Source organism: Adiantum capillus-veneris, chromosome 6 (genome assembly GCF_014529385.1).
Source record: "Adiantum capillus-veneris isolate H3 chromosome 6, ASM1452938v2, whole genome shotgun sequence".
Classification (NCBI taxonomy): Eukaryota; Viridiplantae; Streptophyta; class Polypodiopsida; order Polypodiales; family Pteridaceae; genus Adiantum; species Adiantum capillus-veneris.
In genome coordinates, this window is record NC_140936.1 from 112,307,484 (window position 1) to 112,373,567 (window position 66,084).

At 41.7% G+C, this 66,084-nt stretch overlaps 1 pseudogene; it reads right to left on the reverse strand.

The window, feature by feature from the left end:
• Positions 1-36,888: 36,888 nt before the first annotated feature.
• LOC147456098 (uncharacterized) lies at positions 36,889-37,587 on the reverse strand (annotated as a pseudogene).
• Between the last annotated feature and the right edge of the window lie 28,497 nt (positions 37,588-66,084).

A 66,084-nucleotide genomic window follows, 5' to 3' on the forward strand; every position in this document is an offset into this window, starting at 1 on the left:
CCATGGTGCCCCTAAGATAGCATCCTCATGTTGGAGAGGAGAGAAAAAAAGGTCTTCTTTGTCAACATGGCTTTGGACATGAAGCTTCAACTTCCCAATCAAGGGAGTAAGAGAGGCTCATTGTCCCTTGAAAGCAGTGTCGGTTGTTACATCATCTCCCATCTCGAAAGCTTGAATGCCCAACTTGGTGGCCAACTCTGTTGATATGAAGTTGTAAGTCACAAACAAGATGAAGGCATCATGCTCCCTTACATTTCCCCAAGCATAGGAGAGAGGTGCACCTTTGCAATGGGCATCCTCTTTTGGAGCTTTGATGGTGGAAGCTCTAGGAGTCTCATTGCAAACATTTCTCTTGGGTGAAGAGCAATAGCTATGTCCTTCCTCCCCACACTTAAAACATTCATGGTCCTTGCAAAAATCTTCAAGCTCTTCAAGAGAGACTTTTTTTTACCTTTGTAAACTCCCTTGTGTTTGGACTGATTGTTGTTGTTATTGTTTGAATTGCCTTGGGAATAATTTTGGGCATTAGTATTCCCCTTTGCATCATTTTTGTCTTTGTTTTCCATGGGCTTGACATTCCGTCTAGCCCCTTGTTGAAAATTGATGCTCAAAGCAATGATGGTGTGGTGGATTACTTTAGTAATAGAACCATACTCGGTCATCTCCTTAGGTAATCCAGCACAAAACTGTTGCTTTTGCTCGGCAAAGTCTATCTTTTGGAACACAGTAGCCTTGAGATGTAAGTCCCAAAACTTGCCCACATATTAGTGAATAGACTCATTGGAGAGAAGCTTCAATCTGCGCCATTCGGTGAGCACTTTGTCCTTTGCATCATTTGCAAGGAATTGCTTCATGATGGAAACTCGTAGAGTTTTCCATGTCTTTGGGGCTTCACTGTTGCCCCTCGTCATTACATTGGTATCAGAGCATTTGGTTTCTCTTTTCTTGCTTGAGAAGAGAGGTTCTTAAGTATCCTATAAATGGTTGATTTTTCTATTTATATTAGGGTAAGTGGGACTGGGATCTATTATCGGTTTTGTTGAGCCCACTATGTGAGATATGGTGCACACCTCGAGAGCTTTGGACTTAATAATGGGGTCTTTTTAGACTTGCTTATGACTTTACCATTATTGAGCCATAAGAAGTCCAAAAGGAGTTAGACCTCGGAAATTCTACAATATTAGATCTGTAAGCACATGTCTATATTCTAACCCTTGTTTTCGTTTATTCTCCCACATTAAATGATCAGTTTAATATGAGAAAATCATTTGGGTTGGTTAGATATTGGATTTTATGATAAGATAACTCAAATACAATCTAAACACACTAAACGGGAAGCCCATTGCATGCAAATAGACATGACAAAATCCCTCTAATAGAGGGCAACCCATTGCATGCAAATAGACATGACAAAACCCCTCTAATAGAGGGCAACCCATTGCATGCAAATAGACATGACAAAACCCCTCTAATAGAGGGCAACCCATTGCATGCAAATAGACATGACAAAACCCCTCTAATAGAGGGCAACCCATTGCATGGAAATAGACATGACAAAACCCCTCTAATAGAGGGGCCACACGCATATCGTTTGGTCCCTCTATTAGAGAGGTTTTGGCATGCCTATTTGCATGCAATGGGCCGTCCATTTGGGGAGACCATTGCATGCAAATATACATGCCAAAACCCCTCTAATAGAGGGTCCATACTCATACCTAAAACTAGGGGTTTGGGGATGATTTTGGTCCCTCTATTAGAGGGGTTTTGGGCTAGGATTTGGCCCCTCTATTAGAGAGTTTTTGGCATGCTTATTTGCATGCAATGGGCTCCCCACTTGGGGAGCCCATTGCATGAAAATAGACATGCCAAACCACGTATAATAGAGGGGTCAAACTCATACAAAAAACTATGGGTTTTGGGATGGTTTTGGTCTCATTATGAGAGGGGTTTTGGGATACTATTTGGGCCCTCTATTAGACAGGTTTTTGAATGATTATTTGCATGCAATGGGCAGCCCTTTTATGGAACCCATTTCATGAAAATAGACATGCCAAAACCCCTCTAATAGAGGGACCAAACTCATGTTGTTTGGCCCCTCTATTAGAGAGAATTTGGTATGACTATTTTCACGACATGGGCTACCCATTTGGGGAGCCCATTGCATGCAAATAGACATGCCAAAATCTCTCTAATAGAGGGGTCAAACTCATACCCAAAACTAGGGGTTTTGGACATTAAAGGGGAGAGACAAAAATATGGCCAAAATAACATGAGCATGGGGGATAACTCATGGGCTAGGGTCAAATAGACATGCCAAAATCCCTCTAATAGATGGGCCAAATGCATGTCGTTTGGCCCCTCTATTAGAGAGGTTTTGGTTTTCCTATTTGTAGGAAATGGGCTGTCGGTTTGGGGAGTCCATTGCATGAAAATAGACATGCCAAAATCCCTCTAATAGAGGGGCCAAACTCATACCTAAAACTAGGGGTTTTGGAATGAGTTTGACCCCTCTATCAGAGGGGTTTTGAGCTAGGGTTTGGCACCTCTATTCGAGAGGTTTTGGCATGCTTAGTTGCATGCAATGGGCTGCCCATTTGGGGAGCCCATTGCATGAAAATAGACATGCCAAAACCCCTCTAGTAGAGGGACCGAACTCATACCCAAAACTAGGGTTTTGGACATTGAAGAAGGGAGGCAAAATCCCTCTAATAGAGGGACCAAACTCATACCCACTCAACTAGGGGTTTTGGACATTGAAAGGGGGAGGCAAAATAGGGTCAAAAAAACATGAGCATGTGGGACAACCCATGAGCTCACATGAGCCTTTACCTCAACTAATTAGGGCAATAAACTAAGGTTTTTGGGCTAGGGTCAAATTGGGCTAGGGTCAAATAGACATGTTAAAACCCCTCTAATAGAGGGCCAAACTCATTCCGTTTGGCCCCTCTATAGAGAGGTTCTGGTATGCCAATTTGCTTGCAATGGGTTGCCTGGTTTGGGGAGCCTATTGCATGGAAATAGACATGCAAAAACCCCTCTAATAGAGGGGTCAAAGTCATACCCAAAACTAGGGGTTTTGGGATGATTTTGGCCTCTCTATTAGAGGGGTTCTGGCTACCGATTGGCCTCTCTATTAGAGGGGTTCTGGCTACCGTTTCGCCCCTCTATTAGATAGGTTTTAGCATGCTTATTTTCATGTAAAGGTCTACCCGTTTGGGGAGCCCATTTCATGCAAATAGACATGCCAAAACCCCTCTAATAGAGGGACCAAACTCATATCCAAAACTAGGGATTTTGGACATTGAAGGAGGGAGGAAAAATAGGGCCAACAAAAAATGAGCATGGGGGACAACCTACGGGCTCACATGAGACTTTACTTTGACCAATTAGGGAAATAAATTAAGGGTTTTGGGCTAGGGTTTGACCCCTCTATTAGAGGGATCTTGACATGCTTATTTGCATGCAACGAGTAGCCCATTGCATGTGAATATGCATGTCAAAACCCCTCTAATATGGGGGGAAAACCCTAGTCCAAAACCCCTTGTTTATGGCATGAAATTGTCCCCTCTATTGGAGGGGTTTTGGCATCCCTATTTGCATGCAATGCGCTACCCAAACGGGCTGCCCCTTGCAACAAAAACCCATGCCAAAACCCCTCCAATATAGGGGAAAAATTCATTCCATAAACTAGGGGTTTTGGCATGCATTTTGTCATGCAATGGAATGCTCATTTGGAACAGTCCATTGCATGCAAAACCACTCGAATTATGGGGGCACAATAAAATCCAAATATCATGAGCATGGGGGACAACCCATGGGCTTCAGGAGCCTTTACCTCGACAATAAGATAAAATAGCAATAAATTTTTTTTAAATGCAAAATTGAAAAGAATATAAGTGCACTTACATCAAAAATGTGTCGCACGTGTTGGATTTTGTGTGTCTCCTTTCCACCAACGCTCCTTTGCCACTCTCTTGCCGCCAACATATGCTTGCCGCCAATGTTTGACTATCAAAATATCCTCCGTGTGTGTGTGTGTGTGTGTGTGTGTGTGTGTGTGTGTGTGTGTGTGTGTGTGTGTGTGTGTGTGTGTGTGTGTGTGTGTGTGTGTGTGTGTGTTTAATCAAAACTATACAATATAGTAAGAATGAAGTATCATTCCAAAGGAATTTGTACAAGGGATCAAAAACTATCCCAATTGCATCATCAAATGCTTCCAAAGTCCGACTACAGCAAGCTAAACTTCTTTTAAGCCAAGATAGAATTCTCACTTGCATCCATATAGTCAAGACAACAGATATGTTAGACTTGGCTATGTATGGCAGGCTTCAAAGAAGCTATCAGTTGTTATCCATGTCAAACTTAAAAAAATTTAACTAGCTACTGTCCTGCATATTTAAAATCTCGAGGATTTTACATCATCATTTTTTTGCTTATATATTTATCATAGAATAATTAATAATGTAAAAAGTGTCAACTAAACTATATCATTGTATGCAGAAATCTTAGTGAAAAAAGTGTGCTCCGATGTCGAGCCCTTCAAAGCCAGAAACAACTAGGATTATCTTTTGACCAAGCTAGCCTTATCCAGAGACTAGGAAAAAACTAGAAGAGTGTATTGTAGATCACTTAACCCACCAAATCTTGGCAAAATTTGTAATAGGCATGTTTACCCAACAGTATATACAAAAGTATCAAAACAAAATAATCACCAGTTGCAGTTTAATTCTCCAAGTATTTCAAGCACTATCATATTTTCCATTTCGGTGGTAAAACCAGTAGTGCTACCAAGCTTTCAATATCAGATTTAACTAAGGTTATCAAACACCCAAATAAAATCCTGATGCCACTAAGCTAACCAATACTATGCAGTATGTAATGTAATTTTTTACATTCCTATAATGAGTTTCCTTTGCAACTACAGTAAGTGCTGAACCATCAGTTCAGAGAAATAACAGCCAGAGCCTCAGTAACATTACGTCATATAGGACCGAATCATAGTTTATTTCCAAAAACTCAAGTGATATTTTTAAAGTAGTATCATGACCAAAAAACCAGATGGTGTATAAAGACCAGAACTAAGTTAGGAAACTAGGCACTCGGTAGAAGCTTATAATGAAGTCAAGGAAAATAGTAAAACATCAGAATAGATTTTATGCTAGTATCATCACTAGGTGTTTTGTAAAAAACCAGTTATAAGCCAGATATCCAAGCAAGATTTAGATTTTCTGTAAGTCAGCACCAGAGCCAGAGCTAGCTAATTCCAACCATACCCAAGAGCAAGCAGAAGGAATAAGGTCTGCTGGCTACAGTTAGTTATATCATACTAGATTAGTAAAATGGAAAACCAGATCCGGTCAGCCACACCCAAGATCAAGCAGAAGGTGTAAAGTTAGACTAGACCAGATCATTAAGTAAATTGAATATTCTAAACATCTGCAATTATCGGAATTTGGCAGCATAATCAGTAATACCACAAAAATTCTCCATAAGTATCAATTTTAATGCACAAAAGCATCAGTTCTCCAAGATAAGTTTCCATGAATCTCCTCATACCCCACCAGTATCACAAAATAAATTAGAGTATCATCCAGTGATTGGCAGTTTAGATCAGTTTTGCCTATATGACCATGTTTTAGTAACCATAGGCTTGATTCTATCTTCATGTCAAGAAAAGACCAGAGTGAGCGTATGTAATCCGTATCAGGCAGAAAGAATCAACTACTGATGTGTATTTATCAGTTCCGAGGTTTTACCAGGGCCAGATAGTGACCAGCCATACCATGCATTAGATTCAATGAAACCTAAGCCCGGAAAGTCAAATCAAAGCATTCATACATTTTAAGGTAGTACCTCTAAGAGCCAGATGAATTAGAATGTTATATGCATGAAAATGGTCAGATCCTAGCCAGATAGCCAATGCCAACCAGTCCCTGTTTGTAGGTAAAACAAAGCCAACAAGAATACCATATAGGTTTACAGAAAAAATCCCATTTTTTTCTTCAAATCACGAGTGACCAAGTAGTTTACCAAGTCCTACTGCAATAGTTGTAATAATGCCAGCAAAATATCAGTAGCAAAAATATATTAATTCTTTGCCTTCAGCAACCAAAAAGGACATAGAGCATCCCCCTTTGCAGTCAAATTTCCAAGGTAAAAGCAAGAAGTAGTCTGTGTAGAACCAGCTAGACCAGGCCAGATTCTCAAGTATAAACTCCCCCCTTTTTTTTGTGAACGTAACATAACCAATTGCAACCATCGGAATATGGTAGCATAACCAGCAACTCACCTTCCAATAGTCAAAAAATTGCATGCATATCTAGAATCCCCACTAGGCATTCAGCCTTTATACTCACCAGAATACTAACCATATTGATGAAAGATTTGTTGTCATCTTCTAGCACAATAAGCATGCAGTCAATACCAGTCAAGCAGTCAAAGAAAAATCCTTTGCTAATGTGAAAGGACAAAAGAATCCCAAAAGACCAGTTCTTCAAAAAGGTTTTTTTAAAAAAACTCTTGTTTTATAGTCAGATATCAGAGCATGGTTTTTAAGTTATGAGATTAATTGTGAGCAGTCGCCATGCCAAGAAATTTTCCAAGCAGCTAAGGAGGGCCAAGCCTAAGTGAAGGGAAAAACACCCTCACCTTTTATAGTGGAGGAGACAGTGATGCATTTCGACATATACTCATTAGTGGTGGTGACATGGCTGCCTAGCATCGATGAATGTAAGAGGTAATCCAGATTCCATCAATGAGTGGGAGGTAGGGAAGCCAAGGCAGCCAACTTTCCATTATGCAAGAACACCAGAGCGGGGCAGTGATGCAGTGTGAATGCCGCGAGAGCATGATGAACACCTAAGTAAAAATAGTGAACTCGAAAGCTGCCGAGGTTTTTAAGGGCCAAAGAATAGGTTTTAGTTAAAAACTACAACTGGTAGGAGGTAGATTAGGGGATAGTACCCATAGGGTAGCCAAAAACAAGATGATAAGAAGGTTTTAGTTTTTATGGTAAGTAGCTCTAATATCAACCAATGTGATCCACATAACAAAGCAAACAGTTGTACAGCACAAGGTAATCCTTACCAGGTAACAACTCAATTTAACCACTCAAGCTCAGACAATTGGATGATACAGTGATTCGGAGTATAATCAACAACCCCCTCCAAATGAGGTGCTAGAGCAACCACAACCCCATGGCAGTAATTTAGCATGTAAAGCATAAGGTAAAATCACCTAAAGCCACAACTCAAAAATAGATTTGAGTGCAACAACTTGGAGGTCATATATTGTGGCCAGAAACAGTGATTTAAAACATTAACCGAGCCCCATAGATGCTATCCAAGTCAAAAGTTGTGACCATGTGTGTGTGTGTGTGTGTGTGTGTGTGTGTGTGTGTGTGTGTGTGTGTGTGTGTGTGTGTGTGTGTGTGTGTGTGTGTGTGTCTATGGTCAGCTGCTGTGATACTGTGTGTGTGTGTGTGTGTGTGTGTGTGTGTGTGTGTGTGTGTGTAGCTATGGTCAGCTGCTGTGATACTCTGTGTGTGTGTGTGTGTGTGTGTGTGTGTGTGTGTGTGTGTGTGTGTGTGTGTGTGTGTGTGTGTGTGCGTGTGTGTGTGTGTGTGAGAGAGAGAGAGAGAGGAGAGAGAAAGTACTAATGTTTTATGGAGATGGAGAAGAAGATAAAAGCACAAATGAAGCAAAGAAGATGTGCAGAGGGTTAGGGTAAAAAAAGCCTAGCCCAGCCCATTGACATATTTACATTTTAATTAATAATTGTCGCGCTTTTTGCCGCGTGTATTCCCTAGAGTGCGTTTTTTTAATAAATTTTGATTACTTGCCCCTTCGTTTACCGACCTGCTCCGTCCACTTCTTTTAAGAAGAATCTCATAGTTGATGCAAAATCATTCTCATTTTAAGCTCTTGTTCCCCTTCTCTCCCTCCCCTCTTGCATTTCGAAGATGCAAGCGCCAACGTGGGACGAAGACGGACCAGATAATGCGGTGGAACGTGATCGATGGTCGAATAACAAGTTGTGTTCATGTGAGCATTGCAAAAGGGCCATTTCTAGGTTTGGGCGAGTCTGTTTGAAGCATGTCAAGGACTATGGAATGTGGGACGATGCACGAACGCAAATAACCGATCTTCGTGAACTTTCACACATGGATACTGCTCCTCACTAGAGTGTTGTGGGAGGAGGCTGTTGAGCGAGAAAGTCAAAGAGAAAATTTCCAGAAAACAGGTTTGACCCTCCACCAACAATGGGCGAGAGTTCGAGTTTCGTTGTAGGTGATTATGGGAAGGAGGAGATGACAGATCTACAGCACCAGATGGAGGATATAGTTATGGAGAATTTGTTTGTTGAGCTTCTCGCTCACGAGGAGGGTCCGTGTGACAACGACGATTGTGGATGCAAAGAGACTGCACAAAAGGAGGAGGATATTGTTTTGGCTGCAAGCAAGACACCTATATATCCAAAGCTTCGTTATCTATTCTTTGTGCTTTAGAGATTTTGAATCTACAGCTCATGTGTGCAATGAGCAATACCAACATTGATTGTCTTTTAAGGTTAAGTAAACTTAGATTTTTACAGCCTGTTTTCAAAGCTAATGGTTAAATAAACTTTGATTTTTGCAGCCTGTTATCAAAGCTTCTTCCAAAGGGTCATAGGATGCCACAAGATAGACGTAGTGCTCGTAAATTTGTTAATGTGCTAGGTATGGACTACAAAAAGATACATGTGTGTGTTAATGATTGCATTCTCTTCCACAACGAGTATGATCAGTTGGAGAAATGTCCAAAGTGTGGTGAAGAGAGATACAAAGATCTTCCCATTGATCGAGAGGAAATAAATAAGACTCACCTGTTACCAAGAAAAGTTTTACGACATTTTCCCCTCATCCCTTGTATCCAATACATCAACACCATGACCTTCAACAAACTCCTTACATGGCATGCCAGTAGTCACTCTATGGATGGTATAATGTGTGTCCCAGTGGATTCACAAGCATGGAAACACATTAGGAAAAATGGCCCACGTTCAAAGGAAACCCACAATATCGTCGTTTGGGCCTTGCAAGTGACGGTGTCAACCCTTTCAGCACCAATAGTACGTCATGGAGCACATGGCCAGTTGTCCTTATCAATTACAACATCCCCCCTTGGAAGAGCACCAAGAAAGGATACATCATGCTATCTTTATTGATCGCCAAAAAGTACAAAGTCAAGAACTTGGATGTGTATCTAGCCCCTCTTATTGATGAGTTAAAGGAGCTATGGACCGGTATCCCTATCCACGATGTGTCTCTACCACCAACGGTGCATCAAACTCATACTTGAGGCATATTTATGTGGACTATGCATGATTTTCAAGGTCTTGGATATGTCTCAGGTATCCACACATATAGCCCTCAATTATGGGTTATTGTCTACCAAAGGTTTTTATTAATTATGAATATAATTTACTACCAACAGGTTTGTCTACATCCGGACATGAAATGTACCCTATTTGTGGTCCTCTCTTGTCACGGAGCATCCATCACACCTCAAAAAGGTCATTTATCCTAATAGTCATCTTTTTCTACCACCAACACATAAAAATTACAAAGAACCTTCGAATGGAAAGGTCCCATATAGATGGACAATGAGAGATTGGAAAATAGCATGGGATAGGCATTGCTCAATGGACCCCCCCTCCCCGACAGCCATTCAAGGGTATGAGACGATTTTCTGTGCTTTTTGAGTTGCCTTACTGGACTGATTTGATGGTCCAACCTTTTCTAGATCCAATGCACATATTCAAAAACGTAGGCCAAAAAATATGGGACCACATCATAAGAAAGAGTGACAGTGCTGGCATTAGGGAGGACATGAAACATCAACAAAAATTGCCAACATCAGCAATGCTGGTGATGGAAGACAACGGGAAGTATCATCTTCCAAAGGCACCATGGATCCTATCAAACACTGACCAAGTCAAAGTGAACGAAGCTATTGCTTCCATTAGAACACCTATAGGTTACATGCGGTCTTTAAAGGGAGCATTCTTGAAGACAAAGAAAGGTGATGGACCCCTATTACACGGATTGAAATCCCACAATTGGTACAAGATGCTCCATGTGATTATCCAGCCTTTACGTTTTATCTTACTTGTTTCTACTCTAATGTTATTACTTTTGAAAACACTATGCAATTCATCTTACCATTGAGCATTAGTGGATGGGAAGAAAGAAATTACTTGATGCTATATATAGGATGGTAGAGCTTGTCAGGTGGGTGATCTCTAAGGAGATTGAAGTCGCATCCATACCAAATGCAAGATTGTTATCCAAACAAGCAGTTGTTCTCATTGAAGAGAGATTTCCCAAGTCCATATTAGTGAGCCAAATCCATCTTATGCTACATCTTGTGGATCAGGTAGAGATTTGTGGAGTGGTCCATTCCCGTTGGATGTTCTTCCTTGAGAGTTTTCTTAAGACACTCAAGTCTGAGTGCATGGCTATAGTGGATGAAAAGATACCACATTTATGGACTGAGAAATAAGATCCAAGGATGCGCTCTCATATATCGAATGGGAAGGGAAAGATAAAGCTCATGGAAAGGCACATACGTTATGCAATAAATACTACCTTGTCCTTAATGAACCAATGATGCAAAAGTGGGTAGATCTATAGAATTGAAAAGAAAGCGTCAAGAAGATTGAGAAGCGTATAGGGAAATACACTCTCGCAGAAGAAATCGCAATGTGGTTTACCCACCGTACCTTGCCATGTTTCCAAAACTTATAAGGCCTGATTGGTTGCATGAACAAATGACTAAAGCTAAATCTGATGGTGAGCATGTTAGCAATGAGGAGTGGGAGTATGCGTGAGGTTGTCTACCAACGGTAATTGCTAATCAAACTCATTAAGCATAATATAAAGTATTCATATATAGCTTCCTATACTCAAACTTGTTCTACTTTCAACAAGCAATGATGTTCAACTGGATGTGGCATGAAGGAAGGCACTTTCAAACTGATAATGTAGATAAATGATAGTGGAGTGATGGGAAATTTTGATGGGCAAACTCCAAACGATATGGAAAATAGATATTGTGGAGTTATCCAAAGAATGTACTGAGTAGATTTTCGAGCTTTTTGAAAGTATGTGCTCGATGTGAAGTGGTTTTCAAACGTCTCATCTAGACATGCAAGCGGTATCTACATGGCGGACTCTACAAGATTCCATACGGGCACAAGAGATATCTACATGTCTCCAGAAAGTTGTGAACAAGTGATCTATCTTCCAAGTATTTACGAATGAAGGTATTGGTTTGTCATACATGTCACGCCAAAAGCAAGATGTATACTAGATGACGCAGCAAACATAGGAACCATTGTGGACGAACACAACAATGATGATGAAGGAGAAATAGAAGGTGAAGAACTTCCATCAACCGCTTGACGAAGCAAATGAGAATGATGTCGATGAAGAAGAGAAAACCTACATGGAAGATGAAGAAGAGGATGAAGAGCTAGAAGAAGAGAATGATGATGAGGATGATCATTTGGATCCCTATGCTGATTTGGATGAACTTGTACTCCACATAGACCGCGTTATGGATATGAAACTAGTAGATGATGATGTAGTGGATGATTAATTAAGGCCGTGTTTTAATGCATCGTAATGAGGATGTTGTAGCTAATGTCGATCACTTGCTTTTGTGATTTCTTTGTTAATGATCTTTTGCTAGCATACATTGTAACACATTTGTTTGATCTCTCTCTCTCTCTCTCTCTCTCTCTCTCTCTCTCTCTCTCTCTCTCTCTCTCTCTATATATATATATATATGGCTCGTTCGTTTGTAGACACAGGGAGCAGCAACAAGGTGATCTGAGGTGAGGTGGTCCTTGCAGAGGGATGAATTCGCTGGGATGTACGTGTTGGCGAGATGAGGGAGGACGTGGATGGAAAAGGCATGTGCACAAAGAGGGGGGGGGGCTCAAAAAGGACTAAGATACCTCAGAGGGTTGGAAGGGAATGCAAGGTAGACAACTGGTGAGCACGATGAGGCGAGCAGTCTCTGTGAAATTTTGGGGTGGGAGGGGGGATAGAATATTCCAAGGGAATCCTAAAATTTAATGGATCTCTTTTGAGGAGAACCAGTAAGTAAGTATATTATATAAGAGGATACAAAATGAAGGTACTTTTTATTATATATTTTGTATTATATAAAGGAGAGATGTGGACGGGTATAACTTAAGGGGTATGTTATATTCATTCTAGGGTATCTAAGAGGCTATACACGCGACAAACGCTAAATCTATCTACGCGGAAAGTTTTGCAGCTATCTGTGCGACCATTAGCTAGGCAAAATACGCGAAAAAATAGCATTTGTAGTCTCTCTCTCTTCCCCCATGCATCTTCTCTCTACTCTTTCTCATCCTGACGCGGCTATCATGCACGGCAAAGACCTCAGACTCTTATAGTGGAAGTTGAGAGCCTACACCAACACTCTTGGCTATGGAATGCAAATCCAACAAGAGTCATGCTTCAATGCTATGCTTTCCATCTTCTTCATCTTCATTACTATGCTACTATGCTATGCTAAGCTCTAAGAGTAATGGTATGAGAGGACACTACTTCTTTCTCGTAAGAATACTTATTCTTCCTCTTCCCTACCCTCATTCCCTGCTAGCTGGCTCCACCTTTGAAGGTGTTGGAGGTCTTGGGATTGAGGTTGGGGACAAGTTAATGCTTTCATTAGTTTAATTAATGGTCATAATTGTAGTGCATGAAGCTTTCTAACTTCATTGCACCATCAAGGTCTCAAGGAACACAAAGCTTTTATCGTACCAAGTCTCTCTTTATGGGAGAAGCTACTATACAAAAGCCTTTTGGAGGGGGGACCGGCTCCACATAAATCGGGTCCTCAAATGTTGTCAACTTCTCTAATTCTCTCTCTTGCAAAGTATTTTTCATGCCAAGATAATTAAGTATAATGGTTATGTTGCTATTCCTAATCAAGTTTTCTCCTTATGCTCTTAAAGAATTCTCATAAAAATGCTCACTATAATTTTCTAGATTTTGCAATTCTCAATGTTCATAGTCTAATTTCATTTCATTGGTATCAGAGATATTGGTATCTCTTTTCTTGCTTAAGAAGAGAGGTCCTTATGTTGTCCATGAAAGGTTGAACCTGATCATTGTAAGAGGGTAAGTTGGACAGGGATTTGTTATCTTGGTTGAAAAGGACTTAGTTCGAGGTACACCATTGGGAACTATAGACGTAATAATGGACTCTCTCAGGGCTAACCATTATTGAGCTACTAGCAAGCTCAACAGGAACCATAATAAACCAAGAAATGTTAGACCCTCTCCACTACTCCTTGCAATCAAGAGTCTCTAAACACGGGTGTGGCTGCTTCAGAGATGATTTTCAAAGGTAAAGAAGAGTAGCAACTAAGGTTTGGTACCAAAGCACAAAGCAGCATATACATAAGTTTAGTTAGCATGGTTGACAATAATAAAGAGAGTAGAATGAATATTGAAAAATTTGATTTTGTACATGAAGGTGCTATTGATGATGCCCCAATGTTTGTGAACTATCTTGTTACTAGGTTACAAGAAGCTATGGGCAACCCTGCCTTGCATTCCCAAGTTACTCAACAACTTCGTGCTTATGGTATTTCCCTACCTCTCCAACCAGAGAGAGATCTTGGGAAGCCTCTTGTTGAGACTTCCAAAAGAAGACTCTCTCCAATAAGAGAAGAGGATGAATCCAATGAACGAGAAATAAGTGAGTCACCGAACTCCTCTGAACATGTGGCTCCACAAAGACGACAGTCTTAGTGATCCCCGACTCCTCCCAAGAGGAAATAATCATCCTATAGTCCTTCTCCTCGTCACTCTTAAATGGAAGAGAGGAAACAAAGGAATAAAAATGTGAGAAAGAGGTCACCCTCTTCTCCTTCTCCATCACCTTCCTCCTCTTCCAATGAAAGCAGTGGCTATTCTCCTAGATAATACAAGAGGAGAGGACATCGCAAATATTATCATGCTTGGAAAGGATCCCACAAGCTTAAGAATTTAAAAGAGGGAGGAAAGTGTATCTATTTTCTCACCTCTGATGGCACCTTTGGGGCTACTAACAAAAGTATTGGCCTTCATCCCCAGCAATTTGATGCGGACTTTGGAGATGAGGGATTCACTGAATCCTCCAAGCTATGTCATGTAGCTATGCACTTTTAAAAGTCTGCTCTTCAATGGTGGGCTACCCTTCGTGTGGCAATGGAAAATCTCCAAAGACATGGAAAACTCTACGAGTTTCCATCATGAAGCAATTCCTTGCAAGAAGCGATGCCAAACATAAAATGCTCACTGAATGGCGCAGTTTAAAGTTACTCTCCAAAGAGTGTGGATATGTTTTGGGATTTACATCTCAAAGCTACAGTCTTTCAAAAGATAGACTACATCGAGAAAAAGCAACAATTTTGTGTTGGATTACCTGAAGAAATGACCAAGTACGTCAACTCACAACAGCCTGGTTCTATCATCGAAGTCATCGACCACACTATGGCTACTTTTCGTATTAATTTCCAACAAGGGGCTAAGAGGAATGTCAAGCCCATGGAAAACAAAGATCAAAATGATTGAAAGGAGAAGAACAATGCTCAAATTTCTTCCCAAGGCAATTCCAACAACAACAAGACCAAGGAGAAGAGAGTCTATAAAGGTAAAAATAAACTCTCTCCTGAAGAGCTAGAGGATTTTTGCAAAGATCACAAATGCTTTAAGTGTGGGGAGCAAGGACATGGTTATCGTTATTGTCCCAAAAGAAATGCCTACAATGAGACTCCTAGAGCTTCCATGATCGAAGCTCCAAAAGAGGATGCTCATTGCAAAGGGTCATCCCTTTCCTATGCTTGGGGAAAGGTGAGGGATTATCGTTATTGCCCCAAAAAAAAAAGCTTGCAATGAGACTCCTAGAGGTTCCACGATCAAAGCTCCAAAAGAGGATTCTCATTGTAAAGGGTCGTCCCTTTCCTATGCTTGGGTAAAGGTGAGGAAGCATGATGCCTTCATCCTATTTGATCCTTGCTCTACTCACAACTTCATATCAACGGAGTTGGCCACAAAGATGGGCATACAAGCTTTTGAGATGGGGGATACTATAGCTGCCAATGGAGCTTTCAAGGGATATCAAGCCTCCATTACTCCCTTGATTGGGAATTTGAGGCTTCATGTCCAAAGCTACTTCAACAAAGAAGCCTTTTTCATCTCTCCTCTCTAACATGAGGATGTTATCCTAGAGGCACCATGGTTCAACCGCATGGCTGCCAACATGAAGTTCCCTCAAAGGAAAATTTATTTCACCTACAGTGAAAAGAACATGTATATAGATGCCAATGAGTCAGGTTTTACGATACCTCTTTTCAATTCACCTACTTTTGATAAGTCAATGAAAAGCTTGGTTTCCTTGTACATGATTTTTGTCAAAGAGTCTCTAAATGATACTAATGTTTTAACAAAACAAAGTGGTATGAATCAAGAGGAATTAGACTTGTCTAATTTTCTAAATAGATTCCAAGATGTATTTATCGATGACATACCTATGGAGTTATCTCCAAAACGAGGGGATGATGACCATAAGATAGAGCTTCTACCTGGGAGGTCACCACCTAATAAACCTCCTTATAGAGTTTCTCAAGCTCAACAAGAGGAGATTATGAGGCAAGTGCATGAGCTAGTAGACAAGGGGATGGTGAGGCATAGTTCATGTCCCTTTTGTTCATGAGTCCTACTAGTGCAAAAGAAAGACAGCATGTATCGTATGTGTGTTAACTATAGAGCACTAAACCGGATCAGTATCAAAAACAGATTTCTCGTACCATGGGTAGAAGATCTGTTTGATAAGCTACAAGGCTCTACCTACTTCACTAGGATTGACCAAAAAAGTGGCTATTATTAAATCAGGATAGCGAATGAAGATATTGTAAAGACTGCTTTTCATACAACGTTTGGTCTTTATGAATATTTTGTCATGCCTCTTGGTTTGACAAATGCTCCAGCCACATCAACCGCCTTATGGAGAAAACCTTTAGACCCTACTGCAAGTTTACTGGAGTGTTATTGATTATCTACTCCAAATCCATGGAAGAGTATAAGTAACAACTCCATGTAGTTTTTCAAGCTATGAGGGAGAATAAACTTTTCATTAACCAAAAGAAGAGTGAATTTTTCCTCCAAGAGATTCAATACTTAGGTCATATTATCTCTCAAGATGGTATCCGTATGGATCCAGCCAAGCTAGAGGTAAGAAAAGGATGGCCTAACCCAAGGAATCTATTACCATATACATGTGGTAGTGATGTGTGTGAACACACTAGGACCACCGGGGCATTTTTTCCCTCTTTAGGAGGTTTTTTCCCCCGAGCATAGTATATACGCCCATCATTCTAGGGCTATCTATCTTTCCATTGCATACTAAGTAACACACTCTCTACTATGTGCCTTGAGCTTCCTTCGTCTTTTCCAAGGTGTGTGTGTTTTTCTGCAACCCTAATTCCAACAATTGGTATCAGAGCAGGTTGCGTCCTCCTAGGCTTAGTCGTCAGCTACTCCAGCACACGCCTGCTTACTTTCTCCAATTATAGTGAGGTTTGGCAAGCATTCGCAGGTCGACAAATATTCAGGGTGGCGCGTAGAGCTCAGTCTGCTCAGATTTCTGATTCAGGCTCATTTCGGCCTCCGTTTCCACTACAGGCAGGTCTACACAGGCAATTTTGTCATTTTGTGCAGAATTTCTGTCAGTGCCATTTTCTGCATACAGGTGCCTTACAGTCTACTACGGTTTGTGCTATATAGCACGTGTTATTCCCACTCCATTTCTCCTATTTTTGAGCAGTTTTCACATCAGGTGCAGCATTTACCATTGCTCACAACAACAACACAGATGTGTTCAAGATGTTTGTTGTTGCTGAGGACAGGTTGGACGGGGACAATTACCCTATGTGGACTTATATGATGCAACACGTTCTTGTGTCAAAGGGTGTCTGGAATATTGTGCAGGGCATTGATGTACGTCCTGCTTCTGAGGATGTAGGCGATGTTGAGGATTTTGCAAGTCTTGCTGCAAGGATTGCAGCTATTAGAGTTGTTTTGCCTACGACAGAACAAGCTCGTTGGGATGTAAAGGATGCGCAGGCTCATGCATTGATTGCGTTATCTGTGAAGCGCACCATTGTTCCTCACATCCGTTCAGCAAAATCTGCAAAACAGGCTTGGGATATTTTGGTTGGTCTTTATGCAAGTCGCAATGAGGCTAAAATTGCTTTGCTGCGTAAAGAGCTGGAGTCGAATATTATGCATGAGGAAGATGATATGGAAACTTTCCTTACTAGTGTCAAGGATATCAATGAGCAACTTATTTCTGCAGGTGAAGTCATTTTAGACAGTTCCCTTGTGCAGACTATTCTTGATGCCTTACCAGATTCTTACCAAACTTGTGCTAGTACTTGGAGACTCATGATCCAAGGAAATCTAGAAGTTGTCAAGTTTGATGCATTATGCACATTGCTATTGCAAGAGTCACTTTCTAGAAAAAATAGGACTAGATAGCGTGCAGTTGAACAGTCTTTTATTGCTTCTCAAAGAAAGGGTGGTAACAGCAATGGAGCCACTTCTTATGGTTCTACTGCGAGTGGCAAAAATTCTATTCCTAATGCTTCTGCTAGTAGGACTTCGTCTGGCAATTCTGGTGATAAGGGCAAAAAGAAAATGCGTTGTCATTATTGTAAAGCTAATGATCACTTGATCAAGTCGTGTCCTAAGTTGAAGGCCAAAGAGGCTAAGAAGAAAGAGGGTGGTTCCACTGCAAATGCTGGTTCCACTACAAATGCAGCCATTGTTGAGTCTTCTGTTAAAGGAGATTGTAATGCCGATGTCGATGTTGAATGGGCTTTTAGCGCAGAGTGCACTTACAATCCTACTGTCCATGATGCATGCTTGTCAGTTGCTTCAGATTCACATGTGTGGTATTTTGATAGTGGTGATACAAAGCACATTACCTCACATCATGAATTGTTCACCTCTCTCGAGTTTGTCCCTCATGGGAAATCAGTCACTTGTGCCAACAATGCCTCTTATCCGTTTCAGGGAGTTGGAAAGATTGTGCTTACTGTTGCAAATGGTAGTTCCTTCACACTTGTTGATGCACTTTATGTCCCTGGGATCAAGAAGAATCTCTTGTCTATATCCGCACTTGCTAGACTTCGACTTGTAGTCAAATTTATGGATGACAGATGTACAGTTCATGATCTCAGTTTTGGTGATGAAATTGTTGCATCTGGCCTTTTGTGCCGTGGGCTATATAAGCTCACTTTGTATGACAAGTGTGGACAAAACTTTGCAAATGCTGTTGCAGATTCAAGGGCTATTTCAGATGCAAAACTTTGGCATGCACGTTTTGGTCATCTGAATTTTTCCAGTTTGCTGCGTTGCAGAAATCTGATATGGTTGCTTCTTTGCCGCCTCTTGAAGCACCTTTCAAACATGTTTGTGAAGGCTGTATTTTGGGTAAGATGCAATGTTCTAAGTTTCCAAAGGATAGTTCAGTTCGGGCCACATGCAGGTTGCAGCTTGTGCATAGTGATGTTTGTGGGCCCATGCAAACTCCTTCCTTGGGCAATTACCTGTACTTCGTGACTTTCATTGATGATTACTCCAGGCATGCATGGGTATTTCCACTTAAAGCAAAGTCCGAAGATGTTATGTGCTTCAAACAATTTCTAGCTATGGTTGAAAATGTGTCGAAATGTAGTATGGGCACCCTCCGTTCCGATCGAGGGGGGGAGTATATGTCTCATGAATTTAATGCATTTCTGGCTAGTCGTGGGATAAAACACCAATGTACAGTGCCTTATACACCTCAGCAAAATGGTGTTGCTGAGAGGAAAAACAGGTCACTGAAGAAAATGGCACGATGTATGGTCAAAAGTCAAGCTTTGCCGCATTCTTTTTGGCTTGAGGCCATCATGTGTGCCAGTTATGTACTTAACAGGTGTCCTACGAAAGCTTTGCAGTCTATTACTCCATATGAAGCATGGCATGATAGAAAGCCTTCTATTGAGCACATGTGTGTTTTTGGCTGTTTGGCATATGCTTTGGTGCCACAAATGTTGGAATTAGGGTTGCAGAGAAACACACACAGCTTGGAGAAGACGAAGGAATCTCAAGGCACACTATAGAGAGTGTGTTACTTAGTATGCAATGGAAAGATAGATAGCCCTAGAGTGATGGGCGTATATACAATGCACGGGGGAAAAAACCTCCTAAAGAGGGAAAAAATGCCCCGGCGGTCCTAGTGTGTTCACACACATCACTACCACATGTATATGGTAACAAATCCCCGCTGGAGTGATGCGGTGAACGAGAGTTGGCACATGAGTAAAGGGAAGTGCCATGCCCAGAGGACAGGATCAGTCCACAAAGGGGAGTAAGCCCAAAGCTTTGTGGAAAGCTTCAAGCTTCTCACGAGACAATGCCTTTGTGAAAAGATCTGCAAGGTTGTCCTGTTTTGGCACATAAGCCAAGCTGATCTCTCCTGCTGAGACCCTCTCCCTGACATAGTGGTAATGCACCTCAATGTGCTTTGTGCGAGCATGAAAAACTGGGTTCCTCGCAACAGCCAATGCGCTCTGACTGTCAGTGTAGATAGTGTTGGCAGTATCCTGTCCAACACCCAAATCATCCATAAGGCGTCTGAGCCATACACACTCAACCGTAGCTGTGAAGACTGCCCTGTACTCAGCCTCACAACTCGAAGTGGCCACAGTAGGTTGCTTCTTGCTCAACCATGATATACATGAACTGCCAAGCATGAAACAAAAACCACTTCTGGACACTCGCGTGTCAAAACAACCAGCCCAATCTGAGTCCAAAAAAGCATGTAAGTCTGGCGGCAATGATCCCCCCCTTGGGATAAAACAAGCCAAGATGTAAAGTGCCACTAAGGTAGCGGAAAATCCTCTTGACAGCCTGCCAATGCTTAGACCCTGGGCTATGCATAAATCTGCTGACCTGTGAGACTGCAAACTGAATATCCGGCCTCGTATTGCATACATAAATGAGGCAGCCAACAGCAGTTTGGTAAAGAGTGACATCAGCAGGATCGCCAGCATCATGTAGACTCAACTTCAAACCTATTTCCATGGGAGTGGCAATAGGTTTGTAATCCTCAAGTCCAAACTTACATAGCAATGTCTCTATGTAACTTTTCTGACACAAGGCAATACCACCATCACACTGCTTAAACTGTATACCCAAGTAATGATGCAACAGCCCCAAATCTTTCATCTTGAAAGTAGCATTCAAATCAGCCTTAAATTCAGCAATATGTCTCTCATTTGGTCCAGTGATCAGCAAATCATCAACATAAAGAACCACGATGAGAAATACATCACCCTCACGCTTTACATACAATGTGCTTTCTGTTGGACTGTTACGAAAGCCTTGTTTGACCAAATGAGTGTCAGCTTTCTCATACCAAGCACGAGGAGATTGCTTCAACCCATACAAAGCCTTGTTACATTTGCACACTTTGTCCTTTTGTCCTTTTATGACAAAACCGCGAGGCTGCGTTACATAAACTTCCTCAAATATGTCACCATTCAAGAAAGCAGTAACAATGTCTAATTGATGTACATCCCAACCAAAATGAGTTGCCAATGCACATAGAAAAAGCACAGTAGTCATACGACAAGTGGGAGCAAAAGTCTCTTCATAATCTATGCCTTTTTGATGTGCATAACCTGTTGCAACAAGTCAAGCCTTATGGAGATCAATCTCACCATCCGGCTTGCATTTCAACTTGTAAACCCACTTCGTATCAATAGCCTTTTTGCCAGGAGGCAAATCACATAAAGTCCATGTGTCATTTTCTATAAGTGCATCATATTCAGATTGCATGGCAGCCATCCAATTTTCTGAATTCTGTGCTTCATCAAAAGCCAGAGGCTCCTCAACATCATGTAAGCTAGACACAGCCAAAGCATAACAATCTGATGCATAAGATGCATGGCGAGAGCCTGGACGAGTACAACTAGGCAAAGGTGCATCCAATTTATTGTCACGCAAAGTGTGCACCAACCATTTTGGCATACCTCTAGCATGCTCATTTTCAACCCTTTCCTCATCAAGTACATCATGTACATCAGCATCAGTAATAGGCTGATCTAAAACATTTTCAGAAACCCCCATAGGCTGTACATTTGCCTCATTGGAACTTACATTCGTATTTCCACCACTGAAAAGAGGCAACAAAGTGTCATAAATGTCCTGTGAGCTTACATTATTGTCTCTAGTACATGACAGCAAGGGCTGAACAGAATCTTCCACAAACACTACATCCCGAGAAACCAGAATACGTTTTGTTTGCAGATGATACAACCTGTAACCTTTGCTTTCAGCACTATAACCAACAAAAATACATTTGACAGCCTTATCATCCAATTTTCTGCGTTGCACTTGTGGCACCAAAGCATATGCCAAACAGCCAAAAACACGCACGTGCTCAATAGAAGGCTTTCTATCATGCCATGCTTCTATGGAGTAATAGACTGCAAAGCTTTCGTAGGACACCTGTTAAGTACATAAGTGGCACACATAATGGCCTCAAGCCAAAAAGAATGCGGTAAAGCTTCACTTTTGACCATACATCGTGCCATTTCCGTAAGTGACCTGTTTTTCCTCTCAGCAACACCATTTTGCTGAGGTGTATAAGGCACTATACATTGGTGTTTTATCCCACGACTAGCCAGAAATGCATTAAATTCATGAGACATATACTCTCCCCCTCGATCGGAACGGAGGGTGCCCATAGTACATTTCGAGACATTTTCAGCCATAGCCAGAAATTGTTTGAAGCACATAAAAACTTCGGACTTCACTTTAAGCGGAAATACCCATGCATGCCTGGAGTAATCATCAATGAAAGTCACAAAGTACAGGTAATTGCCCAAGGACGGAGTTTGCATGGGCCCACAAACATCACTATGCACAAGCTGCAACCTGCATGTGGCCCGAACTGAACCATCCTTTGGAAACTTAGAACGCTGCATCTTACCCAAAATACAGCCTTCACAAACATGTTTGACAGGTGCTTCAAGAGGTGGCAAAGAAGCAACCATGTCAGATTTCTGCAAACGCAGCAAACTGGAAAAATTGAGATGACCAAAACGTGCATGCCAAAGTTTTGCATCTGAAATAGCCCTTGAATCTGCAACAGCATTTGCAAAGTTTTGTCCACACTTGTCATACAAAGTGAGCTTATATAGCCCACGGCACAAAAGGCCAGATGCAACAATTTCATCACCAAAACTGAGATCATGAACTGTACATCGGTCATCCATAAATTTGACTACAAGTCGAAGTCTAGCAAGTGCGGATATAGACAAGAGATTCTTCTTGATCCTAGGGACATTAAGTGCATCAACAAGTGTGAAGGAACTGCCATTTGCAACAGTAAGCACAATCTTTCCAACTCCCTGAACTGGATAAGAGGCATTGTTGGCACAAGTGACTGAATTCCCATGAGGGACAGACTCGAGAGAGGTGAACAATTCATGATGTTAGGTAATGTGCTTTGTATCACCACTATCAAAATACCACACATGTGAATCTGAAGCAACTGACAAGCATGCATCATGGACAGTAGGATTGTAAGTGCACTCTGCGCTAAAAGCCCATTCAACATCGACATCAGCAACATAGTCTCCTTTCACAGAAGACTCAACAATGGCTGCATTTGTAGTGGAACCAACATTTGCAGTGGAACCACCCTCTTTCTTCTTAGCCTCTTTGGCCTTCAACTTAGGACACGACTTGATCAAGTGATCATTGGCTTTACAATAATGGCAACGCATCTTCTTTTTGCCCTTATCACCAGAATTACCAAACGAAGTACTGCCAGCAGAAGCATTAGGAACATAATTTTTGCCACTCGCAGCAGAACCATAAGAAGTGGCTGCATTGCTGTTACCACCCTTTCTTTGAGAAGCAATAAAAGCCTGTTCAACTGCACGCTGCCTAGTCCTATTTTTTCTGGAAAGTGACTCTTGCAACAGCAATGTGCATAATGCATCAAACTTGACAACTTCAGGATTTCCTTGGGTCATCAGTCTCCAAGTACTAGCAAAAGTCTGGTAGGAATCTGGTAAGGCATCAAGAACAGTCTGCACAAGGGAACTGTCTGAAATGACTTCACCTGCAGAAATAAGCTGCTCATTGATATCCTTGACACTAGCAAGGAAAGTGTCCATATCATCTTCCTCATGCATAATCTTTGACTCCAGCTCTTTACGCAGCAAAGCAATTTTAGCGTCATTGCGGCTTGCATAAAGACCTGCTAAAATATCCCAAGCCTGTTTTGCAGATTTTGCTGAACGGATGTGAGTAACAATGGTGCGCTTCACAGACAACGCAATCAATGCATGAGCCTGCGCATCCTTAACATCCCAACGAGCTTGTTCTGCCGTGGACAAAACAACTCTAACAGTTGCAATCCTTGTAGCAAGACCTGCAACATCCTCAACATCGCCTACATCCTCAGAACCAGGACGTACATCAATGCCCTGCACAATGTTCCAGACACCCTTTGACACAAGAACATGTTGCATCATATAAGCCCACATAGGATAGTTGTCCCCATCCAACCTGTCCTTAGCAGCAAATATCTTGAACACATCTGTGTTGTTGTTGTCAGCCATGGTAAATGCTAACCTGATGTGAAAACTGTCTGAAAATAGGAGAAATGGAGCGGGAACAACCTGTGCTATATAGCACAAACCGTAGAAGACTATAAGGCACCTGTTATGCAGAAAACGGCACTGACAGAAATTCTGCACAAAATGACGAAATAGCCTGTGCAGTACTGCCTGTAGTGGAAACGGAGGCCGAAATGAGCCCAAATCAAAATTCTGAGCAGACCAAGCTCTTCGAGCTTACCCAAAATTTTTGTGGACCTGCGAACGCTCGCCAAAGCTCACTGAAATCGGAGAAAGTGAGCAGGCATGTGTTGGAGCAGCTGGCGACTAAGCCCGGGAGGACGTGACCTGCTCTGATACCAATTGTTGGAATTAGGGTTGCAGAGAAACACACACAGCTTGGAGAAGATGAAGGAAGCTCAAGGCACACTATAGAGAGTGTGTTACTTAGTGTGCAATGGAAAGATAGATATCCCTAGAGTGATGGGCATATATACAATGCACGGGGGAAAAAACCTCCTAAAGAGAGAAAAAATGCCCCGGCGGTCCTAGTGTGTTCACACACATCACTACCACATGTATATGGTAACAACAAACACAACACAGAAAATTGGATTATAAGGCTTTCAAATGTATTTTTGTTGGTTATAGTGTTGAAAGCAAAGGTTACAGGTTGTATCATCCGCAAACAAAACATATTCTGGTTTCACGGGATGTAGTATTTGTGGAAGATTCTGTTCAACCCTTGTTGTCATGTACTAGAGACAGTAATATAAGCTCACAGGATATTTATGACACTTTGTTGCCTCTTTTCGATGGTGGAAATACGAATGTAAGTTCCAATGAGGCAAATGTACAGCCTATGGGGGTTTTTGAAAATGTTACAGATCAGCCTATTACTGATGCAGATGTACATGATGTACTTGATGAGGAAAGGGCTGAAAATGAGCAGGCTAGAGGTATGCCAAAATGGTTGGTGCACACTTTGCGTGACAGTAAATTGGATCCACCTTTGTCTAGTCGTACTCGTTCAGTCTCTCGCCATACATCTTATGCATCAGATTGTTATGCTTTGGTTTTGTCTAGCTTACATGATGTTGAGGAGCCTCTATCTTTTGATGAAGCACAAAATTCAGAAAATTGGATGGCTGCCATGCAATCAGAATATAATGCACTTATAGAAAATGACACATGGAGTTTATGTGATTTGCCTCCTCGCAAAAAGGCCATTGGTACGAAGTGGGTTTACAAGTTGAAACGCAAGCCGGATGGTGAGATCAATTTCCATAAGGCTCGACTTGTTGCAAAGGGTTATGCACAGCAAAAAGGCATAGATTATGAAGAGACTTTTGCTCCCACTTGTCGTATGACTATTGTGTGTTTTCTATGTGCATTGGCAGCTCATTTTGGTTGGGATGTACATCAATCATACATTGTTACTGCTTTCTTGAATGGTGACATATTTGAGGAAGTTTATGTAACGCAGCCTCGCGGTTTTGTCATAAAAGGACAAGAGGACAAAGTGTGCAGATGTAAGAAGGCTTTGTATGGGTTGAAGCAATCTCCTCGTGCTTGGTATGAGAAAGATGACACTCATTTGGTCAAACGAGGCTTTCCTAACAGTCGAACAGGAAGCTCATTGTATGTTAAGCGTGAGGGTGATGTACCTCTCATTGTGGTTCTTTATGTCGATGATTTGCTAATCACTGGACCAAATGAGAGCCATATTGTTGAATTTAAGGCTGATTTGAATGCTACTTTCAAGATGAAAGATTTGGGGCTGTTGCATCATTATTTGGGCATACAGTTTAAGCAGTGTGATGGTGGTATTGCCTTGTGTCAGAAATTTACATAGAGACATTGCTATGTAAGTTTGGACTTGAGGATTGCAAACCTATTGCCACTCCCATGGAAACAGGTTTGAAGTTGAGTCTACATGATGTTGGTGATCCTGCTGATGTCACTCTTTATCAAACTGTTGTTGGCTGCCTCATTTATGTATGCAACACGAGGCTGGATATTCAGTTTGCAGCCTCACAAGTCAGCAGATTTATGCATAGCCCAGGGTCTAAGCATTGACAGGCTGTCAAGAGGATTTTCCGCTACCTTAGTGGCACTTTACATCTTGGCTTGTTTTATCCCAAGGGGGGATCATTGCCGCCAGACTTACATGCTTTTTCGGACTCAGATTGGGCTGGTTGTTTTGGCACGCGAGTGTGCCACAAGTGGTTTTTGTTTCATGCTTGGCAGTTCATGTATATCATGGTTGAGCAAGAAGCAACCTACTGTGGCCACTTCGAGTTGTGAGGCTGAGTACAGGGTAGTCTTCACAGCTACGGTTGAGTGTGTATGGCTCAGACGCCTTATGGATGATTTGGGTGTTGGAGAGGATACTGCCAACACTATCTACACTGACAGTCAGAGCGCATTGGTTGTTGCGAGGAACCCAGTTTTTCATGCTTGCACAAAGCACATTGAGGTGCATTACCATTATGTCAGGGAGAGGGTCTCAGCAGGAGAGATCAGCTTGGCTTATGTGCCAACACAGGACAACCTTGCAGATCTTTTCACAAAGGGAGTGTCTCGCGAGAAGCTTGAAGCTTTCGGCAAAGCTTTGGGCTTACTCCCCTTTGTGGACTGATCATGTCCTCAGGGCATGGCACTTCCCTTTACTCATGTGCCAGCTCTCGTTCACCGCATCACTCCAGCGGGATTTGTTACCATATACATGTGGTAGTGATGTGTGTGAACACACTAGGACCTCCGGGGCATTTTTTCCCTCTTTAGGAGGTTTTTTCCCCCGAGCATAGTATATACGCCCATCATTCTAGGGCTATCTATATTTTCATTGCATACTAAGTAACACACTCTCTACTGTGTGCCTTGAGCTTCCTTCATTTTCTCCAAGCTGTGTGTGTTTCTCTGTTCAACACAATATACATGAGCTACGAAGCTTTATTGGTATGTGCCAATACTATAGACGCTTCATAGAAAACTTTCCCCAAATAGCAGGACCACTACATGACATGACCAAGAAAAATGTTAAGTACATATGGACTGCTAAAGATCAAAGTTCTTTTGAGAATCTTAAAGAAAAGCTTACCTCTCAACCCGTGCTTACACTATCGGATCTCTCAAATGTTACCATATACATGTGGTAGTGATGTGTGTGAACACACTAGGACCGTCGGGGCATTTTTTCCCTCTTTAGGAGGTTTTTTCCCCCGTGCATTGTATATACACCCATCACTCTAGGGCTATCTATATTTCCATTGCACACTAAGTAATACACTCTCCATTGTGTGCCTTGAGCTTCCTTCATCTTCTCCAAGTTGTGTGCATTTCTCTGCAACCCTAATTCCAACAATTGGTATCAGAGTAGGTTGCGTCCTCCTGGGCTTAGTTGCCAGTTGCTCCAGCACATGCCTGCTCACTTTCTCCGATTACAATGAGGTTTGGCGAGCGTTCGCAGGTCAACAAATATTCGGGGAGTGCTCATAGAGCTTAGTCTGCTCAGATTTCTGATTCGAGCTCATTTCAGCCTCCGTTTCCACTACAAGCAGGTCTGCACAGGCAATTTTGTCATTTTGTGCAAAATTTCTATCAGTGTCGTTTTCTGCATAACAAGTGCTTTACAGTCTTCTATGGTTTGTGCTATATAGCACGTGTTGTTCCCGGTCCGTTTTTCCTATTTTCGGGGAGTTTTCACATCAGGTGCAACATTTACCATGGTTGACAACAACACAGATGTGTTCAAGATGTTTGCTGTTGAGGACAGGTTGGATGGGGACAATAACCCTATGTGGTCTTATATGATGCAACACGTTCTTGTGTCAAAGGGTGTCTGGAATATTGTGCAGGGCATTGATGTATGTCTTGGTATTGAGGATGTAGGCGATGTTGAGGATGTTGCAGGTCTTGCTACAAGGATTGCTGCTATTAGAGTTGTTTTGCCTACGGCAGAACAATCTCATTGGGCCCTCAAGGACATCATGAAGGGAAATTGCCTATATATAGGGGTTCATCATGGATGTATTGAGAGTAACAAGATAAGGTGACAATCAAGCAGTTGATTATAAGGTAATGATCACCTTGAAACCCTCCCTCTCTCTTTCACCCTCCTCTGTTCTCTCTCTCTCTCTCTCTCTCTCTCTCTCTCTCTCTCTCTCTCTCTCTCTCAAGGTCATCATGTGGGGTGAGCGCTCTCAAGGTCATCATGTTAGCGCTCACCCGACATGATGACCTTGAGAGAGAGAGAGAGAGAGAGAGAGAGAGAGAGAGATTATAGAGGAGGGTGAAAGAGGAAGGGAGGGAGAGTGAATTTATAAAGGCACAATGGATGTGATTGAGAGTATGTGGGTCTTAAGAGCTATTGATAAATGACACCATCCATTGCTTGCAAGTTTATAATCACATTGAGAGTATGTGGGTGATAAAGAGAGAGAAGCTTGGATATATAGAGAGAGCTAGACACTAGTGTGGCAACAAATAATAAGAGAGCTTAGGTAGGGAGAGATATGCAAGATATGATTGAGATAGAGTGAGGGAAAATGCCTATAAAAAGGGATGTAGCATGGAACTTTTTTAAGTTACGATAGTAAGTTACAAACGATGCTTTGTAATGTAATACTCCGAGTAAGTATCAAGTGGCTGTGAACAAGGTAGCTTCAATGTATACACTCTTTGTCAATGCATTTCCCACTATCCCCCTCTCTCTCATGACATACCTCCCTCCCCTTGTCTTGATTGTTCTCTATTGAGATAATGATAAAAAAGCAGAGTGATATAATGTTTACAAGTAGAATTATGGTTTTTTCTTTTGGTTGATTTTGTAGTGTTTTTAATCTTTGCATTAATTTCGTCTAAAGTGGAATATGGCCAAGAAAATTGATGTTGGTGCATACGTTGAATTCATTTACAATGGAGAAGCTATTGGCGTTGGAAAAATAGACAAGACTTCAAATTTGGTCGAGCTTCATGGAAGCAGATTGCCGGTTGGATGCTTCTTTGTTGTTGTGGTAGAGGTATATGAAGGGAAGGAGACTCCTCTGTCTCATGAGTCATGTTCCTTCTAGAAATGAGGAGATGGCTACTTTGAAGAAGGCAGAGAACAGTTGTGTTGCATGGTCTAGAAGTGATTTGGTAATTTTTGGTTTCATTTCACTAATGGCTTGTCATTGATATCCTCTGAGTGAAAAGTGTTGTGTGTACATATGCAATGGGTTAACTTGTTGAATGATCTTTGCTCCGTTTTAAATAGCGGGTCACCAAGACTGCAAGGACAAACCGACACAAATGTCACCATCCACTACTGTCGGACACTACAATAGTAGCCAGCCATTTACTGTTGTCCCATCTCCACCTATTTCGTCGGTGGAAACCTAAAAAGGCTGCAAAGGGTAACACAAAATTGTAGGAAGGGACATATTCTAGGTTTGTGAGAGATGCTATCAGCTCGGATGAGGATATCAAAGATGATCGAGAGATGGAGGCTTACATGACAGCAGGGGAAAATGCCAGGGGGAGTTTTCCATTAACGAGGATGTCACTGTACGATAGGATATGTTGTCCAAGCATCTTGGGAATTTCAAGGTGATTGTAATTCTTTGTATTGAAATTATGTAGTGACATATGCAAATTGAGGTTTTGGACATAATTTGGTTATTGCAGATAGAGCATGAGACTCCATTGCCATGGGTTCCTCTATGTCGATTGTTGAACCTTGAGAAAGCAACACATGTAAGCTGGGATTCCAAGCATCTCCAGCCACTAGCAGATACCTTTTTGTTGTAGGGATAGCATGAACCCAAGGGAAGCTTCATATGCTCTATCGATGGACTGAGCTATCCTAGCGTCGATATTGATGACGCTATCATGCAAACATGGGATCCATTGTGGCAAATGGTCAATGAAGAGTTTGAGGCCGAATCAAAGATACATGTTGGGGTGACCTTTGTGGAAAAATGTTATATATGTGCGATGGGAACCATACGTTGGCCGCTTGGATGGAAGTTCCTAAATAGAGTGAGTTTTTTTCTCTATGTGGTTAACTTGAATGCGCATTTTGGGGTTCATTTCTATGTGATCTTTCCTATGATTGCAGACGTAGCCTGTGAGAAAGATATTAATTTGCATCCAAGGGTTCATGTCGAGCTTGTGGCGGTAGACTCTTCAAATGACCCCTAACATGTTGAGCATAGTGATGCATATAAACAAGTAAGTACCTTTAGGCAGGTTTGATTTGAGGGTTGCCTTTATAATCAAATAATATTGTCATTCTATGATTGTCAATCCGATGTAGATTGAATGAGACAGGATATGTTGCAACATCTTACACTGATATGGTATGGATGGTGCGGGCGATGGGGCTTGCTTTGAAGGAGGAAACCATGGAGAAATTACCATGTGTGGTCTATAGTTGGATGCAGGCAGACATTGACAAGAGGGTAGGGAGAAAAGCATGGTATAATGTGCCTATGCCTCTAATGTCTCAACTACTACATCTTGTGAGTGCCAATGTAGTTTTTTTTACAGAATTTTGTGTCGGATTTTGCATCTTGCAGCATGTATTTATCAGTAAAGCCATACATGTAGGAAAAGTACACTCTTGCATTGAAAAAGATCATCACCGAGAAGGATAGAATGCTTCCTTCGGAGTTTCAAAGCAATTATAAAAGGCATTCTTTGAAATAGATGCACCGTCCAAAAGAAAAACAAAACATGTGTTGGCCGTTGTTAATCCAACTTTAGGAGATGATTGGTGGAGGTATATTGTTTTGACCTCTTATGTGCTAGAAAATATAGAATTGATCCTTGTTGGCTTCAATGCACGACATTGCGAACAATCAATTGGAACAAACGACCAAAGTGGCTAACGGAGGAAAGATTGCATGGGTTGGCATGTGCGGATCTTTTGCCTGTCAAGAAAACATTCATTATCCATTCAATGGCTTCTACTGACCAGGTAGACGTTAGGAGTTTGGAAATAACACAGACAGATGAGCACATTTGGCCATTGCCTTAACACTCTACCTCTCTAGCTTGGCATGGAATCCAATTGTCATGACAGATGTTTTCTGGGTGTCGATTGCAAGAGAAGCAGGGAACGTACAATGCAGTATCCAGAGTATACATTTGACATCCATGCCTAGTCTAGACCTTGATTTGTTCATCGATGATGCCAAGCTTCCTCATAGAGGAAAGAGATTTTCTTATGAGCTGGCTCTAATGAAAAAGGTAACTCAATCAGAGGTGGCCAAAGCATTGGCAGACGCAGGAAAAAGATGCCTTTGCAGGTTAGATGACTATGTATTACTGCTTTAAAAAAACAAAACATATTTTTGAGTACTTGTAATTCTATAAAATGTATTATATGGTTGCAAAAGTGTAACTTCAACATCAAAGGTGCTGCAAGCTTGCAAAAAATGCTTGAGATTAGTAAACTAGAGCAAGTGTTCAACCCTTTGCAAGTGGCCCGCAACTTCAAGGGAAGAGTTTACTAAGACCTACCTTGGTTCTTGGCGTATGATGAGGGATGTTTTCCTACAAGCGAGGAAAAAGAACACAACAACGCAGTGAGGGAAAGAGAAGAAAGAGTAGGTGCAACTACAGAAATTTCCACAACATACATTGACATGTGGTGGCCCCCAAGAATTTCCCCCTTTGAGATCCCAAAAACCACCATAGAAATGACCTTGAAATTGGTCTATTTTCCATTACATGCTCTCCACAAGCCCAAACAAGGCCCTGAGAAGCCCGACAAACTCTCAATTGCACCAACCACGACCCAAAATCCAATTTTGATATGTAAAACCCCAATTATAATAGCCATTTCATCAAAGTGGTGCACATATGTGATTTTCAAAACTAGCAAAAGCCTCATAGCTTGAGCAAATTTGGCCATATCTTGCCCGTTCTAGACTCGATGGGTGCTTGAAAAACTTTGGCTCTATCCCAGGACCAATTCTCCGCTATTTATCATTATTCTTAGCATGAAACTCTACTAACCCACCATTTGTAGGTGATTCAGGTAAACACATCAATTGCCAAAACAAACTAAATCTCACAAATTGCACAAAGGGCTTCTAATTTTGTCTCCACAATGCCCACAAAATAGCATGACACCACATGCCACCAATGGAACACAGCCACCCACATACAACACCCATAGTACTCGCTTGTGTTAAGCCTGTGAGGATAAAGATTTCATAGAATTCAGAAAATTGGATGGCTGCCATGCAATCTGAATATGATGCACTTATAGAAAATGACACATGGACTTTATGTGATTTTCCTCCTTGCAAAAAGGCCATTGGGACAAAGTGGGTTTACAAGTTGACACGCGAGCCGACTGGTGAGATTGATCACTATAAGCCTTGACTTGTTGCAAAAGGCTATGCACAATAGAAAGGCATAGATTATGAAGAAAATTTTTATCCCACTTGTCGTATAACTACTTTACGTTTTCTATGTGCATGGGTAGCTCATTTTGGTTGGGATGTACATCAATCAAACATTGTTACTGCTTTCTTGAATGGTGACATATTTGAGGAAGTTTATGCTCACAAGCTGCCATGCAAAGAGCTACATTAATCGAATATTTCTCCCCCTCTATCTCGCTCTTCAGTGTAGCAAAATGTTTACCTTTTTGACATCAAATTCTCTCTCTCTCTCTCTCTCTCTCTCTCTCTCTCTCTCTCTCTCTCTCTCTCAAAAGTCAAATTTTCCAATATATACTTCACCCAACTGAGCTGTATCAATCATATGATGAGCCACTTTGTAATGTTTTTCATTTGGTCCCATAGGTTATATCTGACCTCCAAGTCATTTGTACCTACGTCTAGACTTCAAACGAGCACTTATATATACTGATATGGTGGACCAAATGTTAAGCATGACAAAGCATCAAGAGAGCCCAACACCAAGAAGAAATGGTTTGGCATGGAATGTAGTCAAGCCCGAAAACACTTTTGCTAAGTTTGGATGTAAGCAAAGACAAGGAAGTTTACTTGGAACTTTCACACACATACAAAGCACTTGCTCAAAAAAAGAGGAGAAGGTGAGAAGTCAAAAAGCAACTTCTTTTACCACAAGAGAAAGCATATGCATGTGGCAAGTTTTGGCAAAATCTAAAAGGCAAGCGTGTTGAGAGCTTTGGTGACTTGACTCTTGAGGATATGTATATGCATTGCAAGAACCTCTTTGAGCAACCCAATGTTGATAAGATGGAGTGTTGTAGCCGCCTTCCGTTTATGCCTCCCTTCTTTACCATTGAAGATATATGTCGTGTGCTTGAGAAACTTGCTACTCTCCAGGCAAGGGACCTTCAAGGTGTCAAGGCTGAAATGATTAAATGGACAAGGGAGAAAACACGATATTGGATACACGATATGTTTAACCTTGCACTTCAACATGGTATGCCTCACGATTGGAGTACAAATTGGATCAAACCTTTGCACAAAGGAGGAGATGTAAACAATGTGAACAACTATTGCACTATAATGGTTCGTTCTTTGATGGCAAAGTTATTTAGATTTATCATGGAGATGAAAATAAGTGAATGGGCTGAAAAGAATAGCAAATGTGCGCTTGGCCAAGCAGGTTTTTGAAAGCATCATAGCAATGTGAAAACTGCCTGAAAAGAGGAGAAATGAAGTGGGAGCAACACGTGCTATATAGCACAAACCGTAGAAGACTGTAAGGGACCTGTTATGCAGAAGACGGCACTGAAATAAATTTTGCACCAAATCAAAAATCTGAGCAGACTAAGCTCTACGAGCACTCTCGAAATTTTTGTCAACCTGCGAACGCCCCGCGAATGCTCACCAAAGCTCATTGAAATTGGAGAAAGTAAACAGTCGTCTACTGGAACTGTTGGCGACTAAGCCTGAGAGGACTCAACCTGCTCTGATACCAATTGTTGGAATTAGGGTTGCAGGAAAACACACACAACTTGGAGAAGACGAAGGAAGCTCAAAGTACACAACAGAGAGTGTATTACTTAGTGTGCAATAGAAAGATAGATAGCCCTAGAGTGATGGGCGTATATACAATGCACGAGGAAAAAACCTCCTAAAGAGGGAAAGAATGCCCCGGCGGTCCTAGTGTGTTCACACACATCACTACCACATGTATATGGTAACATTTGACTCCCACTTCCTCTTTGTGGACCGCTTTGTCTCTCGAACAGGAGGTTGAACCTTTCTCTTCAAGCTTCGTAGCTTTCAAATTAATGTCCTGGATCCCCTTCACAAGCTCATCCATGAATGACTCCTCTAGCTTTGGAATCTTCTTCTTTATTGGCACAGGAACTGCTTCTTCCTTTTCTCCCATATCTACATTCATTCCAACTAACTTATACAGTATTCTTTGTCATTTCACCACCATATTGAATGCTTCAATCACTTCTTTCCAATCTGATTTCAGCCCTGACTCCCCTGCAGGATCCTTGAGGAGATCCACTAAGCTTTTTTGCAATTTTGGATCTGCAGCCTACACAAAAAGTTCTACTTTCTCTGAATTAAGAGCAACCCATTCGATTGGAGATAATTGGATAAATCTCTTTTCAAATTCTCTTAAAAATTCAAGAGGAGATACCCCCTTATTATGTTGCTGCACCAACTTCAAAAAACTCTTCTTTGTAACATGCTCCTTATCTTCAAGAAAATATTCATCTTTGAGAGCTTGTTTGAACACCGCCCACATAGCACCATGCACAGTTCTCAATTCCTCAATCTGTGCACGTAATTCAGGCACAACAACAAGTACAAAATTCTCCATTGCAGTGTGCTCCTCTGCTCCCTTGTCTTCCATAACCTATTCATATACTTTGCAAAATTTGGAAATATCACGTCCTTCAAATCGCCCCAATTTATTTGTCACTGCTTGTCTTGCTCACGAATCCAAGCTTCCATTTCCCTTTCCAAAATTTGAGTGATCATCTGCCGATGGTGCAGATGTTGTTGATGCATAAGTGCAGCAAATTGTTGTATTAAATGTTGTATAACATTATCTTGGTCTACCGACATCGTTACTTCCGTCTACCCCGGTCTCGTTTCACATCGGATTCATCAAAAATGTCGGAGTACGCATATCTCCAAGGTCGATTGGGAAAGCGCGGGGGTTATGGCTGTAGACGGAGAAGTAGTCAAGATGAAAACCAAGGGAAACCAGTGCGGTTAGGGCCGATTTAGTGTTAATAAGACGATATAGATATGCTTAGAGAGAATTGCAAGAGAATATCATAGATCGAAACAAAATTAATGGCTAAAACCCAACTTAGAACAGGTATTAACAATTAATTGAGGTTGGCAATCAGAAGATGTTTCCATTAATCAGATATCTAGAACCCTTGATAGAAATCGGTTGCATACGCCAACGTCGGTATGCCTGTTGATTTGAAATCCCCTATTCAAATACCCCAAACCCGATAGAAACAATCCATAACCTGCCACGTAAGCTTCATCTTGCTTAGCTCCCTTGCCTATCAAAATTTAGAAGAAAAATTCCTTCCACTCAGTGCTCGGACGAGATTCGCCTGCTTTCCATAAACTGCCCTAGTCTAATCTCCTCAAGGTCGATAGAGAAAGAGAGAAAGAAAGAACAAAAGGTAGAAACTCTGTCCTCCTCTTTCCCCTTGCTTATGCCCTTCACGTTCTTTTCCCGTTGCTTCTTCTAGGCCTTTGTCAAGGGAGAGATAGAGAGGGCCAAAAAGACCAAGAGAGTCGTGATCTTACTGCTCCCCCCCTTCCGATTCCTCTTCTTCATCACGCTATGCTCTTGCTTCCCCTTCTCCGACTCTTCACACCCAAAAAAAACCTCCTCCTAATGCCAAAAAAACCCGCCTTCTTGGGTGTGTATACCCTTCCTTACCTATTTTTGTCGAACATCCCCTATTTTTGGCCTCCCGACTGCATGTGAGACCCTACCGGCTTGAGGCCCACTCCAAAGGAACTCTCCCTTAACCGAGGCACCGACTGCACCGTCGGTGATCCCACACTTCCTCTTCAAAAAGTTTTGGGCCCATAGGCACAGGAATCAATCCCCCCAAGCGAGCACCATATCATCAATTGCAACGCGCCAATAGTGCCACCTCAACCTCCTACCACACAGGCAAAATCCATCCACAACCACTTATCGGCGCCGAGAGGCCACCAACACAGCACCTCGAGCCGGCCCCATAGCCGGGGAGCTCAACATGCTCACCACATCGACGGCTCACAAAGGGTGATGCCTTTGGTCATATACCCCCTACCCTTGGCTTGCGACCTCGCATGCGGGACTATCTTCCTCAACACATGGGAGCCCCCAGGGTGATCCACCCCCTTAGACCCTTCAAGCCGTCCAAAAAATTCACTACCCAGAAAATATTTTCCTTGCAGTTTCAATCCCCAGCCATTTATGGCTTGGTGAATCGACTCACAATCTGTAAAATCCCCACAAAAGTCTTGGTTTCCGATTGCATCCCATTCCGACGATGCCTGGCCTATCAACCAATGCACTCAATACTGGGAAAACTCTGTCTGGCATCACACCCCGTCAATTGGCAAAAACTTCAACTCACAGTAACTTGCCAACCAGGACTCTGTTTGACACACCGTCACTTTTTGCTAGCTCCTACACCGCATAGAATGCATAGAATCCTTGGCGAAGCTCCAAAATCATGAGATGGCACATCTACCCAGGTGACCACCCCGACACAAACTAGCCCCCGACGAAACTTCGATCGATCGTATCTTGGCATCTAGGACTCCGATCAACGATCTGAAAAGACCAACATGCTCCATAATTCAAGCACTACACACCCATATCTCTAAACTGGCTTGGACTACTTGGCATCACTTGGCCTATCCGTCTTGGATCTGCAATCACTTAACTTCAAAGCCAAATATCTTGCACTCTATAGCTCCGTTTGGTGAGCCATCTGGACCAGCTGACTCAACACTTCAATCTCTACATTCCCAAGCCAGAAAACCTCACCTTGAATATCCTCCACCTACCATCATAATTGCCCCTTTCTGGAGCCCTCTTGGTCTAAAAACCCACATAAAGCATACATCTCCGCCCTCTTGTTGACATAAAAGCTATTAACATTATTCATAAGTTTGGCAAAACCTTGAATATGTATGCAGATTTTCATCTTTCACCCTATGCCCACAAAGTGGCACGAAAACGTCTGGTCTCTCGCTTAAAGCATGCCAGCAACAAAATTGAGACTATGACATCTTGAACCTCAAATACATGCATAGGGTAAACCAAGCCACTACGGGCTCCTTTGGCAATCACTAGTGATCCGCAATGCATCTCGAAAGACTGCTCTCTAAGAATTATCTAGCAACCAAAGTCTGCTAACTGTATCACTGAGATCAAGCTCTGTCTCAGTTGAGGAACGTAGTGCACATGCCGCAGTGTGTATAATGCACCACTAGGAAAACACAACCAAACATCTCTTGCACCCTCTATGTCGAATGCCAAACCATCGGCCAAGTGCACACAGCCAAGTCTCCCACTGGAAAAGGTGCTAAACCAATCACGACACGGTGACACGTGGAAAGAAGCGTCGCTATCAAGTAACCATTGTGGAGAAAGTGTGTTATCCATAGACATATCTGCAAGAGGTACACTCGAGGCAAGCATGACATCATCGTCAGTGGCATAGACTGCCACTCAAACTGCCTCTCTAACATGTGTTAAAGCCGCATCTGCATCACGCATACATCTCTGTTGTTGTCTCATACGTCTGAAACAATGGCGCCTAATGTAACATGTGTGACCACAATGCCAACATCGTACGTATCGGCAAGAATGAGAGCGCTGTCTCTCACTATCACACATATTTGTTGCCATAATGCCATAAGTGAATGCCAAAATGGCAACAAAATGGGAGATCACTTGACCACTACACAATCTTGAAAACCATGACCAGTCGTATCAAAATCGATGCTCACACATGCATAAAACAACTCACACAATCTGCTATTTGCAAGCATAAACTAGGACAAACTACTCAACCGATTGTAAAGCGCATAACCATATATGCAAGTAGAGAGAAAACTAGCTCAAAACGGATCCCACAAGAGAAATTGCCTACAAAAATCTGCAAAAACCTGTGAAACGTGTGACTGTCTATCTGTAGCCACACAAGCATACGCTAATCCTCACTCCTGCGAGAGTGGGTACAAGAACACCAAACTGTGTCCACGCTGACAAAACCTGTCAAAGTGAGAGTAAACACTCGATCACTGTCAAAGTGAAAATATATCGACCACTATACAAGATGGCATAACACTGCAAACTTTTATGGCAAGAAGACGAGGAAAAACGAACAGAATTTCCTTTGCAAAATGAGCCAAAACTCAACGCAAACTGCAAGCCAAAAAACTGCAGATAACTGCCAGAGTGGGAGTAAACTTGACCACTAAACCATAAGAGTAAACTGTGAATACGCATAAACCATGGCAAGAATCTAGGAAAAATTTGGCAAAGTTTTCCCTAAAAATTAAGTAAAAACTCAAAAATCTTACAAATCGCATTAAAAACAAACACTCAATGTCTTAGTAAACATATCCATAAATGGTCTATATACGCTGCCAAAAGCTTAGCAAAACACCTCACTCCTAACCGAGTGGCTCTATGGATGTATACCTATCCAAAAACACCTATAAACCTACGAACCTGCTACCTACGAGCTATACCAAGCTCAAGTTGTATCCACATAATGCATACATAGCATAAAACTGTACAAGACCTGCCAAAAGCTCTCTGGAATGCTCCACACAATTGCACATGAGCACTACATGTGCCACATAAGCTATACTGAAAAGAGTGCGCAATTTGTGAGCAAAACCTCTACGAAATTGGCACACACTACCTCATCGATCGGTAAACTCGTTCACTAGAAACACCGTCCAAGAGCTGAGTGCGCTCGAGGGAATAACCTCCTCTGTAATGGGTTGTTGGAGCTAAATGTGTCATATGTGTGTCATTGAAGCAAAAATTGGAGAACCGTTAGAGTCAAAAGCACTATGGAGACCATGTCAAAGTCGGGCCTCTCCAGATGGGGGCTAGAGGAGAGTCAATGTCACTCTCTCTCTATCGTCTCCTATTCTGTCGAGTTCGGGAAGCAGATGTGCCGGGCGAAACTGTCAGAGCCGAATTTTCTCCGGAATGGGTGTGGGAGGGAAGTCGATGGCCAGGCTATACCGGAGGAGAGGCTGCCGCTCTCGCTATGTAGAAGTCGAGGAAAACGCTCAATGTCACCTTCCACCGCCGGGCAGAGGCACGCTAGCCGAATAGCCACTTGATCGGTGTCAAAATCGATACGTCAAGTTGTTAATGCTCAAAGCCGATGCTGAGCCATCGATGCCAAGTCCTAGAGAAAAAACAAAAAGAGTCGATGCCGTAAAGAGTGTCGCCAAAGCCGATGGTGTTTGTACCCTTACACAGCTCCAAATTGGATGAAACTTGATCAAGAGTTTCCTTATGGTCTAATTAGACTTTATGAGTTGAAATTTTGTTATAACACCCCCTCTGGAGAGTTTTCTATCTTCGGTGCGCTTAAGATACTACTCTTCCATATTTACACGTTTTTCGTATTTTTCTTCATAGATTGATTTTCCCACAAGTTTTAGGATTTATCCACACCTTGGTTCCAAGTTTTAGTCTAATTTGACTTTGCTTGTTGATTTTCTCTAAAGTCTACGTTTTTTTTCTCAATTTTGGGCTTGACCAAGTGTTTTAGTGATCCAAATGTTTCCAAAATCAATGGGAATGTTCTAAACAAGTTGATAAACCACCTTGAAAGTTCAATTTCTCAGTTTCAATCCCAAAATCCCTTGTCTGTCTTAGGCGCGCTTAAGATATATCTGACTATTTTTTTGGTTTTCTAAGTGCAACTCCAATCAGATGCAATCCTGATGTTATTTCTACTTACCCTACTCCTACTTATCATGAAAACACAATACAAAAGGTCAAAAGTTTGACTTTCAGTTTGAAATCTCTATACTAAAGTAGCACTGACATAGCACAAAGTGTGCCTCACTACATCCAAGTGTGGTTTCTTGGGAGACTCCATAAACTAACATACCAATACAACTGTGTAGCTCAAATATGGATGTGATATAGTCAAGTATATTAGGCTGCCCACAATCTTCTCATACATAATAGCATTATCAAGCACTTGACCTGCATCATTTTCCAACTTCATATTTTGATATAAGGGCATTGCAATCGGCTTACAATCATCCATACCATACTTTTTCAACATATCCAACCCTTACCGACCACTAGTTAGTCTCAAGGATCTTTCACCTAATCCGTCCTACTACACTAATGCTCCCCAGGTCCTTACTGAGAATCTCTGCTCTCAAGCACCTCTCAACCATGATAAAGTCAATATAGGTGTTATTCTAGCTGAAACTAGAAGAAGTGATGGAAATTCAAGTGAATGCTTTGGGTTTTTCCCTAGTCTAGGTTGCCTCATCCTCGGCAACGGTGCCAAAATGTTGACCGGGTGCCAAGCCCCACCATATCAATGCTAGAAAAGCAAGAACCATAGACATAAAAATTATCAATCCGTGGGACATAGCTGACCCGACTAGTGCATGGAGGCTACAAGAGATAGATAATCTCTTGAAAAACCCAAGTTTAAACCGTTCCTACCTATCTCAGTATCAAATGTGCATCAAACACATCAAAAGCTACTTTCTTTATCACAAGCTTGTTCTGATGATTTAGTATAGCTTTGAGTCTCGTGTGTACGTGTACACACACAACCAAAAGATTGTGTACTGCCTTTGATTGGACTCTCTACATATACCCGACTACACTCTCAAGCTCACGAAAAGCTCGCTCGATGATCTCCAATGCTCTCCAAGCTATTGTAGCTTCTACACGCATCATCTCAGGAACTCCCAAATCCAATTGCGAGCTTGATTTTATAGGGATTAGAGTGCTACTCCTTGTTTTGCCACAATTTGTTTCTCTCTTTCGCCAAATTTGTCTTGCACATTGCTCAATTCCATTAGGAAAATTTTGGACTCTCAAATGGGCCGTATAAGGACTTTGACTTTCTCCCTCTTGTCCAAAACAAGTGTACGGTAAATTTTGAAAAAATGAAATCAAAACTTTTTGAACCTTTTGGATTTAGAATATACTCATCAAGATCTATCCATTGATATCTAGCATGCCATCAGATTCCTTATATTTTAGAAGATTCTATTTTTTGATGTGACAACTCCCTCTTATAAATGGAATCTCTCCCCACATTTCAGCTTCAGTGGGGAGGCCATAACTTCTACAAATCAACTCCAAATTTGTCGGAGTTTGGGAATTTAGAACCTAATTTCTAAAATCTTTCCAATGATATGTTGGTTGATAGGGTTTTGACAAAACGTTTATATACTTTTACCGGGTTTCCGACGCTAGACAAGAGAGGCAAAGTCAAACCTCCTTATAGGGCCCCTTTGAGAGTCTAAATTTTCCCTAATGCCCCTGCTTTCGATGCCCTTTCCAACCTTTTGATTGCTTCAAATTTTCTCTCTACTGTTTCTGCTTAATTGCACCAATTTGCAGATCCCACTCATAATTGCTCCAATTCCCTTGTTACTTGCTTGATTGTGTGCTACAAGTTGATCTCGCTAATCTACCTTCTCAATTGCAATCTTGATTTACTGCTTGCTATTGCACTTTGGACAGAGCTCATCCAAGCTCTACCTTATGGAGATCCCAATTTCTGTGGAGATTCTAAGATCTCCCTCAACATTCCATTGAATGATGCAATGGGGGAAAGGGGGAAAGGGGGGGGGGGGGGCACACGCGTACGCTCCAAGATAATCTGCCATCTCAATTGCAAGCTTGATTTACTACTTGTTGTTGCACATTGGATAGAGCTCCCCCAAGCTCTACCTTATGCAGATCCTGATTTCTGCTCACATTCGATTCTCTGCACACTCTCAATTTTTACAAAGATTCTAAGATCTCCCTCAATATTCCATTGAAGGATGCAAAAGGAGGGGGGGTGCACATGTCGGAGCTCCGAGCTCTGCCAAGATTTATATCTGCCTAGATCTCCTTCCACTGTGGCCAATCCACTCCGATCTATGAGTGTGAAAATGCGGTGCATATGCATGAGAGAGAGAGAGAGAGAGAGAGAGAGAGAGAGAGAGAGAGAGAGAGAGAGAGAGAGAGAGAGAGAGAGAGAGAGAGAGAACAAACGATGTGGGTGGAGTAGCTCACCACAATGTGTGTGAAAGAGCCCCTCAATAGTAAAGAATAAAATGTGTAAAGTGATGGATGATCAAACGTCTTTGGTGTGTCTGATCGGGGTAAGAGCCACACCGTCTTTACCCCAACAATCTCCCACTTAAAGGCAAATGTGCCAATAAGTGGTACTACTATAGGACCTAATGGTATGTATAAGAGGTATAGGGAGGAATCTCAACTCTCAACCTATACCCATTAGCTCTCTCAAAGTCAATGCATAATACCACCGTATAGGCTCCAACGATGTATGGAAGCATATATCTCTGCTAGAATCAGCATACATATCATACAGCTATCATGTGATTACCTGCACTACTCCATGATGCATCGACTAAAAATTCCAATTGCAAACGCTCCCACAACAGTTGTTATGCCGGGTCTCGACACTAATAAGTCGTACATGAGAGTCCCAAAGGCCAATGTCAAGTGCGTAATTTTTGCCAACATATCCGAGGGAATCACATCAATGACATGTGCAATGATGTCATAAAATATAATATCTAACTTTACCATATGATTTTCTCATATTAACATGATCACTTAATATGGGAAGATAAAAAGGGAACAAGAGTTAGGATATAGATATGTGGTTCTAGACCTATCTCAACCATTACAAGTGACCTCTACCAATCTATCCCAATAGGTATCTCAACCTTCACTGCATCACCACCAAATGTAGTCATGCACAGATGTGTCAATCTTGACTCTAGGGTAGTCATCACTCCCTCATTATCCATAGGGACTGTATGTATATGTCCTAGCATCACCATATTAGCCTCTAGCATGAGCATGTCAAAGAACTCCATATCACTCATCTTTGTGGTAGGAGGCATCTCTCTTCTAAGAGGATCTCTGATGTGTCTTACTAGAGCAGGGCCGCTCTAATTTTTCATCTACAGACTTTTCGTGCATAGTACTTTGGAGCTCATGTGAAAAAAATATGTGTCTAGTCTCTCGCTGACATGACACTACTGTAATCAAGACTATGTCATCTCGCACCTCAGATACATGCATAGGGTAAACCAAGCCAATCCTAGCTCCTCTCGTAATGACTAGCAAACCGCAATGCATCTGGAAAGAGTTCTCTCTAAGCACTATCCAATGTCTCTCAATTGTCTCACCGAGATTAAAATGTGTCTTAGCTGAGAAAAATATCACACATGATGAAGTGTGTATGATGCTTTTAGGCAATGACAAACATACATCTCTTGCCCCCTCTATGTCACACACTGAACCATCAGCAAGTTACACACAACCAAGTCTCCCAATAGAAAAACTACCAAACCACTTACAACATGATGCTACATGGAAATTTGTATCACCATTAGTAACCAATGTGGAGAAAGTGTGCTATCCATAGACGAGGTATACTTGAAACAAGTGTGACATCACCGTCACTGGCATATACAACCGCAAGTACCTCTCTAACATGTGTCAAAGTTGCATCTACATCTTGCATACATCTACGTCACTGCCTCATGCATCTAAAGCAACGACATCAAATGTGCCCTATGTGACCACAATGCCAACATCTCAAGTGTCCACATGAACAAGACCGCAATCTCACATGAGTCATCATCATAACCTCAAAATTGTCACACATATTAACTGCCATAAGTGAATGTCAAAGTGGGAGATCAACGAAACTCATGTGAATGTCTCACATGAGTCATCATCATAACCTCAAAATTGTCACACATATCAACTACCATAAGTGAATGTCAAAGTGGGCGATCAGCACAACCACTACACAATTATAACTATGATCAACGCATATGTAACATGTAGCTCAACATAGCACTACCAAAGAATAATGTAGAACCAATAACCTATGACTACCTATAACATGTAAGGCAGTAGATTCACGATCAAAATATACATCGATCGAAAAGAGTGCGTAATCCGTAACTTGTAGACACAATGAGTATATTCTATAACTCAAGCACTATCACCAAAAAAATGGATGTCAAAATGGAATACACAAGAGCCACGGCTCTACAACATTTTCATGGGCTATGTACATAATCCAATGCCAAAGAAAAGTACACCAAACCTAGAATGAAATCAGCTCTCTGCAAAGAGAAAACACTCTCAAAATAGCTCATCAACACTCATAGTGCGCAAGCACATCAACACTCATAGTGCGCAAGCACATCAACACATAAAATCTCCCTCAGTAGTGTAACCACACTATGCTCTACAATCGTCACACTGATGCAAGTCTCAATTGCCAAAAGTACCTTGACCTGGAGAGCAAGTGGGAGAGCAACTCAACCATGGTGAAAGCTCAAATCCGGCTACCTGTTACTAGTATCCACTACAAGCTAAACACTCTCACAATGCAATGCCAAAACACTATGGCAAAGCAACCAATGAGTGCCACAATGTAATCAAAAGCACAAGTGCAAATCATCTGCATGAACACACAAAATTGTTGAAAAAATCTAGTAGAGTTCTACCATTATTTTGAAATGTGACCGTAATAACCATACATGTCATAAACATGCTCAAGATCATGAGCAAATCATGCACAAAATCCACACTCAAGCATACATGAGTTGCACCAACATCTTGCAATCCATCAATCTGTGATGAATCCACTCTCGAATCATGAGAGTCCGCAAGAGTGCATACATCCACCACAATAGGCATACATGATCTGCAACTTTTAGAACACCCTACAATCGATTAGTCGATATCTCTCAACAAACTGTTCGAAATTCGTCAAAACTTCCTTCTGCAAAGTTGTAGATCTCAAAAAAATGGTCAAGAAGAATGGGAATGGCCATGAAACGAGCTTCTTTTATAGGTCAAAATAGATTCGTAAAAATCTACAACTATTTATGCTCGACCTACACGCAGTCTGCCAAACATACAACAAAATCAATGCAAAATTTGGAAAAACTTTCAATTGAAAATTTATAGACCATAACTTTTCATCTAAGGATGGTATGAACCAAGCTGAAAAACACCTTTTTATGTAATCAAAGTTTTGTTGCAAAAGAGTGTTGTTGCGCACATAATTTTTAGGGCAACAGCTTCACCTACACATTATCATCCACAATGTTTTTTGAGCTTCCACAAGAGCGTACATCACTCTTAGTTAAGCTCACAAGATCACATTGTGTTCTCACAAAGCTTCCAAGCTTTCTTGATCTCAAGAGCGAGCAAGTTATTGTTTTGCAGCTCTCAACACTGTCGTGCTCCCCACAATTGTCATGCATTCTGATACCAATTGTGAGTGCACAAATGCGGTGCATGTGCAAAGAGGGAGAGGAAAGGAAGGGGGGGAAGAGAGAGAGAGAGAGAGAGAGAGAGAGAGAGAGAGAGACAGAGAGAGAGAGAGAGAGAAGAGATAAGAGAGAAAGTGGTGGAGAAACTCACCACAATGTGTATGTGAAAAATCTCCTTATTCATGTATCTAGTAAAGAATAAGTTGTGCATATTTGATGCACAATTGGACGTCTCTGGTGTGTCTAGTCGGGGTAAAAGGCACACCAACTTTATCCCAACATGATCCAGTTTGTCGTGCCGGATCTACCGCCACCAAACTCTCTCACTTCTGTGTTGATCACCAGGAAGCTGTCACACGCATACCAATCTCCAAGCCGTAGCTCTGATATCATTTGAAAGTGCACTCGTGTGTGAATGTGTGTGTGTGTGTGCGCGCACGCGTGCGCGCGCACGCGTGTGTGGTGTGGTGCATGTGGGGAAGGGGAGAAGCAAGAGTGCATGGTTGTGTGGGTGGAGCAAGGCTCCAAGTGGTAGAAGAGCTTGGTACATGAATATTAAGGTTAGTGTGGTTAGTGGACGGACAGTCGGTTGGCCACGGGCAGAGGCGTAACGCCTTTACCCCAAGAGTTCAATCAATTTTGGATGAAGGCAATATATTGAATAAAGGATATGCTGTTATTTACAAGTCACATCAAGCACGCGCTACTTCCAAACACTTTCTCTATGCAAAAAACAAGACGAGAAGTGAGCCAGGAGGTGCTTCAAATGTTGGGAAATCCTTTTCACATTGAATCGACATACACATCGTCTAAAGTGAAGGAAGTGGTATATGACAAGTATAACAATAATTTTTATGATTTGATTGCCTTACAGACATGCATTGCGCAGTTGTTTGATGTTACTCTCGAAGAGTGCAACGATGTTCTAAAGTTTTTCATCAAGATAGATGAGGTTGATTGAGTCACAATCACACCCATGGATAGAGCCTTGGATGCAAGCATCGAACCGGATGACCCTAGAAACTTTAGTGTGAAATTTGAGTACAACATTTTTCTCCTTGCAACCTTGAAGGTGAGCTTACACTATGTTTAAGTTGTATGCTTTTGAATGTGCATTCTAAACATCTAACAATTACCCTTTTAAGTTCCCATTGAGAGCTTCAATATATTATGCAAGCCTAATCTGCCCTTCTTAATCTCTCTACTCTATAGGAAGTGAAATATTTTGATGTATATGTAGTTTGATGTCTTCTTGGACATGTATTTGTTGATGCATCCTTTGATATGTGTGCCATTGTGTGGTGCTATTTATAGTATTTATGGCTTTGAAATGACTCTACGATTTGTTGGATATTCTTTCTCAATGCTCTTATGCATCTTTTTGTATGTGAATCTAGATTCAATTTATACACTTCGAGTGATATTACAAGTGTAGTTTATTAGAGGTTAATTTGATGCATTATCTGGGCTAAGCTATTGAGGGCTAGCTTCTTCTTGGTGAAAGAAAAATACATGCTCAGAGATTAAGTGTATTTGTTGGTTCTTTCAATAGAGAGAAAAGCTTGTGTTCTTGCTTTTGATGCTTATAGTTATCCCCATGTTTAGATACATGTGCCACTTTGATGCGTTTTTTTTTAGCTTCTTCAATATTGTGAACAAAGATAAAGCACTTTTGATGTGGTTTTCTGCAGCTTATGGATATGCATACCACTTATGTGCTCATGTTAGAACTAAAACATTGATGCGTTCTCGAAATAGTTATATGTTCTCTTGATATAATTATGATTTGTTTTTTAGGTTTTGAAGCTGCTTATGTACTCATATACGCTCTTGCATTATTGATGGTGCACCTTACAAAATGTTCTATATCATGTGCGATCCGTGGCTAATAAACAACCCCCTTTATACATTTCATGGATTGGAATAAAACTGCAAGTTTCTTCATAAACTTATAACTTTTATTGAAAAATGAATCAAAATGCCTCTCTAGTAAGTGTAAATATGTAACTAATATGAACTGTAACATACCGTCCTGTCAAGCGCACGTGAAACACCTACATACCTACAAGGTAATTACTCTGGGATTGCGTGATTGAGGTACAATCTTGTTGAGGTGGAAGTTTCCCTCCATCTATGACAATTCTTTGGCAGTTGTTGAGTTATCTTGCACTTTCTTGACTATGTGTACACTTAGAGGTTGCACCTCTAAACATGGAAGTATAACATGAGTCTAAAATAAATTATTTTTCATTTACAAAGGAAAATTTTTATTTTGGGAAAAATTCCATAAGTTTCTTAGGAAAATGGGGTCATTTTGTTACCTCATACCATGTCATTATAGGGGTTTTTTCAATACCCTTTGAACACACATAATATGGACGAGTTTTTGTAGTGACTAGCATGACCGTATGCATGGCATGTATACTTCAGGAAAAGATTCAATTCCAATGGGAGTTTATAGCTTGCTTGCATATGTTGGCACATCGACTTTATCAGTGTTTTGAGTTTTTCTTTTTTAAGTGGTGTGGGGAGCTCTTGTACCCACACAAGGGGGATTCGGTTGCTAGAGACCCCCTTTTGCAACCACATCATAGGTTATGTTAAGATGTATAAAGGTGCTTTACTTGCTAGCTAATTTGGCTTGACTCTTTTGAGTGTTTTGAGTCACTGGGTCAGTTAGATTCAATAAACGCTCGATTTGCAAGAATTTCTCATTCTTTCATTGTCGATGGGTATCGATTTTTAATCTATACGCCAAAATATTTCCAACAAGATATTGCTCTATTTTGTTTGGGCGATGTGCATTGTGTAATTATTTGGAGTCTAAACTACGTGAACTTTTTGAACGAACGTTGCAAGAGCTAAGCTATCGCTACACATAGACATTTTGTGAATATGAGCAACAAAACAAAAAATATGAAAATGGAGGGCAACATATTAGGTTAAATCTTGTAAATACCTCCATAGGATGCACGAGCAAGATTTCATGATTAACCTCCAATGTATGAGAGGCCTAAAAAAGTGGCCACCTTTAAAAAGGAGTCCATATGTTGTTTCCCTTTTCATAGGAAAGGAGCATTGTGTTGTGTGCATACCTTCTACTAAGTTTTTGTAAAAGAGGTTGTTTTGATCCTTATATTTGTTTGATGGGGCAGCAAGTACTTGATGCAACAAAACTACAAAACAAATCAAGAAATTTGTGAACATATACGACTCTCTCTAGATCACTTGTAAATATTTTGTAACATTTCGAGTCTATTTTGAAGTGGATTACAAGTTTATATTACTTTTAATGTGACATAGAAATGTTCTGTAACATTTCGAGTCTATTTTGAACTGGATAACAAGTTTATATTACTTTTAATGTGATACTTTCTAAACATTCCACGCAATCAAAATGAGCCTCTTTCTCCATCTTTTGCATAAGTCATTAAGGATACTCAAAATGTATTGTGAGCGTGCGTGTACGTAAATTCGTGCATGCGCAGTGTGGTGCGTGTGTGGAAGATGAGAAGCACGAAATGGTGTGGGTGGAGCAATCTCAGGGAATAAGAGCGAGGAGCTCCTTATTTTTATGTATACAAAGAATAAAGAAGTGTACACATGGTGGGCGGGTGGTCGGACAATTGACTTTTTGCTTCGGGCCTTTGTCCGAACAAACTCTCACTTAAAGGCGATGCATCGATAACTGAAGCTTACTGGGACAAATTGATCAACCGATCATAAAGCGCATAACCATATACACAAGTAGAAAGCAAACTAGTTCAAACCGCATCCCACAAGAAAAACTGCAAAAACCTGCAAAACGTGTGACTGTCTATCTGTAGCCACACAAGTATACACAATCCTCACTCCTGCAAGAGTGGGTGCAAGAACACCAAGCTATGTCCAAGCTTACAAAACCTGTCAAAGTGAGAGTAAACATTGAATCACTGTCAAAGTGAGAATATATCAACCACAGTACAAGATGGCATAACACTGCAAACTTTTATGGCGAGAAGACAAGGAAAAACGAACAAAATTTCCTTTAAAAAATGAGCCAAAACTCAACGCAAATCGCAAGCCAAAAAACTGCACATAGTGGGAGTGAACTCCACCACTAAACCATCAGAGAGTAAACTGCAAATACGCATAACCACATGGTGAGGATTTGGAAATCCGGCAGAGTTTCCCTAAAAACTGAGCAAAAAATTAAAAAATCTCACCAAAATGCATGAAAATAGATACTCAATGTCTCAGTAGAAAAATCCACAAATGGCATACATAGCCCTGCCAAAACCCTGGCAAAATAGCTCACTCTTGACTGAATGGCTCTATGGACGTATACCTGTCCAAAAACACATGGAACCTGCTACTTGCAAGCTATAGCTAGCTCAAATTGTATCTACAAATGCACACATAGCATGAAACTGCACCAAACCATACAAAAAATCTCTCTGAAATGCTCCACACAGCTGTACATGAGCACTACATGTGCCGCATAAGCTGTACTGCAAAGAGTGTGCAACATGTGAGAGAAACCACTGGGAAATTGGTACACACTACTTCATGGATCGATTAACTCGTTGATCGGAAACACCTACCAAGAGCTAAGCATGCTCAAGGGAAAAACCTGCTCCGAAATGGGTTGTCAGGGCCGAATGTGTCGTATGTGTGTCATTGAAGCCAAAAACTGGAGAAAACATCGAAGTCAAAAGTGTCGGGGTCATACGTAGTACACACCCTTACGAAGAAGGAAAAGCTCAAGACCTCCGCATGTACAAGCCTCTGACTCTAGCTCATCACCCTCACACATTCCCTCTCTCAGACAGACTCGATAGAGCAAACTTTGATTTCTTAGTCGTTTTTCCCAATTTCCATTTAGAAGTTGTAGATAGCTACTACTGTTGACTCTCCACCTTGGCCTCCATCCCTGTCTATACTTGCGTAGCATTGCTCACACCATGCATCCACCATTGCCCTCCTACGGCCTCTTCACAATGAGAATGGTTCATAGATGAACCCTGCGCCTGCACACAAATCGCAAATCACAAAGCTCATGCCCCAGAGAGAGAGAGAGAGAGAGAGAGAGAGAGAGAGAGAGAGAGAGAGAGAGATACTCTTGCATTTCTCGGCCTACACCTTGCACCCTCTTATGCTCGCAAGCTCAGATCGTGGCCTTCCTAAGCTCTGGACTGCAATGTATCACAGAAAATGTTAAAAAAATTACTAACTGCCCTTGGATCTGCCCTTTCTCTTTCCTGTTTGAACATTAGTTTGAGTTCCCTTTAAAAATGAAGGAATCTCTTTACATTCACGTTAAAAAGACAAGGGTACCACCCTATTTGTAGCATAACTTGGGTATTGTTTAAATACAAGAGCTTGCAAACTGTTAAACTAGGCAAGCAAAGAGAACTTGATCAAGAAGACAAAAGTAACCTAGAGGGATTGTTGATCCCACCACTAGGAAATAGTTTTTGTGTGCTTTGCTATCCTTACCATGTCATGAATCAAGTTCTCCCATTTTCATCAAGGCGAAGCTAAAAATGGTTGGGAACACCTAAATTATAAATGCCAATAGGTCAAATATTGTGAGGTTGTCGGGCATTACTCAAGCAACAATCTGGTCATTGGAAGGCCTTCCTAAGTGACAAGGCCAAATTAAGTAATTGGCTCCATATGTATTGTCTTTCGGCTCAAATAAATCAATTTGGCTACTCCTAGGCTGTCACCATGGTATTGTGGATAGTTTAGGATTCTTACAAAGATTGGTGATCAAGATTACAAGTAGATTCACACAAACTCTGGTGGTAATTCTGTTAGAGGTTTTAGATTGACGTTTGAGAAACTAATTAGAATTGGAGGATAATGTGGTTGATACATATGTCTTGGTCGAGTCTATTGAGCCTCTAGTTCAACCGCATGAACCAAGAATATTTTTGAATTTTAGTGACTTGTGAGCAAGGATTTCATGTTTGTAAACATGGTTTTGTCAAGAAAAAGGATATTCCTAAGGAAGGTTTTACTTGGGAAAACATTGGTGCTCTTAGGAAGAGGTTTCCACTTTTGTTTTCAAGGATGAAAACTCTTCTTCAAGGGGGGAGTAGTGTCAAGACAAAGAATTGGTTGGGTGGAGCTTCAATGTGTCATCTCACCCCAATTTACTAATTTATTAGATATGGACTATGATCTATTAGGAGGAATCGGTGTGATTCAACCTCTTCTAAATTTGGTGAAGCCATTGAGTTGGTAGTCTACATAGGCAGACTGTAGAAATGTTCTTAAATGTTTATTTTTGAGTGTTGCATAGGTGTAGCCGCTTTCATTATCTCATGATGAATGAAACAAAGTTGTTTCCCAAATGAGGTGATATACTAATTTGTCTACGCGTTGATAAATGTCTTGTGAAAGGTCTCCACAACCACTTGGAAGATTGCATAGTCAGCATTAGTCCATGAGTTCAATTCACAAAACTTGAATATTGCGTCCAAAGTTGTCCATATCTTTGACGTGCGAGTCCTGGCTGCGCCATTGTCTACATGATCATCTATAGCATTGTGCAAATTCTATTGTATCTCAATGCTTGTTTTTCTTGTGTACTCTGGATTTTAAATGTCTTTCAGTCATTGGTATTAATAGGAAGAGTCAAGCTTTAATACCACCAATAGACAGCTTCTTTTGAACATCTCGGCCATTCTTAGACATCTTTTCATCTTGCTCTATCTTAACATGTCCTCTGTACAAACTCATCTTTGAAAACACTATCTCTAAGGCTAAGATTTCCCTTTGCTTTGCAGAGAGAGATTGAGCGGTTCATGCAAAACAGATGTAGAGAAATATTAGTTTTTTTGTTATCACACAAAGTGCATGCATTGTGCATATGTGGGGCATGTATGTACCCTAGATAGTGGTATATCCAAAATGGGTTGAAAGTTGGAGTAGCGAAGATGCCTATCCGCCGACGCTTTTCTCCAACATATTTTGTCCAAGATGTGAACACCTTCCATGCAATACAAGCAAGGGATTTTTCTTGTTGCTCGGTTGGAAATGTTGTACATGCATTTCAAGGTCTTTAGGTTTCTAATCATGTGCCATTCAAATGTGTAGGAGCCCATGTCCTCCACATCCACCATTTCTTTATTTGCTTATTACTTTTGGGATGTAAGTTTGATGAAGACGGTGGCTGGCGGCTGGTGGTCTTCGATCGGTGGCCGAGTTTTAGGTGGACTTGTCTACCCAAAAGCGCCTACACATGGGCACATGGGAGAATCCTACTTGGACTTGGTTACACAAGGGCGGTCACACATATGGAGGCATGGCTGAGTTCTACTTGGACTTGGCTATCTAAGGGCGGCTACACATGGGCATTTAGAGGCTCCCATGCATCTATATAAGGAGGCCTTCTCATGAGTAATTTGATGAATGGTGTGCACACTTGACACACACATGCACATCCTTGTTGAAGGATTGTTAGTCCATTGTATTCCTACTTACTCTAGTTGTCTAAATCGCCATCTAAGTTCTACCTTGAGAGCGCATGGTTGGATGACGCCATCACTTTGTAATAGTGTGCTAATCTAAAATTTTGATTTTCCACTAATCTACTTTGCATCATATCTCTCTCTACTCTCCTTACTACTAGATCCTTATTGTATTCCGCATTTCTTACACTTTTTACATGGAGGAATCTACTTAGCCAAGTCTTAACCTTGATTAGACATGCACTAAACATTATAAAATATATATTTACGTCACCATTATCAACTCTTGGGTGTGATTTATTAATTTCTTCGTGTATGATATTGCACGCATGCATAGGGGTGCTACCAAGGAGGGGTACCATATGGAGTTATGAATTTGATATGAAGTTCATATGTGTTTTATAATTATTTTTGGTGAGTTGATTCCACTTGCTTCATGTCCATGAAGTTATATTTTGAGGTATCCTCACCTACGCTTAGTTGAATGATCGGTTTCGTATGAAATAGCTTTCTTTTTGTATAAGAGAAATCGGTGTAAGTCTCATAATAATGAAGCAATGTGATAGGGTGTTAGTGTAGATTTTTTGGGCAATTTAGCCAATTGTGATGTAAATTTTCAAAGTTTGGAATCGAAGAAAATTTCGAGCACCAAAAAGCTATTTTTTTATAGGAAGTGTTAGGTTTTGCACACCATGGAGCTCTCCTCTTATCGCACTTGAAAGAATTTATTGTATTTGCCTGCTAGACTTGCCTACCACTTTTAGTTGATGCTTGCATTGACTTCTCATGATACACACACAACCATAGAGGAGTATGCACGACCTAGAGGCCATTTATGATTATCCCTACTCATTGCTCTTGGCCCACAGTTATTCATAGAACAAATTATGCATTCAATGGCTTCTTCGACAAATAAACGAATTGGGTGTGCAATTTGTTGTGGGCTCAAATCTCGCTAGCCATTTTTAGATTTTGGGGGCAGACGTGATGAAATACTTCAAGCTCACCTAGAAGGCAGTTGGGTCCCGACAGCGGCCATTCATGTGCCATCACCTCCTCCTTGCCTCGCATTTGGATGTCAAGCACCTTCAAGCTCCATTCTATGCTTCAGTTGGCTTTGTATAGCAGTCATTCACGCTCTAACTCTTTGGAGCCGAGCAACGACCATAGCGTCCATTTGCGTACTGACTCTTTGGAGGCTTGAAAACCCACAAAGCCCAACAAAGGGGCTTTCCCACAGCTTGAATCTTGGTGATCTGCAAAACCCTATGCGGTCCAGTAAAGTAGGCTTTCCCACGGACCTAAAGACCCCAATTTTGCAAAAATAGTAAACCTCTTCTATTCAAGCCTGCATTGTTCAACATCTTGTATATGCCCCAAGCTTGAAAATTCCCATTTGAAATGTATGCAATCCCTCTACTCGTAGGGTCCATTCCAATTCTCCAAGGGCCCATTCTCACCATTTTTCAAGGGAATTTGTTCTTCAAATAATCAAACACTCTATGAAGAAGTGATTCATCGCAATGAAAAGTGGCTTCACAAAGCTTTTTTGTAAAATCCCTTGAAAATTAAGTTCACAAATTACACAAAGATTAGACACTGCCCCTATATTAAATGGTAAGAACTTCTCCAAACTACACATGGGATACACCATGGGGAAGGAAACACTCACTATTTTTTATGGCCAAGGTTTTCATACATGACAAATCAAAACAAAGAGGTATTTGATGAAGAAGCAATTATGCTCTACTGTCAAGCCACTGGGAGAGGGTGAAAGAATTTAGATTAGGCATAATCAAGCACAATTCACAACAAGAGATGAGCAAGCATTAGGAATTTATGGATCATAGAGTCTACATGCCTTAGACTCTTCTGTATCTGAGAAATACACACTTCTTGCTTGTTCTTTGTGAATCAGGAATATGTGCATAACAAAAAACAAATACGAGTTAGAATGAGGAAGACGTGACAAAAACAATGCATAGCATATATATTTTGTATGTGGCATCTACATGGTAATGTGAACATATTCTCTAACACAACTAAGTAATCACTTACATCTACTTAAGACTTATTTCTCCTTGGGATCAGTTCATGCTCTAGCATAACATTAAATAAACATAGAATTGACGTGTCTACAAAAATGTGAACAATTGCTCTAAGTAAGCCACAATAATTGGCTTCTTGCTTGACCATAATATACATGAGTTTTCGAGCCTGAAAAAATCCAAGGGAGACATGCCATGGCAATCAACCAAGCTAGAATTGAAATGATCATGTACGGTAAAGGGGCCAATATAAGGCCACCTAGGAGAGGGAGCCTAGATATCTGGTCTTCGAGCTCAAGTATAACCAATCAATAGCTCTCATGTTGAGAGCTTTTCGAAAATTTGATCTCAACTTTTTTGACGATCGGAACTGAAATTTACTATTCCATTTGTGCATTTCCGTGTAACAAAAATGGATGTGAAAAAGAAGAGACACCAACCCCAAAAGAGAGGCAACAAGGCTTAAAGTCACCCACTGCCTAATGAAAAGGTTTCATTTCAAATAAAATGATAGTTTAACATCCTTTTGAATTGCACAAAGTGGATCCAACTTTGTCTTATTATTGGGGGTGTCATTGTCCTTTCTTTGGGGGGTGGTTTTTTATTTTCCCCTTACCCTAAAACCTAGCACCAATGTTCCCTAGGAGAGAAAAACAACCCAAGGCATATGGGTCCACTTAAGTAATTTGTCATGGAAATCAACCAAGTTAGAATTTGTCACTTAAGTAATTTGTCATGGAAATCAACCAAGTTAGAATTGAAATAATTAAAATCTAGAATCACCAGTCCCTAGAGGAAAGAAAACATCACAATGTTGGTGCCATTCAAGTACTAAGAAACACAACTCAATTGCTATTTGAAGCTTAGTGCATAAGGTACACTTGATTTTTCTCACATGGGAGGCTAAAAATGTTTGCATGAATGAGACCACCAACAACCTTTTGATAGGGTAAGACATCAAACAAAGTTTTTGCATCATGAAAACCAATCTTCAAACCTATCTCCATGAGAAGCCATAAGCTCACAATTTTCGAGGTCAAATCTACAGTGTGTTTCTATACTTTCTCTAACACAAAGAAAATACCTCCAAGACTTTGCTTAAATCTAATGACTTAATAATGATGCAACAAGCCTAAATCTAACATTTGAACGTTGCAACCCTAGGTGGCCTTAAAGTCAATGATGTGCACCTCAATATGATCATGAGCAATAAGTCGACCAAAAAGATATCATCCTCAAACACACAAGGTTCTATCATTCCTTCTATTATAACTACACTCAAATATGACACTTGTTTCAAGACCAAATAGATAATTTTTTGCTTGCACTCTTTGTTTGTCTCTCCATGGGGCTACTAAACATGCAACTTACTTCTAACATCGATTCCCCATTAAAAATATGATTTTGATTTCCAACGTCCAACCATTATGATATGCCCATACCAATATGCGAGGAGTGTTCCTCATAGTGTATATGTGAGCAAAAAGCTCTTCGAATTGATACCCTTTCTTGTGAGCATAGTATTTCACAACTAGTCTATGCAATACTTTCTTAATCAATAATACAACCAAAGGCATGCAAATAAGAAATATATGGTTTAGTACCATAACCAAGGATAGACAACACTGCTTTTCTGGTACATCTCTTCATTACCCAAGTGGTCAAGACCTCACTCCAAAAACCATGTAGCAAATCATTGCTCTTTATCATAAAAATTTGTGCAATTTCCATGGGAGACCTTGTTTCCTCTTAAAATAACCACTTTACCCTTATGCATAAGATACTATGTGCATCTATAATCTATTCCAAGATTGATTGAGAATACATTGAATTCTTTAGACGTAAATCCACCCCCGTCATTAAAACAATTCCACTTTACAAGTGAATATATATGTCTAGCTATACCATTTCTAACTTTACAAACTAACCGCCAAAAAAAAAAAGGAACTTCAGATTAAGGAACATATTTATGTATACTTCCAATATTCATCAATAAGAATAATCTACACATAAGAGTATAAACAGTGTACACATTGGACCATAGGCATCATTGTGCACAAGTTGTGCTTTGTGGACAATTCTCACCCAACCATTTCTTGGAATGGATGTAATACTATAAATTCATAATAGTAATCACTACGTGTTATAAGTGCCTAAAGAGTAGGTAATGGACAAACCATATCAAAGCACAATGGACTAGAAACATTGCCTTGTCCATGCTGGATATGCATACCATATCCAAGGAACAAAAAGGTGTTCTAAATGTCCAGATTGTGCTGACAAACATTACTACATGATATTTGCAAAAGGCAATAGTTAGCAAGGGACCCTTGTACTTACGCCTAATGTGGACTAGCACCAATTAAACACTTCAAGGGAAACGAATAATATTCGTATGTTTGGGCGAAGACAAACAATAATAAATAGAATTAGAAAATCATCACATATTGACCAAATATTGTTGATTAGTCAAATGTATTGAGTTCACAAAAACCAGTGGAACATTGTGAGTGAATATCAACAAGACCGAAAGTCACTTATAAAGGATAAAAGTGCTAAAAGCTGTTCTCCTTTTCCTGAGAGTAACACTCTCAACTAAAGAGGCACCGCAATGGTATCACAAGATTGGTTCAAACACACTTTATAAACAATCTCCTACATGTGACAAACTTGGATCACGTGTCCACCTATTTGATACGACAAGGTCTCAAAGTGAGACGAGATGCGGCGTAGATAAAGGCCGACTCAATTGCAAAAATAAACCTCAAGGAAGTGGTAGTAGAATTTGGTGAATGAAATGTGTGCCAATGAGGAAAAATCAAACATCGTATTTACGTAAGAAATAAGTAGCACCAGGTTACATAAACTTGGCCAAAAAACACACAACTGGGTGTAAAGATAAAGAAAAACCATACAAGCCTCGATACATGGTACCATTTGGCAAATCTTAAAAAACTAAGCTAGGACACAAGTGATGGCTAGGTAATGGCTTTGTAGTAAAGCAAGACATGCACCTCATGTAGAACCTCATGGTACATAGATAGAAGAAGAAGAAGAAAAGAGAATTTTCACATCGTAGGAAACTATCCCAAGAGACCTTAAAGATCTATCCGACAAGGAGAGTTGAACGAGATAAGAAGAAGAAGATTGTTTTAACATCGTAGGAAACTATCCCCAGAGACCTTAAAGATCTACCCGATGTGTGTGTGTGTGTGTGTGTGTGTGTGTGTGTGTGTGTGTGTGTGTGTGTGTGAGAGAGAGAGAGAGAGAGAGAGAGAGCTCAAAGGTACAAATGTAATATGTATATTAGATACTATATGCAATTTATATACTAGAAGGGTGGGTGAACGTGCGTATCCTAAGCAAATCAACACCATGATAAAAAAGAAAGCAGTTTCAGGTGAGTACCTGCAGTCAATTGACAACCTACTCCAAACCATGCAACAAATCAACAGCATTTCTTCTTAACAATGCTCTTCTCCAAGTATTGTTAAGTAGTTGGCCATTATTAAGACTCTTACTTCGCACAATGCAGCAGACATCAGAAGACAAGCCAAGACCCACATCAGCTATCAATCATCTACCAATTTCCTTTTAAACCAGAAAAAAACTTATAACAAAACATCGACTTTCACACTTTCATTCCTCTTAGTCCACCTGCTAGTTGCATAAACATCGATAGAAGCAATCACAAGAAAGTATTGTGCGCACCGCCTTTACAGGTGCTTTGAATCCAAGTTTTGGCCTAGACAAACCCTTAGTAAATGCATTCCTCTTGGGAGAAGTTGTGGACCTTTGGATAAAGTTTGTGGATTAGCGCCACAAGGCAAGTTAAATCTTCCTTTCTTCATTTTCCTTGTAAGAGGGGCATTAACTAAGTATGGTCTTGTGTATATGTTATTATGTAGCAGGTATGAGAGATAGTCAACATTTGTTTAGTGAGTAGTGGGTCACACACTCTCTTTCTCATCCTCTTATGTAGGCCATTGTGACTTATCACCTCGTTTTACAGGAATTCACTCTGCATCTAAGGTACCCCAAGTACTCTCTTATCAAGAAAATCAACTACTCACATACACGAGCCTATGCAGTTCTCTAGACACATTACCCATTCCTTTAGACCACCTCCATTTCACAGAGAGTATACACATTCCGTGCCAATCATAGACAGACTTTCGATGGTTAACACTTTGAATTTAACCCTCGAACTTCGCTTCCTACCACCTATCAACATTCAACAACAGCACCACCACAAAAAAAAAAACGAGTTTGAAGCCACAAGCAATCTCACGCAGTTTGCTGTATTATTCACAGCCCATCACAAAACCTTGTGATAACAGCTGCCCATCACAAAACCTCCTTGAGACGTTTTTTGTGTTTCAGCTCTTCTGGCTTCAAAAGAAGTGCCTCGATTCATGCACCCATGTTGTGCCGCAATCGTGCATGAATGCACTTTACAATTTGCTTCAGCAAGCTAGCTGCCACAACGTAGCTCAGCTGATCTGGTGGGAGCTCTCAACCGCGACCAAACCTCCTGGTTGCATCAGATTTTTTAAACATCTCTCTCTCTCTCTCTCTCTCTCTCTCTCTCTCTCTCTCTCTCTCTCTCTCTCTCTCTCTCTCTGTGTGTGTGTGTGTGTGTGTGCGTGCACGCTAGAAAAGGGGTTGTATTCTGTGTACAACAGTGACCTCTGGAGATGCTCAATGGCCTATCACCCAGATGAAGTACAAAAGTGAGGTAACAATGTGTAGGCTATCTAAACGTCAAGGTGGTCTGTATGATGAGTGTAAAATGAGCCACTGGGGAGGTGCATAATCCCATGTGATGTGGGCATGATCCTGACTGAAAAGAACTGATGATCTCGTCCATGTGTGAAGAAAGGCACATCTACCCTGCTGCGCTGCCGTGGAGGAGCCGGCTGTAGTATCTCATTGACGACGGAGAGTATGCAGCAGCTCAGTCCAAATGGCTATGAAAATGGTGGACGTAGGGGAGGATTATGAGCCCAGAATGTGAGCACATCGAGCCTTCCACATGGTTCAAAGAGTGATGCTGCATATCGTAGTGAAAGTTGTCTCCCGCTGGTAGAAGTCGAACAAGTGACCTGCATCTGGGATCGTCGGTAGAGTGCCCGGTCTATATCCTAAGAAAGCAAGCATGAACACTGGATCTGTTGGCAAGCCCTGAAAAAAGGTGTAAGACCCCCAAATTTGCAAAAGCCATGCAATCGTCCCCCACGTCACGAACCCGTCATGGATGCCCACCCTAATCAACAAACAAAAAACTGCCATCCACACTGGCTGCACATATGAACAAACCCAGAAACAGTGCCTCAAGGACTCGGGCTCTAAAGTGCATCTCTAACAAGTCGGATCATGACCATGACCAATGACTGCAGCCCAAGTGCCAACAGGGAATCCTGTGTGCGCTATCATCCACATGAAAAAGCATATCCTCCGGCTGATGTTGAACGTCCAGATGCCTGACCAAAACTGTCGCTGGAAAGCTGAGAGGATGCGCGATCCTATCGTACCTCTGATTGGTGTGGACGGTGAGCTGGGTGCTGGGTCCACAATAGAAGCCTCCTCCCAAGGCATTTAGTGTACTCAAAAAAGGCGACCAAGATCCAGATCCCACTGAACAAGGGGCTTTCCCTACCAGATCCACGATCTCCAAAGTGGTGCCTCCTCAGTAGTGACAAGAGGGTCAACACATGATCTCCCCTCAAAAGAGCCTACCACTCTGACAAGCTGCCAATGAGTAGTCAACTGTTGATCAAGTGGAACCTCACCTTGAAACTCCAGTCTAATCTGACACCCATGATGGCTAATCTTTGCAATGCTAAATACTAGAGTCCCCTGCTATGCAACAATTCGGACTCCCGAGCGAGGATCAAAGTATCCCCACCAACCTTAATGAGAAGACAAAAGTGTCTATCCCTCGATGTAGGCATGCCAATCAGGCGGAATAGCCTCATCAATCTCTCTCATACGGGCAGCAACCCCTCTGCGGATCAATTGGTAGCACCACTAACCTGTGCACCAACCAAGAAAGCATTTGACCAGCGGCATAAAGAGCCTGTTGGCCCGTCGTCCTATTAATGTGAGTCCTCTTGCCTAGCTTCCTTTCAAATCTGCAGTAAGCAACACATAAATGGTGACAAATGAGACGTATCCAAAGGTGCAGATGGTTGGGCGCCAAACACTCGCCGTATCCATAGATCCAAAACAAGGAGAGGTACATGACAAAGCATGGTGCAGGAACACTTTCCAAGGCTCAAGCCCCAGAAACAGGCAAGCAATGCCTTGCTCTGTATCTTTGGATCAATAATCCCCAAGCCTCCCTGCTCTCTAGGCAAAATGATTGTATCCCAATGGACTCCTGGTCGTGAGTCAATAGAGCCATCTAGGCCACCCCACAAAAAGTTGTCGACAATGCACTTCAAACGCTCCATGACACCAGAATGAAGAGTGATGGAGGATGTGGTGAACCAAGCCGTCGCAAGAGCTTAATTCACCCCAAGGGCTCTCCCAGCCAAAGACAACGCAATGATGACCAATGGCAAAGCTTCTTCCTAATAGACTGTAAAACGAGCACAAATTGCTGCTCAACTAACACGTCAATGCCAGCATGGAAACCCTGCAAGTCTGTCCTCTTGGTAGCCAAGTGAAATTATCATGCACACCCCACTGACAATCCTCATCCACTTCCACAAGAAAACCAAAAGACTTGTGTCAATGGATGAGAGTACTACAATCACTTCGGGCGAGGGATCAGACAAAAATACAAGGATAACTACCACCTGCAAGACACTACAACACTTTATCACTTGAAAACAACTTAAATAACTTAGAGAGAGAGAGAGAGAGAGAGAGTCCAGGCAAGAGACACATAGCGGCAGAGTTCTACTCCTAGATAGCACTAGCACCAAAGACGGGCACCCCTTTCGGTATTTCTTTATTATTGCTTCAACAAAGTACAACACTAGGACTTTGCTCTACTTCTCCACAAAGTAGAATGTCAGAGAGATAGAGAGAGCCCAGCGTGCATATTTAAAGGCACTTGGCCTACCAAATGCATCTCACATGGAAAGTATTAAGTCTAAAAGCATTTGGTTCAAAAGCAAGTACCCAAAGGGCTATCAGTGCAACGCTGCCACATCATAATGAGTCTCCGCAATTCACGGGCTGGGCCGTACAACATGCCACATCATCATGGGCTACGCGCTTGTGTGTCCTCCTTTATTTCTTAGGGTTTAGGCCCCTTGGCCGATGTTCTGTAAGTCGGGTGGGTTAGGATTTCTAATCCTAAACCCTTTGGTCTTTAAGGCCTTTCCGTCATCTTTAATAAGTTGGTAGTGTCTTTTGTTTCTTCTTCTTCTTCTCGGGTTGAGACCCCTCGGCCAAGATCTGCAAACTCTATCAAGTTAGTTCAAAACCAGAGGATCATTCAGAGAATCCATCAGTGTCTCTCATACAACACAAACGATCCCAGATGCAAATACATGACATAGAGGAAAAGAGAAATATGTGCACGCCATAGAGGATTCTGACTTTGACAAAGAGATTGGCATGGACCACCTTGCTAGGGAGAGATGGTCAAACGAACGCAGTGATCAAATGCGTCTATGACCTCAACACAAAAACCCTAACCCTAAAACCAGATCACTCATGCATTCTTGTGCAACGATAGCCATGTGCATAAAAGAGATAAGCTAGCTGCAGACACCTCGAGTGCGTCTGAAAATCTATCATATGGCCGATACCATAGCCAATGCCTATAAAAGGACATTAGATCATGCTTGGTGAACCCAAGATCATCATAATCATAACCATTCATCACAAATTTCATAAAACAAAACAAAATTCATGGTTCTTGTCTTTTAATCCAAGGATTGTTCATTTCTAATCTACCATCGCTCCTCGATCGGCCGGTATACTGAAGTCCAACAATAACTCCTTATCTTTGTGCTTCAGTTGAATCGTTCATTCTCTTGCGTTGAGTGGGGCATAATACACGTAAAACCAAGGCATGCCTAATAAAACATCACATCCTCCCAACTCCATAATGTAGAAGTCAACTCCATCTGCAAATGTTTGAACTTGAAGTCGAAGTGATCTAATCAATGGTGTCAATGATGTGTTAGTCCCATTAGCCAATTGTGCTTCAATCTAAGTTCCTTTGGCATGGGCAGCGTTTTTGCTTCTGGCAGCCAACGCTACCTTTTTGGGACTTTTCCTCGCCAGAACACCCCTCCCTCTACCTGCGTTTTCAGCCAGCATTTGCGTTTTTCGCACTTGCCCTTTTGGGATTAAAATGCCAGCGTTTTCTGGACAGCAGTACAGCGTTTTTGCAAGAGGAGGCAGCACTGGGCCTTACCCATTGGATCTTGCTTTCCCACACGGCTTCGCATCCGGTGCGTTGCCATCGAGATTCCTCTTCATCTGCTACAGATTTCAGCCATACATACCTATGTTTTCTCTGTTTTCAGCCCACCTAGGGTTGTGACATTGATTCCCCACCCTCCCTAGACCCTCTGCACCGCTCCCGACCATGCCAAGAGCATAAGAGCATGCTGAAAATCACTGAATAGCAGCGTTTTCGTCACCTCGCAGTTGCGTTTTTGGGTGGGCAGCACCCACATGGCTTGTGTTTTTCACAGAGGATGAAATTACCTCCTGCCAGGACACCATCCGGTGGTGGTCCATGCGGTCTCTCAATGATTATTGCAATATACAGTATCTTCGACATCGGCTTGATCATCTACGGGCATACAATCCTTGGGAGATCCATTCATTCCAGCCATTATTCGGCGGTTGCGCACTCCAGAGGGGGTGGTGATTTGTGGTTTGCTATGGACACACCTATACAGTATCTTCGACATCGGCTTGATCATCTACGGGCATACAATCCTTGGGAGATCCATTCATTCCAGCCATTGTTCGGCGGTTGCGCACTCCAGAGGGGGTGGTGATTTGTGGTTTGCTATGGACACACCTATGCACTCATCAGAGGAGTTCAGACGAGATATGGCCACGCTCATGGCATATGGGATTCCCAGAGAAGACACCACCATCTTGGGTGGACAGACACTTACCACTTGACCCCAACACGTCGGATCACTTGCTACACAGAAGTATCTACATGGACAGGTTCATTGCTTGGATCTACAGACCAGAGTGGGACTTTGGTGCTTTGGGTGACTCCGGATGTAGTCGTGGGATGCTTGATCTCCCGCATCTTGCGGGTAAACTCTCTTGGAGAGGATCTTGGATCTCTTCTGGGACAGGTTCATTGCTTGGATCTACAGACCAGAGTGGGACTTTGGTGCTTTGGACTCTCTTGGAGAGTTTACCCGCAAGATGCGGGAGATCAAGCATCCCACGACTACATCCGGAGTCACCCAAAGCTTGGCTTGGATGGTAGAGCAGTTGCTCTTCTACACTCCTGATCATTTGGATTCCTATCTTCAGAGTTGCTTACACTCACCCTCAGTGACCTTCCAGCAGACTTATCCCCCGACCTAGGCAATATGCCACTCCAAGCTCATTCACATGGAGAGCCACACCGAGTTGCAGCTTGCTGGCGTTGTTGGCACGGATTCTGTTTTGGTTGACAACGGAGGATTGGAGGCAAGAGATACAAGCGAGATGGCGCAGACATCTTGGTCTTGCCACTTCACTTCTCAGCGCAGACTGTTCGATCTCGCTTCCCTTCTTCATACAGGATGATCACGGTGCAGACAGCTTTCACACCTCTTCTCAGAGGCCCTTCACAGCGCAGACTGTTGAGTCCAACCTCATCTTGGATTTACCCTACCTACTGACAGGACACCATCCGATCGTGGTCCGTGCAATCTATCGCTGACTGCTGCAGCTTACGGTAGCTTCTACAGTGCAGACTGTTTAGTCTGGCTTTCCTTGTTTCGAAGGAAGGCACAGATTACTACATCTAGCCTTCTTGGAGTTCTACACAGCTTAGCCACTTGGCCATACTAGATTACAGGTTCATGCATTGACAAGCTTCTGGTCAATCTCATGACGGTTCCTAGGCTTCCCCATTTTCTCGAGACGGTTTGACTACACACCACAGATCCTATTGAGCAGGACACTTGCAGGCCTATTGGCACTTCTTTTACGACAAGGATTTGTTTTCCCACTCAGTTTGGGACCTTCACGCAGTATCTTCACCCTGTATCGGTGGAGTACAACAGATTGCTACACTGATCGTGACAGCACTTTACCATGGAGATCTCTCGGCGGTTCGGACACCCCAAACTGCTACAGACATCTTCATTATTTGCCTCACATCTTCACCTTCACGCGGTTTGTTCAACGTTCGATGCTGAGAGGGGGTGTTAGACTTCACCACTCTGCTGCTTCACATCATGTATAGGTTGCACTTTTGTCAGGCCGCCCAAGATTGGGGCCGTTGGCCGCCCAGTATGGACTCCCTTGGGCACTCATATATCGAGGGGGGTACCCATTTCAGATCATCATCTGGTCATTGTGTATTGCATCTTCTACTCATGGTAGTCATGGAGGGCTGCTCGCCCCCTCTTCAACATATCTTGCGTTTGTGTCTCTCTCTCTCTCTCTCTCTCTCTCTCTCTCTCTCTCTCTCTCTCTCTCTCTCTCTCTCTCTCTCTCTCTCTCTCTCTCTCTCTCTCTCTCTCTGTGTGTGTGTGTGTGTGTGTGTGTTCTCTCACGCTTCCGCACACGTGCACTCACATCAATGAGCCGACATGCATTCCAAATCGTTGCTCAGCATGTTCCATAAGTCTTTGAATAGAGTTAGACTTTTGGTTTAGACAATAGTCTCGAATCTCTTTTGGCAAACCATAGCAAAACCACTCGATCTGGTCTCTCAAAGTAATCTTTCAAAACAAAGACACGGGCAAATAAGTATCCCGTAGTAGTCATCCTCAAGTGATGCCAAGCCGTGATGACATCTCTTTCATATTCATTTGATATCCAAGTTGACGTGAACATTTTCTTGAATTTATCGACGTCGCAAGTGCTTCTCTGCGTAACAACAGAGTAGACCACCATGTCTATGCAGTTCCTTTCAAGTAAGATGCCGCCCTTTGCACCTTGGAGTGTTCTGTGGCCCTCTAGAGAAGGCGACATCAAATTGTTGTACAAACTCAAGGGCTCGATGGGTGTCTTGGTAGCTTGAAAACATCTCAAGCCTAACGGCATGAACCCCTTCCTTGAAATCCTTAGTCTCCTTGCTCATCTGGTCATTGTCAGAAAAGGACGAGCACTTCTCCTCTAAACTGCTAGATGGCCTTCCATGCCTTCTAGATCTTTCCACAAATCTGCTTTTCTTGCTTTATC